The following is a 72,020-nucleotide window of genomic DNA, read 5'->3' on the forward strand; positions in this document are numbered from 1 at the left end:
TCGAGGTCGGCCTTGGTTTCGTTTCCCTTCTACTAGTTGGCTGTACAATAGCTGGCGTGGTAAACGAGATCTCTCCATACGATGGACATGACCAATCCATCTTAAATTCTTTTGAATCAGCATGTCAGCCATGTGTGGCAGGTCAGTCAGACGGAGAATCTTAGCATTTGCGATCTTGTCCCGCCATGATATCTTCAGAATGTCCCGCAGTTGTCTCATCATATACGCACTCAGTTTCTTCACTTGAAGCCTGTAGATTGTCCATGCCTCTGCTCCATAAAGGAGTGTTGTCAGCACCACCGCCTGATAGACCTTGGCTTTAACTCTGGTCGAGACATGCTTATTTTGCCATAGCCGATCGTTTAGTTGACTGAACGCTGCACTCGCCCTTCCCATTCTGTTCCTCAGCTCCTTTCAATCTTAGCATTGCTGGAGATTGTACTACCCAGGTAGTTGAAGTCTGTGGTCTGGACAAGAGGCTGTCCGTCAATGGTGATTGCACAGGGTTTTGGGGGAGGGAGTAGAAGCTTTACTGGCTGGTAGAGGCACTCAGTCTTTTTGATGTTTATCTTGAGGCTAAACATAGCGGCAGCTTGTGCAAATTTGTCCACCAATGCCTGCATCTCTGCTGCACTGTGAGCAACCAGAGCACAGTCGTCTGCAAAAAGCATATCTCTGACAAGCTGACGTGTTGTGCGTGTCTTAGCTTTGAAGTGTGAGGCGTTGAATAGGTTCCCATCATGTCTAGTCTGGATGTAGATACCTTCCCTTGTGTCCTCGAAGGCAACCTCCAGCATGGCAGCCAGGTAGAATGAGAACAGTGTCGGAGCCAGCACACACCCTTGCTTTACACCTGTTGAGACAGCGAATCCCTCAGAGCAGTCGCTCCCACGAGTGACTTTAGCTTGCATTCCTTCGTGAAACGCTTTCACGAGATTGATAATCTTATCAGTACAGCCAAACTTTTCAGTACTGCCCACAAGCCGCCTCTAGGGACAGTGTCAAAGGCCTTAGTAAAGTCTATGAAAACTGCATAGAGGGGCATGTTCTGTTCAGTGCATTTCTCCCTGAACCTGTCGTAGGCTGAATATCATATCCATGGTACTCCGCCCACTCCGAAATCCACTCTGGGTCTCAGGAATTACTCTGGGACTTATCATTTCGTTCAGACGATTGAGGAGTATTCGAGCCATCACCTTCCCAGCGATTGAGAGTAGAAAAATGCCGCGATAGTTGCCGCACTCTTTACGACTGCCTTTCTTGAATATAGGGACTATATTCGCGTCCTTCCAATCTTGTGGAATCTTCTCTCCTATCCAGATATCTCCGATCACATCTAGCAACTCTCTTTGAGTGTTGTACCACCATATTTCCATACTTCTGCAGGTATCCCACAACATCCAGGAGCTTTGCTTTCCTTAGTTGCTGCGATCGCCTTCAGAAGTTCATCCATCTTTGGGGGCTCATCCAGTACGTGGACTGTTGGACGTTGGGTGATGCTCGCAAGAGCAGCACTATCCACGTTTCCAGGCAGATTTAACAACTGGTCGAAGTGCTGAGCAAATCTTTCCAGCATCTTCTTGTTGTCTGTCAACACAGTCTCTCCATCAAGAGCGAGCAGTTGGGCAGTACTCTTTGTGGGCCATATACTTCTAAGACCTCCATAGAAGGACTTCATGTCGTTTTCTGCTGCGGCGTGCTGCAGTTCCTCTGCTTTAGTCTCCCACCACTGAGACTTCTTCTGTCGGGTGTACTTCTGTAGTTTGCTGCGTGCTTGCAAGGTTTGCCCTGGTAGACCTGGTGTTTACAGTCAGCTGTCTTGCTTTTGCCTGGTTCCTCTCCTCTAGTAGTCTGTTTAGCTCTCGTCTGTTTCGTCAAACCAGTCCTGGTGCTTGCGTTTCGGTTTGCCTAGGATTTCTTTGCTGTATTAAATACTGTATCCCTTAACGTCTCCCACTTCCCTACAACATCCGAGTCTCCTGTTGAGCTCTCCTGTAGTGATGTTGTCATACTTCTCTGAAAGTCTTTGCGCACACTGTCACATTTCAGTCTGGCCACGTTGAGATTGTACCTGTGCTGTCCTCCAGTTTTCTTGACTTGTTTCCTTAGTGAGAAGGCGATTTTGGACAGCACCATGTTATGATCTGTGTTGCAATCAGCCCCTCTAAATGCTCTGGTGTTGACTATGTCCCTCTGGTCTCTGCCTAGTGATCACGTAGTCGATGAGGTGCCAGTGCTTAGACCTTGGGTGCATCCATGTCGTCTTGTGGGTGTGCTTATGCTTGAAAACAGTGTTGGTTATCACCAGACCATATTCAGAGCACAAGGCTAGGAGGAGTTCTCCATTGGTGTTGCACTTGCCCACGCCATAATGTCCCAATACTCCAGGCCAGTTTTCCACTTCATCTCCAACTCTGGCATTTAAGTCTCCGGCTATAATGAGCTTATCGGTGCTGGGCACTTCTCTGATAGTTTCCCTCAACTTCTGATAGAAATCTTCCTTTATCTCATCAGGGTTAGTCATGGTCGGGGCGTAGACACTAACAATAGTAGCCCACACCGTCCCCTGCAGAGGAAGGCGTAGAGTGATTATTCTGTCGCTTACAGCTACCGGTTCTTGTTCCAACTTCTGGGCGATTTGGTTTCTTATAGCAAAACCAACTCCAGCCTCTCTTTCTCCCTCTCCTCTCTTCCACTCCAGAAAAAGGTGTATCCTTGGTCAACCAAGCTGCCACTTAGAGCCAGCCGGGTTTCACTCAGTGCTGCCACGTCGATGCTGTACCTTGACAACTCCCTTGCTGCTAGCGCTGTTTGCCTTTCCGGTCGTTTAGATCCAGGTCGATTCAAGCAGCGTCCTCACGTTCCATCCTGCGAGTCTCAGATGTTTCTTGATGTCCTCCTTGCGGTCCACCTTGCGTCCTAGCTTACTTCTCACTGGTCGCCGGGCGGGAGCGGACCAGCGCGAACCTTGGTAACCCGGGCGACGTTCGAGCCGGTATCATGTCTAGCTTCCTTATTCATTTCCATAGAACTGCATGCAAAATGTTAAGTGGCACTGGCTTTTGCATTACCAGGACACTCTCTCGGTGGGGCACTGCTGTTCTCCAGCGGGCAAGAACAAGTCAGGACGTGCTGGCAACAATACTCCACTGCAGGGACTGCCAATCCAGTTGTCGTTGACTGAACATGGTTGCCTTTACGGGGTCCCATCTCCGTAGTGAGTTGTTTGAGGTTCACCTTCCTTTAGCCTTTAGTCTTAGCAAAGACCTTTCCCACAAGGCAGTGGGGGTTTGCTGAAAGCAGGTGTCAGATGGTCACAAGACTCCATAGTGCCTGTGGCTTTTTAGACAGTTGTTGTTTTTGTATTGTCAGGGTGTCTGACCATCCTTCCATCGCCATAGGCAATGGTGAGTCAGATTTGTCGCCGACTTTTCGACCATGACACAGATGGTACTCGCTAACATGTTAGAGTCGTCAGCCTTCATTGCCGGAAGGTCTTCATGCACTTGGGTGAGATGACACCCGCCTACACCTGGAGAATCCAGAGTGCAGCTCGCTCACATAGTTTCGCCGTCCAGCCGAGGACGTTACCGGGGGATGGCCGTTGCCGTGCACAAGCAACTACTTGGAGCCATATGTGAGCTAGACAGGTGGTGAGGGCCAATGCTCTGAGCCATGCACAAATGCATGCGGCTGCCCAGGGTACAGAGGTACTACCCCTAACACCTGCCCAATCCCACAGTTCGTGTAGGTTATCGTATAATTTATCGTAGATGTTTACATGGGAGATGTACAAAAATTACTCAGAGCTGTCTGAAGTCGTACAGTCTGGTGAACCGATCTGACTGAGTTCAAAACAGTTTGAATTCAAACTGGCATCAATATAAACTTAAATTATCGTTCAGACCGCTCTGAAATTGCAAAAATGCATGCGCACAAAAGCAAAACTTGTGTTTTCTTTTGTCTTTGCTTATTCAAAGTAAAACGGAGCTATAGTAAATCCCCCTTCGTTTACTTGTAAAGGTTATTTTAAAATGCAAATTTCTATGCTTAAACAGGTGATTGCAAGTAGCGTAGACCTTTTACACGTTTCTATTACAAGCACAACCATTAAACTTATAGATTTAGCTGCATACAAAGTATGAATATCATGTCGATGCTGTTTTCATCCACAACCTGTTTCTTTAGCACAAGTTTAATTAATCATCGATCATCAAAGACAGACGATATGTCCATAAATGAGCAAAGAAGAGAAGCATTCAATTCATAAACTTTGTTTTTTAAGACGCAATATGATGCTAGCTTGTACAGCTGTTTCCTTTCTTTAGGTAAGATAATATAGATATCTGATGTCTCGTTTTATGAATATCCAGTTCACTCAAATCAAATTAATGGTTTTTCACTGAAAAAGAGCGAACATTGACTTTAATTTTATTTTCTAGATACGTACCTGAATAATAGACTATTTTCATGTTAATTCAACAGAATGAAATCACTAGAAAAGTCTTTCCACTTCACTACATGAGATTTTCTACCAATATGGTGACCGATGAACCACTTTATATCTGGTCATCATTAAAGATGTTTGTGACAATGCTATAAGGGAAAAGTATGATTGAAACTATTTCGAGGAATTTCGAAGTTTTTAATGGTTGATCACGGGTTTAAATAAGTTAGTGACAAGAAAGTTGCAGACGCAGGGGAAAGACGATTTCTGTTACCATACAACGACATAAATTATGAAGCAGAAATGAGCTAAGGACGAAAGATTTATTTCTCTCTCAAGTATTGTCGATGTAACACGAGAACAAGAAGACTTTTGACTTGGTAAATTTGCCCTCGAAGTATAGTGTGGTTTTAATCGACTTGCAGAAGATAAGTTCTAGTTGTTCATTATTTTGACATCCTCTGCTTTACAGATTCTACGTTTACTCCGTCAGGATCATTTCACTTTCCATGTTTTAACTTCTCCATCTGTTCACGGATATTCCATATTTTAGAAATTGCATTTTTGGTTTCATAATCCTGATGGCATATGATCACAGTTTGACAGAATTTTTGAAAAAATTTGCATGGAGGTTATTGCCGTCCATCAATGAAATGTTTTATTTTGTTCATTTCCTTGTAGAGTTCACTGGAGAATTTTGTGGCTTGATTGAATATTGAAAAAATTAATGCTAGAAAGAAGTGAAAAACAATATAGAAACCTTGATGATGGTGATGATGAAGCATATATTGAAAGACAAAAGCACCGGGTTAGAATGTATTTAAAGTTATCTTTATAGAAAAGATTCGCCTCAAAATTAACGTTTTTCTTACTCGACGTCATAATTATCCAATGCTTTATTTAATACCACTGACACAACTGACGTAAATTTACCTTCGTGAGAAACTACGTCACATTTCTCAGTTATTTTTTTCACTAGTCATTAGTCCTCTCACATGAATATTTTCATATGACATGTGTTTGGTTTAAAATAACGGTGGGCGATGTACCAGACCAATTTCCTGTCATTGCATTGAAGGAAATGATCGTCACATGACAGTCTGTTTATTGAGGTCATGCAACGTAAGCAACGACTACGAATGAACCATCAGAATGAACACAATTAGCATTGTCGCAAAATTTTACCAAAAATAATTAAAATTTTGGAAAAATAAGTGTTATCGTAAACGATTCCACTACACACAAACAACATCTCCAAAGCGGTTTCCTTGCACCAATATTCCTTTGAACTGCTAATACTGAAGTGTTTTATCATTTAAATTTTCTATGTTTCGGGCTTTCCGAGCGCACTTTTATTCATTATTAATGAAGGTAATTGTAAACACACAATCAGGCAATATTTTTTCTGGATAGAAATCAGTTCAGATTTTTTTCGCGAGGACAAAATAGAATCTTACGTATATTGAGTTCAAACAAAACATAGACTACTCATGACGACAAAAATAACATCACATGTTTGTAAATGTAGATCGTATATGTTGGTATAGTCCTGAGAAGGACTGTTTTTGTTGTTGTTGACTGACGTTTCGACAACCTTAGCGGAAGTCATCTTCATTTGACTTCCGCTAAGGTTGTCGAAACGTCAGTCAACACAATTAGCATTGTCGCAAAATTTTACCAAAAATAATTAAAATTTTGGAAAAATAAGTGTTATCGTAAACGATTCCAATACACACAAACAACATCTCCAAACCAGTTTCCTTGCACCAATATTCTTTTAAAATGCTAATATTGAAATGTTTTATTATTTAAATTTTCTTTGTTTTCTGCTTTCCGAGAGTAATTTTATTCATTATCAATGAAGATAACTGTAAACACACAATCAGGCAATATTTTTTCTGGATAGAAATCAGTTCCGACTTTTTCGCGAGGAAAAAATAGCATCTTACGTATATTGAGTTGAAACAAAACATAGGCTACTCATGATGACAAAACTTTGTTGTCAGTACTGTTTGTACTGTCATTGTTTTTACATCGCTGTGTAAATATGTCACAAATAACTTTTTGTCTTTGTGAAATTCTCTTCTTTTAAATGCTTTTATACAGCGTTAACGCTTGGTATCCTCTTAAAGAAAGCCCATCCAGTCGATGTGTTTTTATGATGTTCCTGTTTAAATTCATTATTAGATTAATATTCCCGCCTGGAAAATCCATCGTCACGGTAATAATTTATATTTCAACTAAATATTACTTTCCATATTTTAGTTGTTGTATTATCTATCCTGTGTTTTACATATTCCGCATTATACTCTTTAAGGATTGTTCGACTTTCAATTTTTAACCTTCCTCCCCCGATTGCTTACCCCTCACGGACTTTCCACGATCCATAAATAGCATTTTCCGTTTCATGACCACAGCACAGTTCCAGAAGGACTTTTGAAAACAGTTGGTGGTTATCGCTCTCCAGCAATGAAATGCTTCATTTTGGTTTAACACCTCAGAGAATTCGCTTGGAAGCTGATTGAATTTCATAATATTATCGATATAAAGAAGTGAGGACGAATAAAGGAACCTTGATGATGATGACGAGGATAAGCTATATATGGAAAGATACGACCACTAGGTTAGAATGTTTACTTAAATTTAACTTCATGGGAAAGAACACTTTATCTCAAAATTGACGTTTTTTTTACTCGACATCATGATTATTCAATACTTTATCTAATCCGATTTTTGTGCATTATATTTGCTATAATTAGATGATGTTTTGAAAATTTTAGATGGTTTACATAAAACCACGTTTTGCACCACACTCTTTATAAGTTCACAATATCACCGACAGTTCCATGGAAGTTAAATTTATTCCTTTTGGATTACCAAAAATAACCCTGTTCGAAATGTAATCTATTATTGTACAACTAGTGTGCAAAGATTTTGCAAGGTTCATTATTTCAACTTTCCTGTTTTATTTTATTTTACTGATGCCAGTAATAAATTTTATATATATTGTGCGTGCATAAAAAATTAACTTATTTCTTTGTAATTCAAACCACATGCGTTATATTGATGCCTTAAACATTGCTTGAGGAAGTTGATGATGAAGCCGAATCAAACTGTGTGCAGCAGCCATAAGAAATTGACTTCAACTGCAGCAATCAAACATTTTGACTTTGATTTTCTGGTGCATTTTCTCGCTATAGTGTTATTTACTGGATTTTAATCAAATCTGCAGGTGATTTTATTATTTCAATGTAAACAGTACATATTCGATGAGCCATTGATATTGGTAATTACAATACTATGTTTTCTCTGCTATCTTATAAAAATTTTGTGTCTAAAATTGAAGCACATTTGTACGTCACATGTGGTTGCATGAAGGTCAAAATTTTAATTGGGCAACTATGCACTCAATGAAGTGAAAATCAACCTCACAAATTAAAATTCAAGATTTGAAAATTTTCTTTAGCTATAGAACCCAGTGTAGCTGTTTAACCTTTCTGCATTTTTTAACACACTAGTTTATATTGCATGATACGTCATTGTGCTCACAAAGCGTGTATCAAGGAAAGTCATAATATTTAGATGTCTTGCGACATTTAAAGGGTTTTTTTTTCACGGAAAACCACTTTTGCTATAGTTGTGTTTCAAAACATTTTTACTACGTGTCTGTGTTGTTGTTCACGCAACCATTAAATCAACACGTTTATGACATCTATTAGACTACATACATAGACTGACAATTGTATTATTGTGCTTAACATAATTATTATAGACAGTTGTGTTTTTATCTAATGGACCGTCCTGTTTACTTTTACTTTTTTCAAATCACATGTTGAGAAGTCCATAAAAGTCAAACAATGTTCGAAAGAAAATGCTTTTATATTGCAAGCACTATAATTCAAGTGATTAAAGTCTTTTGCATTTTCTGTTCATAGTTTAAAGTGCCCTTCCACCAAAATTTTATAGCATTATGAAATCTTTCTATGATTTTAAGCCTCTCTGGGAAAAATTTCGAATTTGATCAAATCAAAAGGCTTTTATGGTGTCTTGAAGTTGTGCATTTTTGGCCCATCGCCGTCGTTTTCTGTAATACAAAAGAAACTGGCACTAGAAGGTATTTTGACGTCATCCAAGGTAGTCGGCATTTGGGCATATTTAGCTTATATCAAGCATACACGTTCTTTCACGATGTTTTATCATTATATTCGAGGGAATTATGTCTTGCTAAGAAAGCAATGAATCGGAATCAAAATTTAGTGTTCAGTTAGATAACTCTGACAAAAACTTTATACCGGGATACGTGATAGAAAACTCGGAAGGCAATAAAACTTCAGCGATAATGATTCGGATTTTGACTCCAAAGCATAGATGGTCGGAAAAACACAAATTCGAATCTCATCTTTTTTAAGCCTTGAAATATTAGCGTTCTTTTCGATTCGGCAATTAAACTACTAAATTGACGCTCCAAATCCTCTGGTCTTAAGTGAGCCAAACAAAATAATGAAGCACTGGAAGGTTCAAATACGCTCTTTTTTCTTCAAAACCCAAATATTCCGTCTTCGCTTAGACTCTGTCGTTTTATAATTATAAGGCGTAGTGTGAAGACTCATACAAGAGCTAAGGCTTGATTTATTCGTACAATTGGCTGCAACGCAACTATTTACCATTTTTCTGCTCTTACTAGTGCAAAGGCAATGCTTTTAGAATCTTATAGTCTTTAGCTGTGCTTTAGCAATAGTAATTTGATAGCTATTGAATACACGACTCGTGTAACACGATTACCTTGTATTACGTTAGAAAATTAGCTGGTTTCAGCCTCCTCATTATCCCGGACATGGTTCACAAGAGTATACGATTTTAGAGAATTTAACGGCTTACAAAAATCAAACGATTTGACCAAATTAAAATTTTTTTCTCAAAGAGGCTTAAAAACATATGATTTGATATTGCTAAAAAAAATTTTTGGTGGAAGGGCACTTTAACACGTCTCATATTTTACTTCATGTAAAATTGTTAATCGACACAAATAATATTTGTACTTCGTACAATATTCGACGGCAAAACAAGTTTATTTGGTTTCTGTGGTTGATTAAAATCACCAGCAGAGTATTGTAAGTCTGTATAAGTCAACAGAGTAATGTATAAATAATTCATATAATACTTAATTCGACCATATACAAGACAGTACAACATAGTAAGTACTAAGTACAAGTTGCTAGAACACTTATGAAGGTTTGTAATGTTTTGATTGTTTGTACAATAGATAAATCGAGCTTATGTTTAGTTCCGCTTGAATAGATGACAACAGGCAATACCGTACAATTATACAAGTCAATTTTTCGGCCGTAATGTTTTTAGTTAATATTTATCAAAATAACAACATTTTCTTAGGATTAAGCCACCACCTCTTTGTGATTGCAAAAGCTTTGCTTTATCTTTGTACGCGGATAGAAACTTCGCAGTGCTAACATTGACATATAGCCAATATATTACATTCATACTATGATATGTATGTGCGCTTGGATTCATATTCATTCTTTGATTAACCTTACACACAGTACAATTATACCATAAATCTTCCATTAGAAAGTGCAATTGAGCAAGCATAATTACTAAATGATAAAATACTTACTTTAGTTAACTTTAACACACAAAATTTAGTTTTTCCTTACTCTCATTCTGAGAGTGAGTCAATCGACAGAATGTAATAAAAAATTGTTAGCAAAACAAGCTGCGATATTTTTCCGACAAAAAGACAAACGCACAAAACGATATTCCTCATCATCGCTCGTATTTACGACTATCCCCGAGGATAATTATCTCGGGTATGGTGTATGGTTTCATATGGATACTTTTTCGATGTAAGCTGCGTACGAACAAAAACCTTCAGGCGGAAGTTGACTTTTTTCGTGGCCATATTAATGTATGCCAACTTTAGTAATGGATAGTTGAGCTGTTTGATAATTTTTCTTCATGAATATTCGAATTTTTTCAAAATTCATTAAAATTGTAAATTTCGTTTTCGGATTAAAAAATGCATACATTGTATTAATGCAGAGTTGGTAACGCACGGATATGTTGAAGCGAGTGTTGTGGCTGGTGCAAGAAGAAACTGAACGATCTCTAAACTTTAAATCGCATATATAAAGTAATCGAAGCCTTGACTACTATAGGCATAAAAGGTGTTCAAAAAATGACAACAAAATGAAACATACTTTTCACATTTTCCATTTCAGCAGCCCACTTAAAATGATAGACTTGACATTTTTCCTGTTGGTCAGTACTACGTTTTCACAAGGTATTAAATCTTAAATAAATCTTTACCTTTTCACATTGAAAGTTTTTTTTGATAATATCAGCAAAAATTGTATGTATTTTATAATACATAAAAAAGACGATGTATTTATTTGATCGAAGGTAAGAATGGCTTTTGCAAACAAAGCTTTTATTTTTTGTACTTTTAAGTAAAGTTTCTATTCTCTTTCTAAACCAGCTCCTTTGTCCAATAAATTTCATTCGACGTATGTATGCAAGAAAATTAAAAAATTTCTTTAGACTAATTTCTTTACACTAATTTTGGCTTACATAGCCAGTGAAAAGCAATCTTACGAATTAGAATGAAACAAAAACTCTTTTTTCAATGTTGTATTTAAATATAACTTGCCTTGCTTGATTCCTCTCCCTTTTACCTACAGCGAGTGTTGACTCTAAAGTCTGTGACTTTGAACATGGCCTGAGTACGAATTTATGTCCATGGTACAATGTTGAGGGAGTTGATGATTACAACTGGATTGTCCGCAATTCCTTGACGTTTGGTAACATCTGAAACAGGTGAGCTTTTTTAATTGTGTGCAAGTAGAAAAAATATCGAGTTCAAGATAAAAAAACTGATTTGATCTCTTGCAACACTGAGTGAGTTTTTGTAAATGGAGAACTGGATAGCTTGGTAAAGCGAGTAAGATAATAAATATTGGTTGTTACTTAATGTAATTACGCTTGTGAATTGTGAGGTGCAGACGGTGCTAAGCCCAATTCGTATGTGGATGACTTGGAGTTTAGGTTTGTAAAGCAACGTGGAGGGCAATGACGACTTTGACTGAAGACTTAGTTCACTATATGGAAGATTACGTTATAATGAGGAAGGCTTCAGCTTTGGTATGATGTCATTTTTATATAGTAGAGAGGCTTTATTGATGAATTAGATGGAGATCGTTTAGTGAGATTTTGTTTTCAAAAATGACTACTCTGATTTTGAATTGAGCTGAAATTCCATTTGAATTTAGTTGATGACACGTCACACGAGCAAACTGCAGGCAGTCAACGCTCAGATAAGGCTTCTTCTAATTTCTTTAAGAATATTCTTATTTGTTTTGTTTTTCCTTATTGTTTTTAACTTCTTTATAGCAAGTGTTAATATGCATGGCAACGTTTAGAGAGGAGGAGATTGGTACTTGTGCCATTAAATGAGTCAGCGAAAACTGAAAGTTTTTTTCATGCATAAATGTTGTAAAATCGGTGGACAAAGCAGTAATTGCGATTTCCTCTCATCACGACAATGTTCTTGTCATCAAATCTTTTCTTCAACTTAGCATTAATGTTTTTCTTGATCTCGTACAGGATCGAAATTTATGGCAATAAATATCGATCCAGTAGCACAGTAGCCTCTTTAATACTAACCAGTTGTACATTCTCGAGAATATCAACATAATTGGCCATTCTTTTAGTCTCACTTGAGAACACTTAGAACTTCTCTCTTACGTTACAGGCTTTCAACTTCTTATAACAAAGCTATAGGACTTTGGTCATACTAATCGTAAACATATCCGAAGAAAGTTTAGGTGTCGTAGGGTATATACTTAATTATCATGTATCAAAAACGACGATTGATACAACATCTTTAGCCAGAGCACTAAAAGTAGCTATCGGCATAGCAAAGCAAACGTTGAAGTTTGCTTCAACGTAATAAAATTATCTACTGCCTTTTGCAAAATCCAAAAGCTAGAATCTTTGAGAAAACAAATTTTTCTTAATTTTTTTATATTCAAAAGCTCTGACTGGTTAAAGCTACAAACAAACAACAACTATCGAAATTGGAAACTCTTAATTTTCTGTCTACCCTTGACAATCTGTCACATTTTCCACGACATGAGAGTTATAGGGTTCCCGGATGGGTGTGATATAACCGCCCCTGCTCGCCCACTTCCGCCCCTCCTGAACCACGATAATTTTTCATTCATAAATTTATAAATAAAAAATTGGTGAAATAAATTTTACAATTACACAAAAATCTTAATTATCTTACTGTACAAGGCGTTTAGAACAACATAAATCGATCTCTTTACGAGCATTACTATAATGGTTGATCAAAAATTTTAATTGTCGTTCAACGTTTTATTATTGATGATCTTCTTTATAGATTGTTCCATTGGTTCATTCTTTTCCTTTGAAAGTAAGAAATGTGAAAAATTTCCCATCTATACATATCAACCATACCCAAAACAAACTCGTTGTCTCCCCTGTAATGATGGTAAAAGTATCATCAATGTTGGTGCAGTGAATGAACGAGAATGTATAAAAGGTAATTTTAACATCCTTAGCAACATTAATAAAAACTTGTACATACCTATTTTGCAAGACTAGACTTGATAATATACTGATATGTCATATATTAATTAGTTAAAATTTTTTGTACGTTTTTCTACGCTCCATTCTGTTGCATCATAAATTGTTGTTTTGCCTTTATGTTTGGTGAAGTATGATTTGAGTTTTTTTGTTGGTTTGTGGGTTAGGACGTTTGTATTGAATGGTCGAAGAAGTCATGCAGTCATTTTTGATGTTCCTTTGATGTATGCCTGGTAATGTGATCGTTTTTTTATTTCATCAAGTTTTTCGTTACTTTTGTCGGTTTGTGTTTTGTTTTGTATTTTGTTTATAGTTTTGTTTATAAACTTTCTAGGGTGATTGTTTTTATAAATGTGGAGTATGAGTGGTTGCGTTCTGCTTTCTTGGCTTCTTCGGTGTTACAATGAGGGTTGATTCTGTTGAAAAGGTGCTGGTATACAGCTTATTTTGTGTTGTGTTGGGTGAGTGCAGTTGAAATCGAGTATTTGGTCTGTGTGGGTCGTATTGCAGTACAACATGTGTGCTTAGTGTGCTGCTCTAGTCAATAGGATACGGAGAAAAGTTAGTTGTTTTTCATATCTTCATCTTTAGGCAAGGTTATGCTCTTTGTAGTATTGTTTAAGGTGTGTTGGATTTGTTCAGTTTTGTCTTTCTTGACTATTGCAAAGATGTCGTCGACACATCTTTTCCTCAGTCTAATGTCTGTGTTGTTGGTGACTGATTGTGATTTGAGTTGTTGCATTACAATTTCTGCGATGAAGGTGGATAGTGATGACACAATTTATGTGCCTGAAATTGGTCTATGGTATGAGTTCTGTAAGGAGAATTCAGTGAAGAGGCAAAGATTGAGTAAGTCTAAGATGTCATTTTTGTCATGTTGTGTCGTGGCCGTCAAAGATTTGTCGTTTGTGAATAGTTCGTTTGTAATTCATGGCTGTGTCTAGTGGTATGGTTGTGAAGAATAATATCACGTCGTAAGATATCATAATTGTGTCTGGTCGTTGTTTAACGATGTCAATGTTGCGAGGAAGGTGGTGGCGTTTTTGATGGTGTGAGGTGAACTTTTGACTAGAGGATAAAGAATGTCAAAAGATATTTTATAGTTCATATGTATGTGATCCTGGAAGAGGAAAGATTTGTTATATATAATTTAGCTATTTCTTTGTTTCTCTATTAATAATATATGAATAATCCATAAAAAGTTGTACATATACCTTGTTTGCACAGCTAGATTTAATAATGCACTGATTTCATATGCCTATAAAGTAACAATCCATATTTCTAGCACGTCTTTCAACGCTGCGTTCTGGTACGATATAAATAAAGACATTGCATGTTGTCGATTTTCTTTATCAATTTTATGGAGCAGTATTTTGAAACTATTTGCATATGATTTTTCAATAATTGAATAACACAAAAATTATCGTTGATTTCAACCATGGTTATTTATACATGACACGCGCTTACGAAATATTTTAACAAATTGCTAGTCTAGCATATACCCCCAAATATACCACATTTAAATTGCGTATCGTAAAAATTGTTTTGCTTACGTTTCTTTCAAAAAAAACCCTGAAGTGAACAATGCTTGAATGTTTTGCAAAATATTTAGGCTCATTATCATGCCAAATATATGCCTCAATAGCATGTCTAGGAACATAAAATTTATTTTACAATAATGCTATTCCAAAAAAGATATTGTGTTTAAAAATTTCTACCAAGTTGTCAGGCATAAGCCCCCCCTAGATACCTCCATTCAAACATCTATGTAATGAGTTAAGTTAGAAATTTGGTGCTACAAGGGACAGTTCATAGATGTAGAAAACCTCAGACTTCAAACCATGCAAGTTTATTGTAACCCTTTACCCATCTACACATACAGTGCCAGCAAATTCACCTTTTGAGAAAAAACTCAAAATTTTTTTCTGCCAAAGATTAAGCTACACTGTCAAATAACCATTCACCTACACTGTCAAATAACTATTTTGCCTTCATGCAGCAATAGAGACAGTGTTTTTGTCAGAGAAACCAATGCACTTTAGTTTCCAAGTTTGTAATTTCAATGGGAATTTAATGTAGTTCTGTTCAGTAATAGATCCAAGATTCTGCAAAGCTGTTTACAAAATACAAATTACCAAGCAACAGTGTCATGGTGTTTTGAATTTTTTTTTTTGTAGCTCTTCTAGTTCAACATACTTTCTTTATGAGTTTTCAGTAGATTTATCAGGTAATGACAATACACTTATGATACTTATCCATGGTAAATTTTCAGTTGACTTATGTCGTAGGACTGAAGCAAACATTTTATCGCTTCCTTAGGAGCATTTTTACACAGATTTATCCATTTGAGCAAGAAAAATAGTTGCACCAAACTGTTTACAAACAGTCAAACACACAGAAGCATGAAATAATGTATAAGTTTGACGAGATTGACAGGTCTACTAATGCCGTTTGATTTTCACTTTAAAAGGTTAAAATGTCATAAAATAACTTAAATGTTACAGCCAAAATATGCGTTTCTCTACCGTCGATTTTCTTTATTTTCATGTGTGTGTACTGTGTTTTCACGCAATGCTAAAGCACTATTTTCACATGATGCTGTCGGTATCGTAATTTCACTTGTTATCGTTCATATAAACAGTATTGGAAATCAGGAGGGGAGTGAATATTAAAAATAATTTTTAAAGTGGAAGTTTTGACCACCAAAATCCGCCATTACCGCCATGTTTTTGACCACGGGTCCAGCCAGAGCCCTCTATTAGTAAGAGTTGGGACAAACGGTCTGGGGCGAGCACGGAGCCGCCATTTTGGTTCCTACTTGCAAAGTGAAACTATAATAATACTATTGGAAATTGGGTTTATAGGCAAAAGAAGAAGGCAATTTAAGCTTATTCCATGGTAGTATCAAATATATTAGGAATAATAGCAAGCTCTTTGCGTTTTTTTTTTAACGATTTACGGCAGACCTGATTTAATTTCATTGGTATGAGCTTCGTTTGCGGTTTACTAGTTCGTTCTTCAAATTGATCATGACCCATTGTAAGAAGTATTTTTCGTACGTGAACGTGTTTTCTCGGCTTATGTTCGGACTCTGTAGCAAGTTTTCAAGATCTTTAAGCTTGGTGGCAAGCGGAAATGTTATCCTGGCATCAGTGTTATCAAATAGTTGGACAAGACTTCGTTCGAAACTTCGAATCATAGTAATCATGCAGTTTTGGTCCTGAGAGATTTGTGTTCAAGATTTGTAACAATTTAATGGTAGTGAGTGGTTTATGCCCCCCAATTTAATCCAAGCATGGCATTTTTTATTCTGAAAGATCACAAAATTTTCTTGCTCAGCAGAAAATGACAGACTTTTTTACTTTTTAGTTATTGAAATATGCAATGATTTGACCAAGATGCATTTGACCTTAAACGTTTTATTCCTTTATATGAAGTTATTTCTCCCTTAACACTTTATAAAGTATTAAAGTTTATTTCTAGTAAAGTTTGTTAAGGATTCTGCTGAAAATTTTGGTGAAGCATTTCTTTAAAATGAATATATTATTTCTATAACATGAAACATTTCTGTTGTTGAAGAACAGTCTGTTTGCTATAAATGCTACTGTTTGTAGTCTTTTATACAGCATATGAGTCTGATCCAATCTTTAATTTAGCAATGAGTTAAATTTATTGGTTGAGGAATGACAAAACTTCTGTATGTGTTTAATGATCAAACAGGGTGTGTTGGAGGAGGCTCTGCCCCATTTGTTCAAATTCTATGCCTTGTATTGCCAGTGAAATATATATATCAAAAAGCTAGCAGCACCTAAATATATATTAGAAAGCCAGCAATATTTTAATATATATGAGAAAGGCAGCAACAGTTGTAATATACATTAAAAAGCCCAAATAGCTGAAATTATGGAGATATGCCTCTGTGACCTTATAAAAAAAACCTACAATTAAAATATCATTGAAAAGTCTAGAAGAGAAGTAATGTTTTACTTTCAGCTACAGAAGTAGGGTACATTTGTACAATTCATTACCAAAAATATATTGTACTCAGCTGTTTCAGTGAATATCCTAATTATAATTACTTCATTTTTAAATGATGAACAAAATACAACATGGAAAATACAAAATACAACATGGAAAATCATAAGAGTTTCTGTGATTTGGTGTAGTTGTTTGTTTTAGTGTGGAAGTGGCTGAGAATTGAGAGGTTTGTAGATTGACCAATTTCAGAACATAATGAGAAATCATCTTCGATTAAAAAACAAGCTTTGGAGTAAGAAAACTATTGAAACTGCATCAGCACGAACTTTGCAATGTTATTTGGCCCAAAAATGTTTCTCTACTTGAGTCAGTTAATTGAGCCTTATATCAAAAGCAGTTCAGCACAACAATCACCATACGCAATCAAATTTCGTAAGTTCGACATAAAGGCATTTCTTTCATTTTTTTCGTAATCCTCGATTCTGGCGATATGTAATGACATTTAGTAGCCGTCAACAATCAGTTATTACAAACTTATCAATAGAAAACGCAATATTATCTCAAAATACTGTATTACTAGCAGCAATTGCTGTATAAACACTGGCTCAAATTTCAAAACTAGGAACCAAAATGGCGGAAATTGATCAGGTGATCAATATTACCCAATCAACGTAAGCTAAACGGATAACAATAGATGTCCCAATTCTTACTAATACAGGGCTCTAGGTCAGGCCCTTTTCCTCCAGGTCTTATAGAACTCAATGGTCAAGCCACCCCGCTTATAAGTCGGTTATTCCCATTGAGTTCTATAAAACCTGGAGGGGAAAAGGGGCCTGGACCCGTGGTCAAAAACATGGCGGTAATGGCGGATTTTGGTGGTCAAAACCATTGAGTTCTATAATAACTGGAGCGGCTATCTCAAGCGCGGCCTTAGATATCTGATGATGCCAAAAAATGGCGGATTTCGTCCTTTGCCGCTGAGATTTACCGAAATTGACCGCTTTTCCGAAAATTCTATAATTTCCCACTCCCTCCTGAGGAAAGAGTGAGGAAAATGTATGTGTGTATTTGGGATTCGGCAAGCAATTTTTTGATGAAAATAAAGGTAAAAACTTAAATTCATAACAGTGAGTCAACTGTGGCTGTCAGTTATCTGCTCCTACGAGGATGCATTTATAACTATCGACGAAAGAGTTATATATCGGCTACACATGTATGACGTTTTCTTACCAGCGTCAAACTTGTTTGATCGATTAAACTCTTTAGTCTATACAAAAAAGTATATCATTGTTCATCTCCACGGTTCACGAGAGAGAAGTTAGCTTATTTTTTATCATTGCTATTTTGCTTCTTTTCATGCAATGGGCAATATTTTCACAGTGAAAATAATGCTTCAGCATTGCGTGAAAACACAGTACCCACACATGAAAATAAAGAAAATCGACGGTAGAGAAACGCATATTTTGGCTGTAACATTTAAGTTATTTTATGACATTTTAACCTTTTAAAAGTGAAAATCAAACGGCATTAGTAGACCTGTCAATCTCGTCAAACTTATACATTATTTCATGCTTCTGTGTGTTTGACTGTTTGTAAACAGTTTGGTGCAACTATTTTTCTTGCTCAAATGGATAAATCTGTGTAAAAATGCTCCTAAGGAAGCGATAAAATGTTTGCTTCAGTCCTACGACATAAGTCAACTGAAAATTTACCATGGATAAGTATCATAAGTGTATTGTCATTACCTGATAAATCTACTGAAAACTCATAAAGAAAGTATGTTAAAATAGAAGAGCTACAAAAAAGAAAAAAATTCAAAACACCATGACACTGTTGCTTGGTAATTTGTATTTTGTAAACAGCTTGGCAGAATCTTGGATCTATTACTGAACAGAACTACATTAAATTTCCATTGAAATTACAAACTTGGAAACTAAAGTGCATTGGTTTCTCTGACAAAAACACTGTCTATTGCTGCATGAAGGCAAAATAGTTATTTGACAGTGTAGTTGAAGAAATTTATCAAGTTCTATAGATATTATTGTGCATTACTGACAGTTTTTTGGAATTGTGTAATATATGTCATGAACAAGATATAATTTTTCAAAAATGCTAACCCCTTCGAGCACTACTACTCTTCTGTTTTGCTTAAACGACTTACAGCTAACAATACTAATTATTTATATGTACAAACTAACATTTGGGAATTAAATGATAAACAACTTGTTAAATCTTTGTATTTTACATCAAGCCTTTGAATTAGTTCCTTTTATCTCTTGGTAAATAAATATTAATGAAAGACTTACAAATCAAGTTTCTCGAAAATAGTATTTGTACAAAGGAACTAAATAATTGGAAAGGTCACATGTTGAAGACAGACTTTGCTTCTTTGACTAGGTTGCTTAACCATGAGCAAATTTAAATTTGTTTACAATGTGTTTAAAGAATTCTTTTTATTGATTTCTACTAATTCTTCATAAGACACAAAGAATTTCTTTGCCATCTATTTTGCTTCTTCTACATTCAACTTCATTGTAACCAATGCATCCGATGTGAATTTGTGGATCACCTGAAATCGTACCAAGTATGGATTTGGTGAGATGAGACAACAATATGTTTAATTTTTCATGCATATTAATGATATAATGATAAGCTACTGTAGAACAAAAATTTCAAGGTAGAAACAAATCTTAGCACATTGTTCAACACACTACTTTTATCTTGGTTTTTAAGTAGTAAACTGTTTACTATAACAATAAATACTTCATTTACAGAAACGCTAAGTAGTACTTTAAAATTGTTTGCATAAATCCAACTTTCCAATCCCATTATAATTGTCTACACTATACAGTCAGCCAAATTGAGCAGGCAACCAGTTTAATAGTTATTTTTATTATACAACATGTACCATAGTTCTCATTAATTTTGCATGGCACTGCATTCAATTTCAACACAACTCTGTTGTAAACTTTCCCTTTATCTTTTCAAAAAAAAACATGAACAAATTATGCCCCATTTTTGGGAGGTAAACTCAATTCAAATCAGGAGAGTTAAGCTTGATGCCTTGATCATGATACAAGATGGATGCAAAATTCGATAAAAATTGACAGCTTCGTCACGTCTGGCGAGCGATTAAGTGTAGAACAAACAAGACTGGACCAAAACAACTTTAAATTAAAACTTAGAACACTCTTCAAGTAACGTGTTAAAAACAAAATAGTAAAACTAATACTGTGCTTCTTACCGGAGTCAAGAAATGTTCACTTTTCTGTCGCTATTTCAGCATCCGCAAACCACAGAAGTTTGCAGTTTAATAAATAAAGTTTTAAAAAAGTATTTATGTTAGGAAAATAAATAGTTTTGATATTTTCTATACTCGCAATCAAGATGGTCAAATCAGGGTGGGCGACAAAAATTTTATTTCATGAGCCCGCGTCTCTCCGCTGACTTTGACCACCCAAATCCGCCATGTTTTTGACCACGCGGCCGCGCGCTAATAATTTATAGTAATTTTGTTGACGTTTCCCCTCCAGGTCTTACAGAACTCAATGATTATTCCAGGTCAATTAAAATTCAACTGATCTGGTTACCAACGAGATATTCATTGGATTAGCATTAGTTTTCAAAAATAGATAATGCTGGATTTTTATCACGAAGTAAATGCGATAATAAAGTAAGAATAATTAATGATTTTTAATTAATATGAATAGGTAATTTTTGAATTTCAAACATCAGTCGCGCGACGGATTTGACATACTCTAGATCCGCCCCTGGCACGCCGTGGAATAAACAGGGGGAGTTTTATTGCTGGACGAAGTGTTCACAATCAATGTACCGAAAGATTATGGGCAGGGGTAAACAGGGTGCTATCAGCTCTTTATATAGGGATTTTTACTTTTCTGGAAAAGATGCTCCTTCTTGATGCATTGAATGAGGAAAATTTATTTGCATTGCACTTTGTTTATCTCTCAAGAATAAATGAAGCATTGTTAGAGTTTAAGCAACAATGGAACCATCACGGCATGAGGACAACTGGCCATCAAACACCTCTGGCATAATGGCAAACAAATATAATTCACACTACTGATTCGCTTCTTAATTTTGAAGAATATGGAGTGGACAATGAAGGACCAACACCTCAAGTACGCAGTGATAATGAAGTTGTTATACCAGACACTTTAATAAATTTGTCAGAAGAACAGAAACAGTTGCTTTCCAATAGTATTAATCCCCTTGCTAATGATGGCAATTATGGCATCAATCACTATTTGGAAGCAGTTGAAATACTTACAAACTTTACACAGGGCTAACTCAACATGTTTGCAAATCGTGTTAAATTGAAAGATATAATTAGTTTCTCAGAAGTTCATACTAGACATTTGTTCATCAGGGGCCATGTAAAATCGATAGTTGGGAGGAGGTGCATATTTATTCATTTGTATGTTTTGATCTATTTTAATCAATAACTGTTAGGTTTTGTGATGTAGCCATGTATTGACTTACACCAACAAATGTTACAGATAACTATACGATCACATCTAATGTTCAACGTCTTCTTATTTACAATGATTTAACTACTTCTATTTATACAAAATTTACGTAAGATTATTTTGGGTTCTGATAACAAATATGGTTTATTGACGTCAACGGAAAACTACTAGGAATTTTGAAAAATATTGTCTTAATAACATTATAAGTATCTCTTAACATTAGTCATCTAATTACTTACACTTGAATTAATGTTTACTAAATATGGGAAGAATATAAGAGCATATCTTAACACCCCCACTTGCTCTTATGTTCTGAGTATAAAATATTTGCATTCCTAAACTGATACTTACCGTTTGGTCTTACTTATGCGTACTTTATAATTCCTATCATATCTTTCCTAAAATTGTCTGCTTAAATTTCTCCAATTTGTTTTTGCTTGCTGGTTTTGTAAAATATCTGCTATGTTTTCTTCACTGGTTACATATTCTAAGTTAATTCTACCTTTCTGTATTTCTGATCTGATGAAGTGGTATTTTATGTCAATATGTTTGGATCTCTGGTGATGGACTGGATTCTTGGCTAAGTTCATTGCTCCTTGATTAATGACTTACCTTCGTTTATACCTACCTTCATATCTTGACAGAGTTGCATTAAGAACTTTGCTTCCTGCACTGCATTAGCGAGTGCAACATACTCTGCTTCGCACGTTGACAATGCAACTGTTGGTTGTTTTCGGCTTTTCCATGATATTAGTGGTCCTTGTTGTGAAAGCTGGAAGTTATAACCTGTAATACTTCGTCTATCTTCTATAGACGCTCCCCAATCTGAATCACTAAAACCTTTAAGTGTTAGTGGCTGACTCGATTTTTGAAATATCAACCCTAACTCTTGTGTGCCTTTTAAGTATCTCAACACGTGCTTTGCTATACCCAAGTCTGCTTGTGTGGGTTTTGACATTTTCTGAGACAGTTTTGTTACAACATAACACAAATCTGGTCGTGTACCGGTCATCATATAAATTAAGCTTCCTATCATTGCCCTATACAATTTAGGATCATTCAATTCAGGGGACTCCTTACTCAAAACGTTTTCAATTCCTAAAACACATGGAGTTGGCTTTGGTTTGCAATCAGACATTTTGAACTTCGAAAGAACTTTCTGAAGGTAACGGCTTTGGTTCATCTTCATGCAGTTTTCACTTCTTTGAAATTCAATACCTAAGAACCATTTCAGTTCTCCTAAGTCAGTCATCTTAAATCTGCTACTTAAAGATTCTTTGATTGCTTTGAGTAGATCTGCGTCGCTTGCTGCTAAAATGATATCATCTACCCATATAATAACAATAATGCATCGCTTATCATCAATCGTATGAACATATAGGCATGGATCTGCGAGTGACTGAACAAATTTTTCCTGGGTTAGGAATTCATGCAATAAATTGTTCCAATTTCTACCGCTCTGTTTGAGTCCATATAGTGACTTCTTTAATTTACAAACTAGTTTTTCACCATTGTTACCTATTTTCTCGAAACCTTCGGGCTGTTCTATATAGATTTCCCGATCAATAGGCGCATTTAAGTAGGCAGTCTTCACATCCATTTGGTGAATAAGCATATTTTTCTGAACCGTGCTTTGTAATAGCGTGCGAACTGAACTCATTCGTGCTGTGGGTGCGAACGTTTCTTGATAGTCAATATCCTGCACTTGAGAGTAACCCTTAGCCACAAATCTTGCTTTGTATGTTTCCTCTCCTTTCTGGTTTGTCTTAATTGTATATACCCATTTTGCCCCCACTATTTGCCTATCCTTAGGTTGTGGTACAATTTCAAATGTCTCATTGTCTAGTAATGCTTTCATTTCTACACCCATGGCTTCCTGCCATTTAGCTGCATCTGGTGCTTTTGATGCTTGTTCATAATTCACTGGAATGTCTGCTAGTCTATAGCAGTAATCTACTGTTATATTAATATTATCCTCTGTTTTGGTTTGTCCAAAATAATTTGGTTTGCTACGTGCTCTTGTCGGATATCGTATTTGCGTATCTTGTTCATGACTTTCCTGTATTTGTGAGTCATCACTTGCTTGTACAATTTCATTGTTAGAACTATCTTGTTTTGCCTCTACTGTACTAGGTAATTCAGGTTTATTATTTACGCTCTTAGCATTCTTTTGTCCGCTTAAGACAAAATCATCTGAATCTATTTGCTGAACCTTAAAATTGTCATGGAATTTTACGCATCGTGCTTTTTCAACTTTATTAGTACCTGCATAAAACACTAGATACGCTGGGCTTCCTTTGTCGTACCCAACAAAGGTCCCTTTTCTACTACGGTCATCAAGCTTTTTTGCATTTTGTACATATGCAAAACATGTTGAGCCGAAAACATGCATCCTACTCAAATTTGGCTTCTTCCCAATAAGTGCTTCATAGGGTTTCTTCCCTAATCGTGTATTAAAACATCTGTTTCGGATGTAAGCAGAAGCCATCACGGCATACGTCCACAAGTATTTTGGTAATGCAGCATCTATTAATAGACACCTTGCCATGCTAAATAAACTACGCCATGCTCTTTCTACAGTGCCGTTTTGATGGGGTGAGTACGGCGCACTAGTCTCATGTTTAATGGACTTCTTTCTCATTAGGCACTTGAATTCGTTATTAAGAAACTCACCTCCGTTGTCACTTCGTAACCTCTTGACTTTTCCGTAAGGCGCCACGTCAGCTAAGAACTTTTCTGTAGCTTCTAATGTGTCACTTTTTTGCTTCAGAAAATAGACCATATTTATACCTGAAAAATCATCTACAAATGATAGAGCATATTTAAATCCATCTTTGGCAGTGGGCTCTATTGGCCCTGCTAGGTCACAATGAACAAATTCTAAATGAGCTTTAGCCTTTTGATCCGGTTCTCTACTTCTACTCTGGCACATTTTCCCCTGTGTACACACTTCACATTCTACCTCCGTGTAGTCTGTAATTTTCATTCCGTCAACTACCTTCTCGAGTTTTCTGATATCCGTATAGTTACAGTGGCCTAATAGTTTGTGCCAGTCCTTTAGCGAAGTAGCACTGTTACTTGATGATGAAATACTGTTCAAGTAATACAACCGTCCTTTCTGTTTAATTTCAAATACGCTACCTTCCTCAGTAATATAATTACTTGCCTGTTTATCTAAGTTTACTGTTCCTCCTTTATCTATTTCTGCTGAAACCGAGAATATGTTTTGATCATAAGATGGAATATAGAGCGCGTTATTTAGTATTATGTCATGTAGATTACCCTTTATTCGAATAATTTAACTTTAGCGTTTCCCTTTCCCAATAACACATTTGCTTTGCTACCATCTGCTAACTCTATAAAGTGGGAATTACAATCGAAATTTTTATCAAAGCTTACAAATTTGGAGCTGTCATTTAGGATATAACTTGTCGCTCCAGTGTCCACAAGTAAGTTTGTGCTTTCCTTTCTTCTTCTTCTATCTTGAGAATCATTCAGCGTAAACGCATACGAGTTTTCGCCGTTTTCTTCATCTTCTTTCTTCTTTTCTGTTGCTTTCTTTGCGTAATCCTTCTTCGTTGATCGACAATCCTTTGTGTTGTGCGTCTTGTTCTTACACTTACTGCACCATTTATCTTTCTTCATCCAACACTCTGAGCTTTTGTGTCCTATCTTGCCGCACTTGATACATTTTCCTTCAAATCGTTCTTTTTGCTTTGTGAACATAACGTTGTCCTTTTCGTTCTGATCACAGCACTTTTCGTTCTCCTCGTAATTCCGTAAAGCTGTTTTGAATTCCATGAATGTCATTTGTTTTTCTCGCTGAATAACCACAGTCGAGAATGTTTTGTACGTCCTCGGTAGACCCTTTAACACCATTGCAATTAGTAAGCCGTCGCTTATTATCTCCTCGGCGGATTTTAATGCGGTTGCAGCAGTTTCTGCTCGAATCATGTAATCTGTAGTGGTCTCGTTTTCACCTTTTTTCAGGGGAGGTTAACTCTGTATATAGGGCGATGATTCTGGGTTTGCCCTTTCCTTGGTAATGCTCACGTAGAACATTTAGGGCTCTTCGGCCATCATCTCTTGCCTCTCTTATAATAAGAGACAAACTCCGATCGTCTAGGCATTGCACCAACTCGGCAAAGGCATTCGCATTCCTTGCCTCATCCAGCTCGTCTTCACCACGGCTAGGAACAAACACATCGTGCAGTTTCTGCATTCTCATGAATGAGAGAAACTTCACTTCCCAGAGCTCGTATCTGCCTTCATCTCCATCGAAGACAAGTCCTCTCCTGGGCCCATAACCTGTTAGGTTTTGTGGTGTAGCCATGTATTGACTTACACCAACAAATGTTACAGATAACTATACGATCACATCTAATGTTCAACGTCTTCTATTTTACAATGATTTAACTACTTCTATTTATACAAAATTTACGTAAGATTATTTTGGGTTCTGATAACAAATATGGTTTATTGACGTCAACGGAAAACTACTAGGAATTTTAAAAAATATTGTCTTGATAACATTATAAGTATCTCTTAACATTAGTCATCTAATTACTTACACTTGAATTAATGTTTACTAAATATGGGAAGAATATGAGAGCATATCTTAACAATAGCAACCAGTTTTTTCAATGTAAACTATAGCAGAACGTTTTGGAAAAGATGCTCCTACTGTACAAAAATCCCTATGTATATAAACATTGCCCTGCCCCCACAATCATCAATCTTGCACGGCCATGTTCATAGTTTTTAAAAAAGCTTTAAAAAAAATTTTTTAAGAATGTAAATTTGAAAATGTTGTTCTCAATCTAAACAATATTAAATGCCCAAGATTTTTCATCCTTTAAGATGTTTGTGAACTCTTCCACAAGTGCTGGATAAGATTCATATGTGGTTGGCAGTTCAATCCTTGGGACGCATGTACGAGCAACAGGTCTTCGTTGAAATCCATCTAGGCTTGTAAAGGTGATAGATATAAATGTGCATGATATTACATTACTTCCAGTGCAGAACTGCAAAAACCGTGATAGCTGTTCTCCTTCTAAGGACTTCACAAATCTCTTCAGGTGTTAAAGGCACTGTCGTTCAGCCTCAGTGTTTGCCTCAACTTTCAATAATTTAATAACTTTTTTGGATGATGGCTCTTTCATCTTGTAAAATTCACTGACAGTTTCAATACTTTGGCAACACTGATCATATTTTAATTGGCTGAGGATGGGAGTCCAGCAATTAAGTACATAATTGGGCTTTTGAATGAGCTCCTGGTGTGCCAATTCATTAATAATGGCTTTGATGTTTTCCACACTTGGTACTTTGAAGCATTTGAAGGTGGAAAGAAACTCTAAGATGTCTTCATCATCCACGCTAAATTCACCACCAAGACAGGAATCCATCACCTAAGAAACAATCAAATCTGCACATTACGTATTACCATGTTGCATTGCCATTTCAAAAAAAGTGACAATAACTTTTTATATGTAACCCTATAAAAAACCTGAAGAGCCTGAAAGTTAAAAAATATAAGAAAAACTTTCTATGCATACTTCTCTATCATCGGATGCAATATATTTCCGGAAAGACTCGAGCAGAAATTCTATAGTAATGTCTTCTTCTCCAAACAAGCACGTAACCACAAATAACTGAGACAACTTCAGTGGAAAGTAACTACAATTCTTGTAGACAAAAAACAAGACTCTTGCTACTGCTTCCCATTCTTTTTTCTGAAGATCGTGTCTTATGAATGGAATTTTTTCGCTAGAGCCAACCATTAACAAGATAAAACAATCTTTCCAAAAGTTTGTTAGCATATCCAACATCACTCCTTTACCTTCTCCTTTTTCAGGTCTCCCTTGCTCATCCAGTACCTGAACTTCAAGTAAACAATCCACTATAGCTGGGTCGCTGAAAATTGAGATGATATCCTTGCGAATGCTACTTCTGAGTATAACCACATGTTTTGCAGGATTTTCTAAACCATATGAAAGGTGGCAATCATCACCTAAAAAAGTTAGATTTAACTATATTGTATGATTTGGCAAAGCAATCTTGGTAAACTTATGAAGCTCATTTCACACTTACGTATTTGTGGGATTTAAACATCCTCATTAGTCAATGCATGTATACAATACTTAAGCAATGATTAAGATAAAGACAGTTGAATAACATTTAAATACAATTTTGTATCAAAGTTGAATTACTGATAAAAGTAAAAGTATCAATAAAATTTTCCATTGAGTGGAATTCTTAATGTCTGTCATGTGTGATAGTTGAAAAAGCATGGACAAAAAAAGCCCAACGGGCACAATCTTAACCTTTACAAAAATAAACTATAGCTTTTAATAGAAAACTATGGTTTTATGGTAAAAACTAAAGTTTTTAAAAGAAAACTATAGTGTTTGCCAGAAAACCATAGTTTTTATACGAAAGAAATTATTGTGTTTAGGAGAAAAGTATAATTTTTATGAGTAAGAAAACTATTGTGCTTAAGAGAAAACTATATTTTTTGAAAACTGACCCTCTCACCATGTGTATTAAAATCAAGAAGTCAAATGCATTAAAAAAGGTTCTTACAATCATCAGACAACAGAGGATTTCTTCACTTGGTCTCTGTACAGCTGTGAGCATGTTGTTTCCTAAATCAAAACTTGTAGCATTTTTGAGGTCAACAGAGGGACTTGTACTAACTGTATTTGTTGTACAAGTGGAAGGAAATTGTGGTAAATCATCAGCAGAATTAACAGGAAGTATTGCTTGCTGTTCTGGGGCAGTAATATTATCTCTTGATGGCAACACATTTGAGGAATCACATGGAGGCATTTGTCCATGGTATACAGTGGCATTGGCAAGATCATTTTGTACTAGACTACCAGCATTGGAACCAGACTGATCCTCAACATCATCAATATTAAATGCATTATCAGGGATATTTGCATCATCCTTTAAAAAAATAAAAAGGTGCATTTCTTTTTTTACCAATTGCAAATATTATTTGATTGACAATATGGACGCATGTTTTGTCCATAACATGTACCTAGGTTACGATGGGATGAGGTGATTGATTTGGCTCAGCAAATACAATTAAATATTTAAAATCATTCAGCGAACAGAACCTTAAACATAAAATATAACTTCCTTTCATTCCCTCCTAGAGCCCTTGAAAATACCTGTCTGGATTGCTTTGAGGATTTTGTATTCAGCAACATGCAGCTTGGACGTACATAGACAGGTTTCTGTTTGAAAATTCTGTGAAGCATCATCCCATCAAGAAGTTGCCCAGGTGCTAACGATGGGGCCACTAAACTGTTGTGGATTGAGGTCAAAATCTCAATCTCCACATTTGAGGGTATTTTTCCATCAAATGCTTCAATTATTCTGATCTCAACTGCTGCAGCTGATAGGCCTTTAGTGAAACTACAACCAGTTAAGATGTGGCCATTTTCCATTAATAAAAGCCGTGAGCATTGCCGTGGTACCACATCTTCATTTGGCCCACTAAATAATATCAAGTCCCGTAAGTAAGGTCGGTTGTCTCTACCTTGAATCTTGCTTCTGTTTACAGTTCTGCTCCTTCGTGGTGGCGGTCTCGCTTCAGGAATAAAACGTCTTGCACCAAACGCTGTAGTGGTAACGCCACCATTATTTCTACGGATTGGAAGAGTATTTTGCCTCGACGGTGAATGTGAGACTTCCATTCCTAGGAAAAATAAATGATATGTTTTTTCAGCATTTTGTTTGTCTTCAAGTAAAACATTCTTATTATGCTAAGCTATGCAGATGTGTTAGATAATAAAATGTATATAAAAGAGATAGCAAAATAATTGGCGAGTCCTTGAACGGTTTTTTCCTAATGAGTTTTTTGCTAATATAGATAGAAATGGCTGTTAGATTCGATTCTTCTAACTCCATAATGGAATGTCTTTGCGACTATAAAATGTTAATTGGTCATGCAATATTAAAGAAGGGGAATGTAGCAGGCTTGGCTGCCCAATTCATGCGTCGGTTGAAAATTTTTTGGTGTTTTCTCGCTTTAGTTTGGGGTAAGATGCGTGATGCGGTTGAGTTGATTACCTGTAACTGAAAAACGTTTATTGCCCCTTGTTTTTGAGTGGTTGTCAGCTTTCACAAACGAGATAGAATCAATTACCTAAATTCAAAAACCTCTTTCACTTTTCAAGTATATTAACGCGTGAAATCAATTTATCAAGGTTTACGTATTACGGCCTTTGAAAGTTAACTGTTCAACATTTACAAAAACCTTTTCAAGCCGACAATTTGAAGAAATAAATTATAAAACATACTTCAAAAAACATGATCTTGTAAACTTAGCTATATTAGCTTTATAATGAGTTTGAAATAATGTCAAAATATTGCTTTTAGATTTTGTTTCTTGCTATTATAACTGAAATTTTGAGTTTACATGATGATGGTTTTCGGAATATGTTACAAATTGTTTGCAGTATGGGGCAACAATTGAAAACAAACTACGAGACCTGAAACTGTTCAAGAAGTTCTTCCATTTGCTCCACCGTTCCATCAATGTACCTGTGCAGTAATTTTCCAGAATTTGCACACTTGCGAGTTTTTCTCTAAGGAAGTTTACTTGTTTGTTTGAGCATTCTGCAGATTCACGCTGAAGAATTGTCTGCGCCATATACTGAGTATGAAACACGAAATTTGTTCCTTAATATATTTTAGTCTTTTGAAATGTTTAATAATGAGCCAGAGCAAACACTCGAACGCTTATACGTCTATATGAATTTCAATCCACGAGCCAGTAATGTGCCCACTATTTTTTTCACTTTTGATGCGAGGTTTTTATATTTTTTCTTAACTAGGTGGAGTTAAGGCGAGACCTATAAAGCACTTGAAAAACGCAAGCACCTATAAGTAAGAATGAAAAGTGCGCGAATATTGAACATATGAATTAAGGATAGGCTATCTAGGTGCAGTTAAGGCGAGACCGATAAAGCACTTGAAAAACGCAAGTACATATACGTAAGAATGAAAAGTGCGCGAATATTCAGCATAATGAGTATAGGCATTGAGGATAGGCCATTTCCTATGATCTAAGTAGTAGCTTCTAGATTTAATATCATACGTAAATTTAACGTCACAATGCGCGTTTGAAGCAACATTTGTTATAAAAATGACGACAGGTTTTGTGTCAGAGATGCCAATTGTGTGCTTGATTACTATACCATAAGTAAAATGTGTAAAATTTATTTTATTAGGAGAAATAGTTTGGTATGCAAGATTTGCAAGATAGATGATGGTGAAGACTGGTTGGGATTCATGTGGGCAGTACTTTCATGCAAGTTGTCTGAATGTTGACTTTGGACAAACTCTGACAGAGTACTTTGCTTGCCCATAATCAGACATGACAATCGTATAATAATACAAAACATAAATTGTAAGATTTAAAAGTGCCGAATGAAAAAGACTTACCGATTAGAATACTTTTGAGCATCATCAATATCTTTTAGAACATATTACAAGCAAGCTCAATAACAAAGAATAATATACTTCACAATGCGCGTTTGCAGTAACATTCGTTATAAAAAAGACCGCATATTTTGTAAAAGCCAAATGAACATATAATACAATGTGGGCGCTGTGCTGTATACTTTGTGTTGATTTGTGTAATGAAATTTTATACAAGAAACATATTGTACTTATAGCGATTATTATGTCAAGGCTTTTGCCACTGAGCAGGAAGTTAACAGGCGCGTCCCCGATCATCGCCCAGGTTGTAGCAACCCCATTGAGCTCTATAAGACCTGGAGGGGCAAAGGGGCCTGGACCCAGTGGTCAAAAACATGGCGGTAATGGCGGATTTTGGTGGTCAAAACTTCCACTTTAAACATTTTTTTCAATATTCACTCCCTCCTGATTTCTAATACTGTTTGTATGAACGAAAACAAGTGAGAAAAAAAAACAATTACGATACCAACAGCATATCATGTGAAAATAATGCTTCAGCATTGCGTGAAAAACACAGGACAGACACACATCAAAATAAAGAAAATCGACGGTAGAGAAACGCATATTTTGGATGTAACATTTAAGTTATTTTATGACATTTTAGCCTTTTAAAAGTGAAAATCAAACGGCATTCTTTACTAGACCTGTCAATCTCGTCAAACTTATACATTATTTCATGCTTTTGTGTGTTTGACTGTGTAAAAATGCTCCTAAGGAAGCGAGAAAATGTTTGCTTCAGTCCTACGACATAAGTCAACTGAAAATTTACCATGGATAAGTATAAGTGTATTGTCATTACCTGATAAATCTACTGAAAACTCATAAAGAAAGTATGTTAAAATAGAAGAGCTACAAAAAAGAAAAAAATTCAAAACACCATGACACTGTTGCTTGGTAATTTGTATTTTGTAAACAGCTTGGCAGAATCTTGGATCTATTACTGAACAGAACTACATTAATTTTCCATTGAAATTACAAACTTGGAAACTAAAGTGCATTGGTTTCTCTGACAAAAACACTGTCTATTGCTGCATGAAGGCAAAATAGTTATTTGACAGTGTAGCTGAAGAAATTTATCAAGTTCTATAGATATTATTGTGCATTACTGACAGTTTTTCGGAATTGTGTAATATATGTCATGAACAAGATATAATTTTTCAAAAATGCTAACCCCTTCTAGCACTACTACTCTTCTGTTTTGCTTAAACAACTTACAGCTACCAATACTAATTATTTATATGTACAAACTAACATTTGGGAATTAAATGATAAACAACTTGTTAAATCTTTGTATTTTACATCAAGCCTTTGAATTAGTTCCTTTTATCTCTTGGTAAAAAAATATCAATGAAAGACTTACAAATCAAGTTTCTCGAAAATAGTATTTTGTACAAAGAACCTAAATAATTGGAAAGGTCACATGTTGAAGACAGACTTTGCTTCTTTCACTAGGTTGCTTGACCGTGAGCAAATTTAAATTTGTTTACAATTTGTTCAAAGAATTCTTTTTATTGATTTCTACTAATTCTTCATAAGACACAAAGAATTTCTTTGCCATCTATTTTTGCTTCTTCTACATTCAACTTCATTGTAACCAATGCATCCGATGTGAATTTGTGGATCACCTGGAATCATACCAAGTATGGATTTAATGAGATGAGACAATAATATGTTTAATTTTTCATGCATATTAATGATATAATCATAAGTTACTGTTGAACAAAAATTTCAAGGTAGAAGCAAATCTTAGCACATTGTTCAACACACTACTTTTATCTTGGTTTTTAAGTAGTAACCTGTTTACTATAACAATAAATATTTCATTTACAGAAACGCTAAGTCGTACTTTAAAATTGTTTGCATAAATCCAACTTTCCAATCCCATTATAATTGTCTACACAATACAGTCAGTCAAATTGAGCAGGCAAACAGTTTAATAGTTATTTTTAATATACAACATATACCATAGTTCTCATTAATTTTGAATGGCACTGCATTCAATTTCAACACAACTCTGTTGTAAACTTTCCCTTCATCTTTTCAAAAAAAAACATGAACAAATTATGCCCCATTTTTGGGAGGTAAACTCAATTCAAATCAGGAGAGTTAAGCTTGATGCCTTGATCATGATACAAGATGGATGCAAAACTTGATAAAAATTGACAGCTTCGCCACGTCTGGCGAGCGATTAAGTGAAGAACAAACAAAACTGGACCAAAATAACTTTAAATTAAAACTTAGTAGTAGAAACACTCTTCAAGTATCGTGTTAAAAACAAAATAGTAAAACTAATACTGTGCTTCTTACCGGAGTCAAGAAATGTTCCCTTTTCGGTCGCTATTTCAGCATTCCAAACAACAAAATTTGGCAGTTTAATAAATAAAGTTTTAAAAAAGTGTTTATGTTAGGAAAATAAATAGTTTTGATATTTTCTATACTCGCAATCGTGGTGGTCAAATCAGGGTGGGCGACAAAAATTTTATTTCATGAGCCCGCGTCTCTCCGCTGACTTTGACCACCAAAATCCGCCATGTTTTTGACCACGCGGCCGCGCGCTGATAATTTATAGTAATTTTGTTGACGTTTCCCCTCCAGGTCTTATAGAACTCAATGAGCAACCCCCGGAATTCCTATAAGTCTATATATGACATACGACCATACATAACATCGAACACGTTTGAAAGCCAAATTCGCAACTTTGTTCGTTTTTAGTCCCTACCAACAAACAAACGCAATCTGGTGAGCGTTTTTGGGCATTGTAAGTAAATAGAAGAATTATTTACATTTGTATCGATTCATTGACACTGAAAGTTGCTTGTAGTTTGTGATACGAATTTTGTACAAAACTAGCATTCGTCAACAGGCAAGGAGGTCTTACAGAGTTTCTCGCAGTCAAATCACAAAAAAACCTTATAAGTATATGAAAAGTCTTAATTATGATGCAATCGGGTCAGATGTAAAGCAATTTACGTTAATTCGTGATTTAAAAATAGCATTTTTCTTACTCCTGACTCATGAGTGTTAGCAAAGTGTCACGACAAAGATGGTGGAGTTTTTTTTATTAAGTAAGTGGTACTTTAACTGCTTTTTTAGATCCTACGAGTTGATGGTTTTGCATTTGTGAGCTCTTTCGAAAATTTAAGACTATTTTAAAAGGTACCAGTTAAAAAACTTGCTGGAGAATGTCAAAATTGAAACAACTTGGTCTGCTGATATGGAAGAATTTCAAGCTTCAAAGAAAACGTCCGATTGAAACCATTTTTCAATTAGGGTTGCCATTCTCTGCGTCATGCATATTCCTGGCCTTGCAAGTGTTCCTTGTCACTGCCAAAGATTGCCCAGCCTTGGTTTGGAATGAATTCAATGTAACCTCTCCACCACCTGTACTAAGAAGATCATTCTCTATAGGCTTGGCTGCAAATAATGCTTCTCAACTGTCACATGAGCTTTTCAACAACCTTACATTTTATCTTAATGAACATGCTTATCTGGATCAAAACATCACTTTGCAAATATTTCCAAATGAGGATGACATGGTTAATGAAATAATGTTCATCTGAAGGCAACTGATGTTCCTCTGAAGGCAACTCTACCAAATGTATTGGAGGTATATACTTTACTCGTCTCCCATCAAAGCAGGCCAATTTCATCAACTACAAGCTGCGATTCATTAACACAATAGAAGACAACTCTTGCCTTGGCAAGAATGGCCATGGCTGGTTGACAAAGTATGTTTTCCTGTGGTTTCAAAATCCTGGACCAAGAATTAAAGATGATTCCCATGAAGGCAGTCCAGACTATTATAGTACCGCTTTCTTGTTTACCCAACATGCAGTAGATTGAGCTATTATTGGACAGTTTGCTAATCAAGACCAAATATCGGTTCGCATGGAAAAATTTCCATTCCCAAACTATTTTAAGGCTCCCCTCAGTTCATATATTCAATTTATAATCCCAGTCGTCATAGAAATTGCTTTTTTTTATACTGCACTTGTGACTGTGCATAATATTGTATATGAGAAGGAACAACAGCTAAAGGTAAGTTGTAACTTGTCTCATTTGCTGAGATCTTTTTATTTCAAAGCCTGAATCAGAGTCAGAGAAATAACTTCTTTGGATAATTAAATTCATATTAAGATCATTTTGCAATATATTTGATAGGTGGAAAATTTTATCTTCCTGGAAGAGACAGTGCTACCTTTTAAATGTTTTTATTGATTGTTCACTCCAAACATGTTGTCAAACTGAGCACCCTTTCAGTATATTAAATTAGTTTGTAGTTCAGTTTTTGAGAAGATTTGCTACTACAGCTTTATTCAATTCAATAAAAGCTATATCTTTAATTCATGTGTTCTAATAAACTAATTAAGTTAGGTATTTCATGTTTTTTAGGAAACTTTAAAAATCATCGGCGTCAATAATTGGCTTCATTGGGTGGCGTGGTTTATTCAAAGTTTTCTTATTTGTCTCGTTGCAGTTGTCATAATGACGCTTCTTTTCACGATAAAATTTAACAGTGATGGGAGTGTTATCGACAAAACAGCACCCACAATATTTTTCATCTATCTTTTGCTTTATATTACCTCTGGTATTATGTTTTGTTTCTTCGTAAGCGTTTTTTTCTCCAAAGCGAGCTCCGCTGCCAAAGTTGTTGGTGTAATTTTGAGTATTTCCTTCTTATTATTCTTCTTCATAATGCAATACTACGACAAAATGACGTTCACTCTCAAAGCATTTGCATGCCTCATACCAAATCTTGGCATGACTCTTGGAGCGATTGTCATCGGCAAGTTTGAAGGTAAGTTGAAACGTTGATGGAATGTATGTGTTGAACCGCTTTCGTTTTAAATTACTTTCATCTGAAAAGGTATGTTCTTCATGCTCATATAAGTTCATTAAGCCCGAGGTTTATTCAATAAGGATTCTGAAATGATGCTTCTGTAAATAAAGCGTTTTTCAACTTTTCTCATTAAGTCATAAAGAATTTAAAAAGATCCTTTGTGTGTAACCACAGCGTTAACAACAGTTAACGAACAATTAGATGATTTTTGAATACAGGGTGTACAAAGAATGCCTATAGAAATTGACGACTTATTGTGATTATTTCATGACTATGTTACTGATGCAAAAAGATTCTAACTTGTCTGCTTCATGCATGTTTTACATATCTTTGGTACTATCGCGAAAGCTTTTCTTCTCCTGGGAACTTTAAGCCTGGTTCACACGAGTGAAATAAGAATAAGCACAAGCGTAGACAAAAGATAAAATAAAGATAAGTAACGAAGCATGTGACATAAGCATGAACATTAGCGCAAGCATACGGAAAATATTCAAACATAAGCTAAGAAGAACAAAAGAAGAACAAAAGAAGATTTAAAGAAAATCCCATGATGTCTTTGTCTTTATAAACTCCTAGAGCAATAGAAACAAAAGCCTCGAAGCTCGTGCTTATTTTACTCGTGTTAACCAGGCTTAACATTTAACGAAATTTCAAAACTTAAAACTTCAAAACTTAAAAAAAAAGAATTGATTTCAAAGGAACATAATTGACAAAAAATGCCTATATGGATATTACCCCTCCCCCTCCCCCTCCCCATAATTATTGAGTTTGACACCACTGTGCAGCGCTCGTGTAGTTTTTAGGCCGACATTGAAAACTTCCAATTTTGTTTCTAATTTAACGTTTTCCTTTTTTCTAAATAACGAAAATACTAATCCCGCCCATGAAGGTCAATCCTGGGATAATTGAGGTGACCATATTCATATATTCTTTTATGCCCGTCTGATTTCTTTTCAAAGTGAAATTGTTTTAAAAAGAACTTAGCCTGACATAGCAGAATATATGAATATCGCCTCCCCCCCAATTAACACAGGATTGACACCAATGATCCCGCCAAAACGTTTTTTACATTCTAGGATCCGGTAGCGGCGTTCAATGGGATAACCTTTTTCATGGTGTTGATGTGGACGACACGTTCTCCCTCGGGACTGTGTTCATCATGATGATTATTAGTTGTGCCATATATGGTATGCTTACATGGTATATTGAAAATGTGTTCCCAGGACAGTATGGTACTTCAAAACCTTTTCACTTCCCATTCACCAAAAGCTACTGGTGTGGAAGCTTTGAAAAGGTAGCTTGAAATTTTGCTTAGCAACAGTCGTAAATACAGATATTGATTGTGTATAGTGTTGTCCTGAGAAGGGCTGTTGGTGTTAATGTCGTGGCATCGCTTTAACAATCTTCCCGGGCTTAAACTGTTCGCCTTAACCGTTCGTTGCATGAATTTTTTCTCCGCCGGCCAGCAAAGGGTTAATTGTAATAAATTGTTATTGACCTCATCGTGAAGATTGTCATAATATTAGAAATCGTATGTGTTGTTTTGCTTGCGTTGTCAGAACGTTCATGTTAGGCTGCTGAAGTGAGATATCTTCCACGACTAGCAAAGCATCTGAGCATGCGCAGTTTAATAATTTTAAGAAGGTTCTGATGATTAATTTATCAATAGACGAAGTTCAAGTCAAGTCAAATTTTTTTCGATGCGTAAGTTTAGTGACTGCTTGCTGAATGCAGCTTAAAAAGTATTATAGGTTTTGGTACATTATATTTGGAGTGATATGTTTAAAATATCTTTCTGCCGCAGGTATCAAACGATGATGAAACCTTGCCATTATTAAGAAATGCGGAAAATTTCGAAACATCGAAGAAGTTCGAAAGGGCTCCTCAAGGTCTGGATGTGGGATTGACATCAAAATTTAGTGAAGATCTATGACGGAGTAACAGGTAGATGACCTGGACGGATTTACTGGGGGGAGGTAGGGAGTGCAAGCCCTCCAGGCATCAGATTTCACCCCTTGAATAAATTTTCACCCCTCCAAGAAACGTTTTAACCCCAATTTTTAGCAAAACAAATCCTAGTACAGTTGAACTGAGTTTTCTGGGCAATGTTTCAACTTTCTACACTACCTTCGGTTGTTGCACTACCAGTCTGCCCTAAATTTGAAACGCTAACATTGTCTTACATCACTTCCTTTACCAGCTCGTCTCCCTAAAGTTTTCAGCACCCCCCCTGTTTGAAGTTTGAAAATCTGTCTATGAGATGACCTCAAAATCTTATCAGACTTTACTTATGACGTCAAGATCTATGACAGAGAAACAAATAGATAACCTCACGAATCTTACCATACAGTATAGAAGCAACTGATGACGTCAACATGAATGACTGGGGCTCACTGAGCAACAGTTAGATGACGTCACAAATCTTACTACACAGTACAGAAGCCAATTATGACGATAAGATTTGCTACAGTGAAACAAGTACAAACCTCACGACCTCACAAATCTTACAAGATCAAACGGGAGCCATTTATGACGTCATGATTTATGACGGAGCAACCGGAAGATGACGTCACAAATCTTACCAGACATTACCGAGTTTAACTACGGCTTCAAGTTACGATATTAAACTTTCGTGTGTTATGCAAGTAAAAAAGTCGCTGTAGACGATGTTACACTAAAGATATTCGAGGGACAAATTACAGTTGTTTTTGGTCATAACGGAGCTGGTAAAAGTAGTTTGATGTCTGTCCTTACCGGTTTTTATTCTCCGAGTCAGGGAACTGCCGTTGTCAATGGTTACGACATTAGAACAAGCATGGATGGCGTACGGTCAAGTTTAGGTCAGTGTAGAAAGTAACGAAATGTTTTGAAACATTTAGAAAGAGTTATGACTGTTAGGTGCAATGGTTTAGCCAGCCTCCAAGCTCAAATATTACATAATACAACCAAACTTAGGAGCTGGCTACGCCGCCGGTTGTGAAATTCATACAATTTACCATGTGAAATGACTGAGAAAAGAACTACATTTAACTTCTATAAATAAAAGTATAGTTCAACTAGCTACTTACAGTTCGACTAGTATGTAAAACTTAAAACTACACTTAAGAATGTATTTTAAGAACATCGTGTTAATATCATATTTAAAAGAATCGATATTAATTAGCATTTGATTAAACTGTTCAATCCCATTTGATTTTTACTATTTTCAAAAAAGGTTTATGTCCACAACATGACGTTTTGTTCGATCGACTGACTGTTAAGGAGCATTTGTGGTTCTTCGGAAAACTAAAGGGTCTGTCTAGTGATGAAATCGATAGCGAAGTGGTAAAAATGATGGAGTCCATCAAACTCGCGGATAAAGCTAACGCTCAAACTAGATATTTGTCTGGCGGGATGAAACGCAAGCTATCTTTAGGAGTAGCGTTGATTGGAAAAACAAAGGTAGATATTATCACGTGCACATCACGTGCAGTTGTTTTATTACTAGAATGAACATCTGAAGATCACTCGTGATATAGACTGAGGTATTTTGGACTAAAGTTTCAACATCAAATCACTTCAATTGAAGACATTAGACTGGAGTATATAAGAACTTAAGTTTCAACATTAGATCACTCCTGATGAAGACACTAGACTGGAGTACATAAGGACTAAAGTTTTTACACATCAAATATTTCCTGATGAGAACTCTAGACATAAGTTTGTAAAAACTCAAGATCTGTTCTGCTTAGGCATAAATCTGTTTTAAAGTCTTCTTAGAAGATATGCTTTTAATTACCAAGTTAAATTTTTCACCAACTCACTCCCTCAAGGTGTTAATGCTTGACGAACCTACTTCCGGTATGGATCCATCTGCCCGCAGGTTTACTTTGGAACTGCTTGAGAAGTATCGTGACGGACGAACGATCTTGCTGACGACACATTCCATGGACGAGGCCGACTTTTTAGGAGACCGCATTGCGATAATGGCCGAGGGCAAAATCCGTTGTTGTGGTAGTTCATTGTTTTTGAAAAACCATTATAGCATGGGCTATCATATAGTGATGGTCAAAGAACCAGAATGTAAAGAACACAAAATTGATGAACTTGTTAAAGAGTATGTCCCGAATGGCCAATTGGAAAGTCGTGCTGGTAAGTTTTGATGTACTTCTCTAAGAGACTTTATAGGTTGAGCCTGCAGATATGAGCCAGCAGCTAGCTGCCGGATACGATGGAGTGACGAGCGTTGAATGATTTTAGCAAGTGGAAACAACGCAAAATTTATTATTTGACAAATTCATATGAACGTATTCGTATTAAAAAAACAATTGCCCAACATAAAATTCGAATTAAAGTCATTTTTTGAAAAGAAATAATATTTTATTGTTAGTTACGTTTTTGTCTATACAAAAGACATCATCAGACTAGTAATTAAGTTTAACAATTGATTTCAAAGACTCTCGAGCTATACAATACATGTATACATAAATTTTCTTTCAGAAGAATAAAACCCGTCAGCTCGAACTAGGCTGTCATTTGTTGAGAAGGCTTTGGATTTTTACCAACTTTATCATATTTTATCAGTATGAAGTTTCAATAGTATACATTTCTTTTGTTGTAAATGTTTTTTGATGTAGTGTTTAGCCAGTAGTCCTTTGCAATACTTTTTTTTTACCTACGTTAGGCGCTGAACTGTCCTACATCTTGCCTCGGGAATCTTCGCGAAATTTTTCCACGTTGTTCTCAGAACTGGAGACTCGGCGAATGGAGCTGGGAATTGCTAGTTATGGCGCTTCAATGACAACCATGGAACAAGTTTTTATGAAAGTGGCAACGGAATGTGACGACACGTTAAATGATAGACTCCAAGGTAAGCTGTGGTAAAAGTGGTAAGTGTTGATTTCCTGGTATAAATAAAAGTAAGGGATTGTGCCGGGACATTAGATGATAGACTCGAGAGTAATATGTCGTAAAAGTGGTAATTGTTGATTGATCGGGATATCAATGAAAGTATAGGATTACGACTTGGTTTTAAATGATAGACTCGTGAGTAAGCTGTGGTAAAAGTGGTAATTGTTGATTGATTGGGATATCAATGAAAGTAAAGGATAGCGACGAGAATTTAGATGATAGACTCGAGAGTAAGCTGTCGTAAAAGTGGTAATTAATAATTGATCGGGATATCAATGAAAGTAAAGGATTGCGATGAGAATTTAGATGATAGACTCGAGAGTAAGCTGTGGTAAAAGTGCTAATTGATGATTGATCGGGATATCAATGAAACTAAAAGATTGCGACGAGAATTTAGATGATAGACTCGAGAGTAAGCTGTGGTAAAAGTGGTAATTGATGATTGATCGGGATATCAATGAAAGTAAAGGATTGCGACGAGGTTTTAGATGATAGACTAGGGTGTAAGCTGTGGTAAAAGTGGTAATTGTTTATTGTTTAGTATTGACTCATTTCTAGAAAATGCTGATTTGTGGTTTTCATTTGACCAACACTGAATAGTTGTTTTTTTGTTCATGGTGTTTCAAGTCAAACTTTTTCTTTTGTACGTCATCTGGTGGATGCAATAAACGCTTCAGTAAGTACAGTGAATGATGAAGACACATTATATGGACGCAACAACAGCATGATGCCATTAACAAACCACAGTTAAACTGGAATAACCTTGTTTCTGCAGAGGTGGTGTGCTATGTTCAAGAAACGCTTTCGTCATTCGCGTCGACGTAAGATGGCCATAATTCGTCAGCTTGTCGTGCCTCTTATTTACACAGTGCTTGCTCTGATTGTCATTGACACGATTCTTAAGCCCGAGGACTCTCCTCCCAGAATTTTGACGACAGCTTTGTTTTATGATAACATTGCACTTTACGCAATTGTTGGAAACCCGAACAGGTAGATTATTGAACTTAAATATAACTGGACGGCTACTTATAAAATTTGAAGCCAGCAATTAAACTAGTCCCCATCTTTCCACGCACGGCCAGAAACAGGCATGTTAATGTTTAAAAAGTATCCTTCCAGTTGTATATTTAATCAAATGGGTGGATAATAGAAATTTTTCGTTGACAAATACTATGAAATGATTTCGAGAAACCAATTTCCAAAACTCTTCTTATAAAACAGCAAACCTCAACTAAAATCTCAAAAATTACAACTCATTTTGCTTTGAAAACTGCTAAAATTTTACATATTATTTCCTACTAAGTTCTGGTAAAGTGTGTTTGTGACTTGTTCGATTTAAATTCTTGGAACTGTTCGAATTTTTAAACCAGAGCTGTTCAATTTTATTTGGTTAAATTGTTTAGATTTTAAGAAATGTTTGAATTTTCTCATGGTAAACTACTTAACATGGTTAATCACAGGGTTTTAAAAGGAGACTTAGGAATTAATCTATTATTTTAATTTCAGTGCCCCATCACTGTGCTAAACCCTCTTTAGGATGAGTAAATATAATCAGCGACGTGCTTTTGTTTCATGTTTTTGTTGCAAGAGCAAAACCGTTTTCGATTTCTGGGCATTAAACTAAACTTCTTGCAGCAGAACATGCTGAAAAATGCGCGCACGAATTTAAAATCCCGATCAGACATTAAAATTTGATGTAAGCGTAAATAAATCTTTTTCAGGGAGATAAATGATCTGGTTAAAATGTACACACACTCGGCAAGCTCGTACACTAAGTTCGTTGATATCGACAAAGATAGTGCTTTACGTGATGGGAACATGACCAAATATTTGCTAGAAAAAGCCAAAAGAAGGAACATTGAATATTTAAACAGACATTATCTGGTTGCAGCAACATTTACTGAAGCAAATAAAAAAGGTATTGCTTGCTCGTGTAGCTACATTATTTTCACCCTCCCTGAAGGTGTGTAACTATGATGGTGGAATAGTTCTTATCAATATCTGTCAATTTATGCTTTTTTAATGAGTTCAAAATGTTGTAATGGGATTAGTGTGACTTGTCAGTTGATAGCAGGTAATAAGACTTGTCGATCGAGGAAAGGTCTGTAGATAAAGAAAGTATCAAGGAAGTTTATGTAGATCGAGGAAGAATCAGATCAAAAAAGGATCTGTAGATCAAGGAAAAGATTATCTGTAGATCGACGAACAATCTGTAGATCAAGAAAGATTTTTTAATCAAAGAAGGATCTGTAGATGAAGGAAGGATCTGTAGATGAAGGATTGATCAGTAGATCAAGGAAGGAGCTGTAGATCAAAGAAGGATCAATGGATCAAGGAAGGATCTGTAGATGAAGGAAAGGATCTGTGATCAAGGAAGGATCTGTAGATCAAAAGAAGGATCTGTAGATAAAGGAAAAGATCTGTAGATGAAGGAAGGATTGTAGATCAAGGAAGGATCTATCTGTAAATCGACGAAGAATTTGATTAAGAAGGATTTTTAATCAAGGAAGGATTTGTCGATGAAGGCTTTATCTGTGATCAAGGAAAGGATCTGTAGATCAAGGAGGATCTGTAGATAAGGGAAGGATCTATCTGTAAATCGACGAAGAATCTTTTGATTAGAAGGATTTTTTAATCAAGGAAGTTGTGGAAGCATCTGTGATCAAGGAAGGATCTGTAGATGAAGGATATGTAGATCAAAAGAAGGATATGTAGATCAAGAGGATCTGTAGATGAAGGAAGGATCTGTGGAATAAAGGATCTGTAGATGAAGGAAGGATCTGTAGATGAAGGAAGGATCTGTATATCAAAGAAGGATCTGTAGATGAGAAGAAAAGGATTTGTAGATGAAGGAAGGATCTGTAGATAAAGGAAGGATCTGTAGATGAAGGATCTGTAGATGAAAGAAGGATCTGTTAATCAAAGAAGGATCTGTAGATAAAGGAAGGATCTGTAGATGAAGGAAGGATCTGTAAATGAAGGAAGGATCTGTAGATGAAGAAACGAGCTATAGATCAATAGAAAACATAAATATGAGGTAGATCAGCAAAGAATCTTCGCTAATTTAAGGTAATTTATGTGTGTTCTTATTTAGCAATAGCCAAGGCTTGGTTCAACGATCAAGCTTATCATGCGATAGCGGTGGCACTGAGTGCAGTGGACAACGCCATTTTGAAAAACACTTCCGGGAATAAAAACAAATTAATCACAGTGACAAATCATCCTTTGCCGAGAACTACGAAACAAAAATCAAATGATTTAGATGAGTATGTTATTTTTTGCTTTCGAGCTTTTCCCAAACTTTCACAACAAGCGTTCCTATAACTATATAGGGACAAGTAAATATGTTTTGTATATTCTTAATGAATAGCGTTTTACTAATTATTCACATTATTCACTGTTAAATTTCCTTCGAAACCACGCAATCAGTGACAGTGTTTTATGTTTATCAAATTATTATTTTTAGTCTCATCAAATTTCTATAAATTTACGTATGTATTATGAATTGATTTATATTAACCGTACATCCTGTGTCCCAAGTGCAGGAGTCACCATTTTGTTTATAATATACAGCTTGTATAACAATGTGCCCACTCCGGCTATCACCATGGTGTGGAACTCCTTAACTTGGGACACAGGATGTACAGTCAATATATTCTATATACAAAGTGTATAACAATGTGCCCTCCGGCTATCACCATAGTGCAATGGTGACTCCTTAACTTGGGACACAGGATGTACGGTGTATATTTATATATACAAAGTGTATAACAATGTGCCCTCCCGGCTATCACCACAGTGCAATGGAGACTCCTTGCAGGACACAGGACGTACAGTGTATATTTATATACAAAAGTGTATATACAATGTGCCCTCCCGGCTATCACCATAGTGCAATGGTGACTCCTTAACAGGACACAGGATGTACGGTGTATGTTTATATATACAAAGTGTATTACAATGTGCCCTCCCGGCTATCACCATAGTGCAATGGTGACTCCTTAACTTGGGACACAGGATGTGCGGTGTATATTTATATATACAAAGTGTATAACAATGTGCCCTCCCATTATCCTCATAGTAAATGGTATCTCCTGCATTTGGGACACAGGACGTACGTTATACCATTGTATGGTTGTATTGTAGAAGTCACCAGGCTCAAACCTATAAAGGTGATTTTCCTTAAAAGTGAAAGCGGTGAACGTCTCTTTATGAGACTCTCTACACAATCCGACAGCGCTCAAACTATATATATATATATATATATACAAAGTGTATATACAATGTGCCCTCCCGGCTATCACCATATTAAAATGGTGACTCCTGCACTGGGACGCAGGACGTACAGTTCATTATATATATATATATATATATATGTATAAAGAAGTTTATATTTGATGATTCTCCGTATAAAACAGTGCTCGATGCCCGAGAACAAGCGTAAGTTTGTGTAGTTATGTTGAGAAAAAATCACAAAACTACAGATTCATCCCGACAAGCCTGTTTCGTGATTGCTCACTCTTCAGGGGATTTGATGAATAAAAGTACTTAAATGCTTAAAATATATATATGTGTAGTGGTGAAAAAAATCGCAAAACTACTGGATTCATCCCGACAAGCCTGTTTCGTGATTGCTCACTCTTCAGAGTTTAATGAATAAATACTTAAATGCTTAAAATATCAAATCATCCTCAATAAACGCAACGAACTTGTTTCCTCTTGTCGCCATAGATCAAAAACACTCCTATGTAATTTGTAACCATACCGTAATTAAAACTCTAACTTCCGTCATCTAGCAGAGCTATACACCTTGATTAATACACTAACTTCGTCATCATCTTGTATATATATTTTAAGCATTTAAGTATTTATTCATTAAATCCCTGAAGAGTGAGCAATCACGAAACAGGCTTGTCAGGATGAATCTGTGGTTTTGTGATTTTTTTTTTCAACACCACTACACATATTTACGCTCTGCTCTTGGGCATCAGAGCACTGTTTTATACGGAAAATCATAAATTGCTGCTCCTATATATATATGTATAAGAGACTGATTTATTCCTGACATACGACTTTGTTCACTTCAAAGGCAGGGTTTGCTGAGCATATTTTTATTAGGGGGCGGGGTTATCTGACCAAGCCAAGTTAAATTGAAACTTCAAGCTGAACCAGAAAGAGGATTCAAGGGAGAAACAAGCCCCAGTCTCCCTAACTCCGCTTTTCTTTAAAGTAGTCTGAAACAGTCAATAGTTGCTTCAAGGTAACAGGTCCTAATTCATTAACTTTCATTTCTTTCCAAGCAACAATGTTGGTCTTAATTATATAGCTGCCTTTCCTGCTTTTTTTAGCATACCGTTTCTTGCTTCATATTTTGCAATGTTTTGTCGTCCAGGAGCCGACAGACAGGGGTGCAAAGAAACATATGCAGGATTCGTTAGCGGTGTTGATCCCATTAGCTACTGGACTGCTTCGTGGTTGTGGGACATGGTAAATTTCACACCTCTCTGTATCGGCATTGTTATTTTGTTTGCATGTTTTAACGTGCCTGCGTACACAGGTAGGTCGAATTTCCCAAGCTATGACGTAGCTAGCATTTTAGTCATGTTAATGTGGTGCAATGTACTCTTTGGCAAAAACAGTAAATGATGTTCTGAAGATTTACATAGCACAACTGAAAATTGCAGGTTAGTTTCATTGTCGTCATGATCATAAAACGTTTTTCTTGCCTTTGGCGACAAATCCCGAAAAATTGGAATTATTTGAAACGCCAATTTGATTCCGCGTTGTCAATTATCTTGCAATAAAACGTCATTTGCTGATTTTTCAGCCAATCCAAACGCCGTGATCCAATAAAGAGTTATTTTACAAGTGCTCGAAGATTCCTCGTAGTTGTCGAATACTTGTTTCTAAAGAATGAACTCGACCCAAACCCCTAATCTCTCGGCCTACCAACCAGCAAACAATTCAATGGTTTTGATGACAAAATTACGTCAAGTTTACGACGTTGAATCTGGTTTGCGGCTGTGAGCCTGTGATGCTGCTGCTCTATATACATAGAATCGATCTTTACAAATTATGTTTGGCAGTGGAGTTAAGCTCCACAGCATTTATATTTGTCTTTAAACATTTTCCGCCGAAGTTGGTGGAAGCAAGTTGCATGTCAAACGTCTTTGTCGCTCTCAGTCAACCATAAAATTTCAACAATTCGGTTAAGTGAACGTTCGGATCGGTGAATTTTCATCAATGCTTAGTCTTGCAGAAGGCTATCGTCTTGGATGTTTTCCTCGTTTTGATGCTTTATGGTTCAGCCATCATCCCGTTTATGTATCTCTTCTCGTTTCTCTTCAAAACGGCGTCAGCTTTCAACATTGACGTTGTTGAATTTTTGTAACTGGTCCTGTCATGCTGCTTGTTGTATTTCATTCAGGTCTTGACTACCATTACACTGTTGATGTCCTTAACTGGACTTTTGGTACTCCCCAACTTTTGCCTCGGACAGATCGTTCTCAATATTTTTGAAATTATAACCGTATCAGACTTTACAATATGTGCATGGAAAAACATGCGCCGGTGATGTGCATGCCTCAGAAAGCGAGGATTCAGACGAATTATTTGGCTTTTGAAAATCCTGGAATTGGTCGATTTCTCTTGGTGAGTAGATAAGATGCAGCTTTGTCACACTTTTGTCACGGAGCTCTTACCCGTGCCAGTTAGTTTCCAGTCCCCTGAAGTTGATCGGTGCGCGCGCATGTCAACCGGAAATAGGGTTTAATAAACATGGCATGGCATTGGATGGCGTGAAAATCGGAAATACGACAAAGCTGGAAGTTGCATGCTATTGACAAAGTAACATTAGATCCGCCTTATGTTTTATTGGTTAATAAACCGGATCTATGTCATTGTGTATTCATTCTTCAAACTATATAGTCGAACTATCGTCTTAAAAAATGTTATTTGCGTTGTTTATTGTTGCATTGCTTTTGGACGTTTTGAAAAAACAAAAATATGGCACACATGTTTAATCAGATATATGCAGACACTGTTGAGTTTGAAGAAGTTAGTCACAGCGATCTTATCAATTTGATTTTCGTCGATTTTATAAGTAAAAGATTCAAGAGCTACGAAGAGCTGAAAGGATGAAAGTAAAGCAGACCCTTGGACGGAGTATCAAAACGTTTTAGAAATGATGGCTGAGGAAGATCGGTGGTTCAATTTGCAGCTCGTGCAGTCGAAACAATCAATCGCGAACATGTCTGGAATGGAATATGTGAAGCCTTTAAGTTTCTAAAGTACAGTGGACCTTCGAACTCTCACAAGACATATTTTGACAAACTGTTTAGTGTTACTTGGGTAGAACTAATGTTAATGTACACGGAGACAAAACGTCCTCCTTTTTATCAACATCTCTTTGACTATGCTGATTGTAGTTGTAAACTGAAATACAGATCAACTGTGTAATTGCTTTGACAAAAAAATAAAATATAAATTTCAATGTTATTGCATTTTGTCTTCAGTTGTTTCATGACCATGTCATTGTGAAAATGGGGATCGGTAGCAGCAAACGTGAAAATAGAAATGCAAAAAGGGATAAAAATCATAATCGTCAGAAAATGTTTCGCTTGGGTATAAGTTTCGGACGCAACGATCTCAATCTTGAGGGTCATTTGCAAGCAGGATACACAAGTAAAACTGTTAAAAATTATGGACCCGCCGCAATTAAACTTCCAACAGATAATGCGATAGAAGAAACACTGCCTGTAACTGAAAACATTGAACCCATCGATAATGAGTAGTTAAAAGAAATTGACATCTAATTGCAAAATTATTATCACGAGAACATTGTCATGAGTAACGTTGACCGGTACTTAGCCGGTGTATACTTCAATCCAAAACGCCCAGGAAGCTACGGAGGTGTTGAACGTTTGTACCGCGATGTAAAGGCAGAAGGAATATATGACATTAGTCGTGAAAGAATTAAAGAATGGCTCATGCAACAAGACGCATACTCTTTGCATAAACCTATTCGAAGAAAGTTTGAAAGAAATCGTGTCGTAGTGAGTGGTATTGACGACCAGTGGCAATTGGATCTTGCAGACATGCAAATCTTTGCAAAAGTATAATGATGGTTATCGCTATCTTCTTATCTGTATTGATGTTTTCCAAATATGCATGGGCTGTTCCATTAAAAAGAAAACAGGATCGTCGCTGGTAGAAGCTTTTAAAAGATTTTGTCATCAGGACGTAAACCAACACACATTCAAACGGATCAAGGCTCGGTTTTTAATCGAGACTTTAAGAAACTGACAGAAGAAAACGTTACCTTGTTTAATACATTTAACGAGACGAAGGCATCCATCGTTGAACGTTTGATACGTACACTGAAAACTAAAATGTGGCGCTACTTCACAGCAAACAAAACAATGAGATACATTGACATGCTTCCTGATCTACTGTATTCTTATAATCATAGCATGCATCGCAGCATTAAGGAAAAACCGATCAACGTTACAAGTGAAAATGAAGATAGAATTCGGGAAAATTTATATGGTGATAGCAAATTAAATAAACCTACGCATGTAAAATATAAGTTTGATATAGGTGACCAAGTACGAATAAGTAAAATAAAACGAAGGTTTGAGAAGGGGTATTTACCGAATTTTTCAAAAGAAATTTTCACTGTAAGTCAAAAATACCGCGCAATCCTCCTGTATACAGACTGAAAGATCATGAAGGGACGAACTGAAGGAACATTTTATGAAAAAGAACTTCAAAAGTCATCAAGAAAGACGATGTTTATGAGATTGAAAAAATACTTAAGAAACGTGGTAGGGGGCAATGTACAATATTTTGTAAAGTGGTCTGGCTACCTAACAAATTTAATTCATGGGTACCAGCATCGGAAATACATATATAAAACGTAACCGTTTTCATGATTTTTTCATTTCACATTATACCTTAAAGATGAGCAGGATACACTTCTATCTGACATTACCTAGTAATGCATCTCTCTCTGTATTTCCTGAGAATAAGATTTCAGGTTATCGCGTAAAACTACCTCACGTTGTGAATTTAAATGGTAATTGGGAAGTAGGATTGTATTCAATTACATATCCTCATACATGGTACACGTTGAAAAAAGGTTTGGATACACATATATATGTAACTCACAAAACAGGTCTACCTACTCCGGTATTTGTCGACTATGGCCTGTATGAAAAAGCCTTCGACCTAGTAAAATCAGTTAATGAGACTCTTGACAAAGAAGTAAAAGACAATATCAAATTGAGCTTTGACCCCCGAACAGAAAAAATTAAAGTGCATGTAAGACAGGGTTACAAAATATCATTTAATCAACGAATGTCGAGTTGTTTGTAACTTTTCCAATTTTCCATAATGAATTCCTTGCTGTCTGTATGTTTTTTCCTTATGGCTTGCTCATAAGACGAATAAAGGTTCAAACTATTGTATATAAATTATACCAAGTTGCTATCATAAAGCAGGGGGGGAGGGAGTTTAAATGAGCAATACCCATAAATGAATACATGATAACAACTTGTGCAATTCTATACAATACTATTCCTCTTATGAACAGATGGTAATGCTCATTGATGCTCATAATTACTTATGAGCACTTGCTCAAATGCTCATAACTGCTTCAGCACTTGCTCATTTGCCCACAAATGCACATTGCTACATAAATGTCTCATTTCTAAAAAGCAGTGCCGGCGAAATGAGCTGCGAATGTTAATGAAGAAGTATTTAATCGAGCTTTTCAACTTACACAGACACGAAAAAGATACTGTCCACTAAGGGATGAGGAAAAAATGTCTCAATCAGATTCAGACAGTCCAGGGAATGCATTTCGAAGATAATGTTTCTACAAGTTCAACAGATGAATCTGAAAGTTCAATCAATAGAAAATGAGGCTGAAACTGGAAAAAACTGATCCTTGGATATCTTTGAAATTAGAAGAAATAAAGGGAAAAAGAAGTAAAGTAATGAAATTCAGTAGAGGATGAAGGAAGGCCAACTTGTATGAACAGTGGTCTGGATGAGCAGATGGCTGAAAATCAAAGCATATTCTAACAGTCTGCAAAAACTTCAAAAGAATTGGGAAAGTATTTATATGCAACGTCTTGTAAACTGGATAAATAATAGCTGAAAAAAAGATCCATCACAGAAAATAATGCATAAAGGTTTATAAAGAATGACGGGCTTTGATCCACAGGAAGCCTATGGGAAGCAAGCTATTGATAAGAGAGAAAGTTTCATATCAACAGACTTTTTAAAAGAAATTACAGCTTTGGGTAGAGATTGCCAATGATAGAAGAAGGTGCTTTGTTAGATGAATTCGTTTCATAAATAACTTGTATCTTAATTTTGGAAATGTGTTGTTTCAAATAAATCTTTAAATTTCAGTTTAGTGTGAAAAGTACTTTTAATATTGCATAGCTGCAAAAATCTCTGCTATTGTTTCTATCTCTATCTGTTTAATGGAAACATGCCGAGAAAGCCTCTTAGAGCTATACATACTGCGCGAAGCTCGATGTTTTGAAATATTTGCGCCTTCATAAGATGAAAAGGAAATTCCCTAAAGTGATGATGCATGAAATAGCTCGAATAATATTACGCTTACGGCACACTTCTACCTATATACGCGACTTTCGGCATAAACCGGTTATTTTAAGCCTGAACAACTAAAATTGTTGTGCCACATCGCATCTTGAATGCATAAGTTAATAAATTTAAACCACTATAGGCAGATAGGCTTGTGGTATCAATTACTGCAATATCAATATCAAACGCGCGTTGCACTTTTATCAGTTGATTGCCCTAACTTCTTGGTTTAAATTCTCCTAATACGATCTCTAGCAACCAGTAAAACAAACGCATAAAAGTAATAATAAAAATAATGTTTGTAAATCTAAGAAGGACAAAGAGGATACGGGCAAGTGGGTTATGGTCTTGGTGGCTTATTTCGCAGTTTAGCTAGAGCTGTAATACCTCTGGCAAAAAGCGGTGCAAAAGCTCTGGGTAAAATTGCTCTTAACACAGGAGCAAACGTTTTAGGCGATGTTATCTCCGGGAAAAGTGTGAAAGAGTCTGCAAAATCGAGAGTAAATCAGGCTGCTAAAGATGCGGGGAAAATGGCTGTAAACAGAATGCAGCAGTTTGCTCAAACAGGAAGAGGAAAGTCTTCAAAGAAACGGTCAAGAAAACCAGCTAAAAAGAGAAAGGCGACGACTTCCATTGCCATTCACAGTTCAGCCAAGAGACGTAAAGCAGCTAAAGAAGCAGAGGACATTTTCGGCTAAATATGGATTTCGTTCATCCAAAATCTGCAGAATGTACAAAAACCGAACTTGATTTATTTTCTGTCCCACCAACACAAGTCAGTTTAGAAAAGGGGCATTGGATTGATCATCAACCTGTGTCCAGCGTATCTGAAAATGGACCAATTACATTTTTAGCGCCCGGCACTGAAGATTATGTTGACATGTCTAAGACAATATTGGTAGCTAGAGCGAAAGTAACAAAAGCCGATGGTGGGGATATCGATGATGACACTAAAGTTGGACCTGTAAACAATTTCTTGCACAGTTTGTTCAAGCAAGTTGACGTGTTTCTAAAAGGAAAGTTAGTTACACAAGCAACAGGAACATATCCATATCGTGCATATCTCGGCACACTTTTAAATTATGGTCCGTCAGCCAAACAATCGCAGCTCACCGCTGCGTTATTTTACAAAGATACTGCAGGTCAGATGGATAATGCAGATCCTGCACACGCAAGTCCAAACAGGGTTTGAAGACAAGAAATAAGTTTATCATGGGAAGTAAAATTGTTGATATGGCAGGTCCTATCTTTTGCGATGTTTTCTTTGGTGAACGTTACTTACTTAGCTATGTTGATTTGAAAGTGGTCATGAACCGTACCAGTGACGAATTTGTCTTAATGTCATCGGTGGACGGTGCAGCCTTTAGAGTGAAATTGATAGATGCATACCTTAAAGTTCGTAAAGTCAAAGTGAATCCTAGTATATCTCTGGCTCACGAAGTTGCCCTGAAAAAGGTCCAGCCATTTACCCTGTAAGCGTGTGGACTGTAAAAGTTTTATTATTCCTTCTGGAAACCCTTCGCTGCAAAAGATAACCTTTTCAATGGTTTAGTGCCTAAATCGTTTGTTTTGGTCTTGTTGAAAGTGCGTCATTCAACGGAGCTTATAAAAGAACCCATTCAATTTCCAACATTTCAACATTTCATCGTTAGGCATTTCAATAAATGGTGAATCTGTACCATTTAAACCAATCAATTTGTCCTTTGGCGCGAATCCAAGATTTATAGAAGCATTTCTATCACAGTTTTCAGGCACTGGGAAAATGTATTACGACACAGGCAATGGCATTACGCGTGAAGATTTCCCAAACGGTTTTGCCCTGTTCGGCGCGGACTTTACCCCCGATATGTGCAGCGCGTCCGAACATTTTAACACGGTGCAAAAAGGAAACCTGGCCATTGACTTACAATTCTCGACACCGCCAACTCATGCAGTTAGCTTTGTGTGCTATGGAGAGTTTGAGAATATAATACAAATCGATGGAGAGAGAAATGTCGTTTATGACTACATTGGATAAATGAACACCTCACAAATATGGACCGCTTTGAAATCCGATCCGGTAACAGGAAAAAAAATTCTCGGCGTTTTTCCAGCCGACCGTTTGCCTAAAGAAATCGAAAGCTACCCAAAAGGATTTATCGCAAACACGGATGTAAGCGGAAAACCGGGGACCCATTGGGTTGCCTTTTACTTTCCTTCAGAAGAAAAAGCCGAATTCTTCGATAGCTATGGACAACCACCAGGGCGATATCATAAGTTCTTTAGAGATTATTTGAAACATTATGATTGGGGGTTTAATAAACGTCAATTGCAAAGTATCTGGACGGATGTATGTGGACAATATTGTATATTTTACCTCAGCCATAGAGTGCGAGGATATAGCATGAATAAGATTGTAAACATGTTTGATGGTAATACTGTTGAGAACGATAACAAGGTATCAAGTTTCGTTAGCAGACATTTTCATATAGAAACTAGTGTAACCCTAAACGATAGCATTCAGTCAAGTATAAAATTTGTTGTAAAAGCTTGAGCCGTTTATTATCAATAAAATTTTCTTTGTGTAAGCTAATTGCCTGTGTTTTCTATTTGCATATTCTAATGATAACAGTCAGGAAATTGATATCAACTGCTCTATTTATTTAAACAAAACAAATCTTTACATGTCAAATTTTAATAGTCTATCCAACGTAAGCGAGTTTTCTTTAGTGTAGGGGTGGCTTTAGGTGTTGTCATTTTTGTTCTTGAGCCTCTGTGGTAGGCTATTCCGTCTTCTTCATCAGGCGAAGTTTCCATTTGAGCTTCTTCCCATCTTACATCGTTCCGAACCAAATCGCGAGGAATGTTTATTTTTGATAAAACGCGAAAGAATTCTCTAGAACCTGTAGGATTGAAATTCTTTCTCCCTCTTACGGCGTCGCTAATGAGGTCTGATATATTTGATTGAGGGATAATAACACCGTCAAGTTTGACTTGTCCTGAATCATCCCAAGTTATTATATCTGGTTTTGTTTTGAGACGCTGCAGTATTGCTGTTGCGCGTTCACGCATCGTCTTCGGCACACTTTGTACAATGACGGAGTCAGCTAATGTACGCACTTCGTTGTTTATTACCGTGTTTCTTTCTTCCCCGTCGGTTGTATCCATCACGCGTACTGTGGGTATCTGAATATCTTTTTGTTTCTTCAAATTAAGGAATTGCTCAAAGTTTGTGTTAAAAGTTTTGCCTTTGATCGTCACTTAAACCGTCTTGGTGAAGGATGTGTGAGAGTTGAGTATCTTTTTGCATCATGTTCATCGTAATTGGCGAAACTTCAAATTTTTGCTTTTGTTCATATTTATTATAAACGTCTTCAGGTACTAAAATCATTCGCTTGGCATGCTTCATTATTTCAGCAAACTCCTAGTACGTTCAAAACCGGCGGTAGGAAGGCGCTCAGTAGATTGCCTCCTTTTGATTTAAAAGTTTTTCTTTTAGCTCTTGAAATTCTCTTGTTCGCTAAGGCTCTGAGATGTTTCTTATACCTCAACAAGCGTCGTTTTGACTCGCAGATATCGGTACAGTTCCTTTTAACACATTAACTGCGCATTCACAAATGCACAACATGACATCAGATGGTCCATGTTCGATGATAACCTTTCGAATTTTCGGCTTAGATTTTGCAAGTACTTGCAGGTACGGAAGATTGCTCCTAATTCGTTTAGACATGATGTTTAAATGATTGTTGATGTCGATGCTTATCACTTATGTACATAGACAATCTGCTTTTCACCGGGCAAGATATTTGTTCTGACACGCATATTGTCAGAAGTGAGTTGATGCAAATCGAGCAAAAGATAGCCGTAAGGGCGGCATGTGGCGTCTTGAAATGACTGCAGAAGGTAATTCGTTTTCTTAGGGTACATCTGCCGTGCCAATGTTGCGATACCTAGCGAATCTCTCGGGTTTTTAAAAATGATCATGTAGTGGGAATTTAAGCTGATTGTTCGGGATTGTTTACCAGGCGGAAATAAATTTTGTGTTCGATACATGACAGAGACGCCACGGTGATGCGACCCGCGGGTAAATAAATCGGACATTCGTTGATCGCTAGAACATTCTGACATCAAATCGTCAACGACCACTAAAGAGTTTTGACAACCTTCCAGAATATCAAATAAGTTGTCCGGGAATCCTTCGACGAAGCAAATGTTTGGAATTTTTGATTCCATTTCACCAAATTCACTTTGCCGTTCACCGTAACAGTAAATAATTTTATTTGGAACAGGATAAAAAAGTTCATTTAAATTATAAAGCATCGACCTAACCAAATAGCTTTTGCCCGACTGACTTTGACCACACACATAAAAGTTGGCAGGTGTTCTAAAACGTACGTCCATTGTCTCGCAAATAAAAGCAAACATGCTCTGCTTTCACTTTTATAACCACTGCGCTAGTAAGCATTTTGACATATTCAAAGAAAGACGGTATGATTCGACTAGCTTGAATGGGAGGTATTTGTAAAATAGTGAACAAAGTGCACACAATAAGAATACATTGGACAATGAACAATTTTTATTAAATATTTTTCTAATTATCTACATGAATCAAACAACAAAAATCTCTTTTGATTACATATGAACACATCATACTTTAGCAGATATTTATGACAAAAATTTTAAAAGCACTTGAGGGTTTACTTTAAAATCCTCACAAGCATAGGCATGTCTTTTAATCGTTCATTCATTTTGTAACTACATTCATAGTTCGCAACATTCATAGTTCACAAGAGTTGTTTGTAACTTTTCCAATTTTCCATAATGAATTCCTTGCTGTCTGTATGTTTTTTCCTTATGGCTTGCTCATAAGACGAATAAAGGTTTAAACTATTGTATATAAATTATACCAAGTTGCTATCATAAAGCAGGGGGGGAGGGAGTTTAAATGAGCAATACCCATAAATGAATACATGATAACAACTTGGTATAATTTATATACAATAGTTTAAACCTTTATTCCTCTTATGAGCAGATGAGCAATGCTCATTGATGCTCATAATTACTTATGAGCACTTGCTCAAATGCTCATAACTGCTTCAACACACTTGCTCATTTGCCCACAAATGCACATTGCTACATAAAATGTCTCATTTCTAAAAAAGCAGTGCCGGCGAAATGAGCTGCAGATATTGTGGAAAAGTATTTAATCGAGCTTTCAACTTACGCAGACACGAAAAGAATACTGTCCACTAAGGGATGAGGAAAAATGTCTCAATCAGATTCAGACAGTCAGGGAATGCATTTCGAAGATAATGTTTCTACAAGTTCAACAGATGAATCTGAAAGTTCAATGTCAATAGAAAATGAGGCTGAAACTGGAGAAAACTGATCCTTGGATACCTTTGATAGAAGAAGCAAGGGAAAGAAGTAATGTAGATTTCGATGAGATGAAGGAAAGCCTTGTGAACAGTGGTCTGGATGAGCAGACAGCTGAAAATCAAGCATATTCTAACATTCTACCAAAACTTCAAAAGAATTGAAAGTATTTATATGCAACGTCTTATGTGGATAAACCAACTGAAAAAGATCCCATCCACAGAAAAATAATGCATACAAAGAAAGGGTTTATAGAAAATGACGACTTTGATCCACAGGAAGCTATGGAAGCAGCTATTGATAAGAGAAAGTTTCTCATCAACAGACTTTTAAAAGAGTACAGCTTTGGTGAGATTGCCAATGATGAAGAAGATTAACTTTGTTAGATGAATTCGTTTCATAATAACTTGTATCTTATTTTGAAGTGACGTTGTTCAATAAAATCTTTTCATTTTCAGTTTAGTGTGAAAATTACTTTAATATTGCATAGCTGCAAAATCCTCTGCTATTGTTTCTATCTCTATCTGTTTAATGGAAACATGCCGAGTGTCGCAGAATTCACTGAGTTCGTCAGAAAATTGATCTGCACTCTGATTCGGTTTGTTTTATGGAGTTTATTAGCAATGAACAATCTACACATCTGACTATTACAAATTTGAGTCTATTTATATGTTTACATTTCGTGACTTACGTGCACTACTACAACATGAATTAAGAAAATACTTAGGAAGCTAATAATATAAACTCTGCATGGGAACTTATAAAATCTGGCATGCAATAAAAATATAAATGAAATATCCTAAATTATGCAACACCGAGCCTCTTAGAGCTATACATACTGCGCGAAGCTCGATGTTTTGAAATATTTTGCGCCTTCATAAGATGAAAAGGAAATTCCCTAAAGTGATGATGCATGAAATAGCTCGAATAATATTACGCTTACGGCACACTTCTACCTATATACGCGACTTTCGGCAGTAAACCGGTTATTGTAAGCCTGAAACAACTAAAATTGTTGTGCCACATCGCATCTTGAATGCATAAGTTAATAAATTTAAACCACTATAGGCAGATAGGCTTGTGGTATCAATTACTGCAATATCAATATCAAACGCGCGTTGCACTTTTATCAGTTGATTGCTTCTTCTTGGTTTAAATTCTCCTAATACGATCTCTAGCAACCAGTAAAACAAACGCATACTAAAATAAAATAATGTTTGTAAATCTAAGAAGGACAGAGTTAAAAGCTAGGATACTGCACAGATCTTACCCACGCCACATTATTCAAGGTCATACTATTCAATGGTAATTTATAATTTACATTTGCGAGATGGCAACGAAGGTCACATCTCAAGCGCATGTGTAGTGTATCTCAACCACTTACGAAACAGAGAGCCTTTGTGAAGATGCAATATCCAAACATGCAATCGAAGAAGGATGGCCTCGCCATAAGCGTCGTTTTATACCTTCAGTAAGTACCGTTTGTCTTTTTTTCTGTTCCTTAGAGTGTTTGTATTAACTTTAACAGAGGCGTCGATTTTATTTTTTAGAAAAATGTGATCACTGTGATGATTATCTTGTAAAACCCTCGTGTGGGCATGTATCGTCTCATAAAAGACCTTATCGAGTAAGTTTTAATTCGTTTGTAGTTGTCGTAAAATGTTTTTTTTCTATGTAATATTACATCGCTTACGTATATGTATACAGAAGTGCTAACATGTAAGCAGTAAATTCATACATGTTTCTTATATTTCATTTAGAACAATGTGTAATGGTTTGACCTTACGAATCGAACAGGAATAAATAAAAATATATATTTACAAAGCTTAACGACTCGTGTTTCAAGTTTGTTGTTTGACCTTACGAATCGAACAGGAATAAATAATATATATTTACAAAAGCTTAACGACTCGCGTTTCAAGTTTGTTCTTTTTATCCGAAACAAATATTTTATGCCAGTCGTTACAAGTGTATTTTAGTATCTCAAGTCCATTAACGGGTGGCTTGACATCTTCAATGCTTTTCATAAAATCTTTGATCACAATCTCTTCGGACACATTTTCCAAGGCATCATCAAAATGCAACAACATACGCTCGTCATGCTCCATCATGAGACAGTCATGCTCGAGTTGAGAGGAGTGATCAATCATGCATCCATTGCAGTTCTTATTTACTTCAGCGTTTATCATTGCAGCAATTTCTTCAGCATAGCAGTCTAAAAGTTTATTTTCTAACAAAGTTTGACGTACAGTTATTTCATCCTTTTCTGACTCCAAAGTCAATTTGTTCATTCTTAATGCCAGATCAATGTCTACATTCAATTCCATTTGTTTCAAGAGATAAAATGTAAACCTTTCGATAAATTATAAACTATAAAATGCAATTACCTCGTTTTCTACCGTTTTTACCTTCGATTGAGAAAAGGAAACGGATCTAATGTTACTTTGTCAATAGCATGCAACTTCCAGCTTTGTCGTATTTCCGATTTTCACGCCATCCAATGCCATGCCATGTTTATTAAACCCTATTTCCGGTTGACATGCGCGCGCACCGATCAACTTCAGGGGACTGGAAACTAACTGGCACGGGTAAGAGCTCTGTGACAAAAGTGTGACAAAGCTGCATCTTATCTACTTTGGTGTTACCACTTGAAGGAATCTTCTTCATGCTTATTATTCTGTTCATCGACTTCAACGCTATTCGGTCGTTGCGAAGTTCCATTAGATCAGTGTACGTCGATCCGTTTGACAGCAGTCATCCAAACGGCGATACGGAAGATTCCGACGTGATGGCGGAAAAACGACCAGTACTCAACGACGAAGTGAACGAAGACGTGGTTGTAGTGAAGGATCTTACGAAAATATTTAAAGTTCCAGGTAGAGAATTTCTCCTTGCTGTGTTTGTAGATGTGTTGAAAAATATCCTTCTTTTATCAGCCGAAACCATGTCAAAAAAAATTTCGTTTTTTAACACAATATTTTGGAAAGTTACAAAAGATGGCCGCGATGAGTTCATTGTGCTTGATTGAAAAGATAACTTAATAATTTTTTACCACTAGAAAAGTCTTCACACCACGAAACGGGCTTTTTAAAGGGTGTCTATGAAACAAAATTTTGCTTTTTGAATAATGGTTTTGTTGAAATAAACTTTTAAAATGTCACTTTAGACTTTTTTAGACAGTTTTATGTTATATCTATGACATCTTTTCACTCAAGATACGAGGAACCTGTAATGGCCAATTTTACAACCAGTGTTGTCGCGTTGCATAATGAGAACAAATTATAGTAATATGTTGCACCAGAATTGCATCAGGAATGGAATAGAGCTCTCTTTGCCAGTGATAATATTTGTCATATTTTACCAAAAACTCTCTCCAACAGGTTGTACTTTCATAATCTGGAGAAATGAAAGAAGATTGTCTTGAAAATATACAATACTCATATTATCCTGGAGAATGAAACGAGATTTTCCTGAAGACTTTTTAGAAAGTTCACATCGTTTTGAAACTTCTATTCAATGAAAATATAAGCAAAAGAACAAAGCTCCTTCTTTATTAACCTTATTTTTTCCAAAAGGTCGTCGAAAAGATTGCTGCAGTGGATCACATGCAGCTTAGGGAATACTTTTAGGTGAATGCTTCGAGTCTCCTGGGAGTCAATGGCGCTGGAAAAACTACAAATGTTTAAAATGTTAACAGGCGATGTGTTCCAACTTCAGTACCGCCGTCCTTGACTCTTGGGATATTCAGACTAATTTAAGTCGGGTATGTTTTTATTGTTGTATATGATCAGTAGTAGCCAGCCTGCAGATTTACTTCCGCTGTGTAAATTTTTTAAAGATTACCATTATTCATGTCTTTAGAAATCTATTTTCCTCACTGTCAGTAAAATACAAAAATATTAGGAAAGCGGAAGTAAAAGTCGAGGTTGGCTACGCTACTGTATATGATCTGTTGACCTTTCCTTTGCTTAAATTGAAGAATCATGTAAAGACCATTGAACCAAATTTACAATTGGATGGGTACTTGACGTTCCGTTGTATATTTATTTCAATTATCTGTCCGCGAACTGTAAACATGCTAACCTCGTACCAAGGCGCTTTGATTCCCTGAATCATTTGTGCGAAAAAGTGCAGCGCGGGACGACATATGCGAATAACAAATAAGGAAAATCGCGGCTGGTAACGCTTTGCTGCAGCCACGCTAACGCGCGACGCCCACACGCCACGTGACATTCAATTTATTAATCATCAAATAATTCAAAGCGCCTGGCTACGAGGCTGATCCGACATCAAGATTTTAAAGCAGTAATTCATCCTTAAGGAGCATAAACGCATTTAAAGGAATTTCATGCTTGGAATTTAGGATGTAAATTAAATGAATTCGTAGTTAGTTTTATTAGTTTAGCCATCGTACTAGTCTCAAAACTATCATTACCCATCACTTTGGAAAGAAAAAGGTTGAGCAGGCAATGGTATGCATGTAGGCATTGAAAAAGGCTGTTATGCAAATTACAGGTTTGCAGATTTTCAACACCAAATAAAATACCATTGAAATGGATGCTTTTGGAAAACATACTGTGGTATGTCACTACTCTCTGTGAGTAAAACAACAACACAATTTTTGCCATTTTTTTCATGACATCTACATTGTAAATAAAGAAAATCTTCGTTGAAATCACCCTTGGCGCGGTCATGACGTTAATGCATGCCAGGAACAGGCAAATATTTTTGACCGCGCCGATTTATTTTCTAGTGGTAAATTTCTCTTGCAATATTTAGTGTTGACGTTGCAATGCCTGTATTTCTGTTGCAATGTTTAGTGTTGCTCATTTACAGTGGAGCTCCATGTAATGTTCAATGATATTACGACGCAAAACAAGTTGTAACCAGCCATAAATAAAAAACCAAGCGAATTACATTTTGACGTTCAAAGATCGAGCAACTAACCCTTACTTACACATAACAAATAATTTCTTACTTGTTTATAAATGAACTCCTTTTCAGTTGTTGCTTGTTGTCGGTACGCGTAATTGGTCAAATATATTTCAGTTCCTCTGCAGAAACAACCTTGTAAATATAAACGTTTCAATGCTCCGTTGTATTGTCCGCCATTTTGGTTCTTCTTCACAATGCACACCGTCCAACGAAACCACATTATGTAGCGAAATACAGCCTCAGCACAGTATAGGAATATATCAAGATAACTTTATTGACATTTTTTGTGCCACCCGTATTATTACCACAGTGTAGTGGCTCAACAGGATGTTTTGAAAAAACTACTCGTCTTTGAAATCAGCCGACGTTCAGACTTTGCACGATTCAGCAGTAATTGATCATTTAAAGACCTGTAAACGCAATTGAAGACAATAATACATACGAATCGCGGCTACAGTTCGTTTACAAATTTCAACATAAAAAATTTATTTCCTGAAATTGCCGTTCGCATATGAATTTACTTGGATCCATTTTACTCCTGAAACAGGCAAAGTAGAAACGTCAGCTAGTTTTAACTGCGTAAAGAAAAACCTTCTTTATGTTCGTTAATTCCATGTATCTAAGTAAGCAGAAAACAAAACATTAATACCAAATTTGGTTTAGGGTAACCGGTGCTGTATATTTAGTACCGACTGTGGTCAACCATCGATAGTTGGGGGAAAGTATTGATATAATAGCATAATATGATTATGGCCCTCCCCAGAAACCTTCCTACGTTTGCATCATTATTGTCAACAACAAATACTTCAATCGGTGAAAATTGCCTTTGTACGTTATTTTTCATGACTTAGTATGTTCCATTTTAAAATTTCCGTATTGGGGTAGCTTGATGCAAACACGGTATCGACAATCAGAGCACGCGTTATACATGTTATTTTGTAAATGAAATTATAATTTTAAATATAAATTATGTTGTTTACCAAGGTTCGTCAACTTAACGGGCTGGCCAATCCACAATTTGATGCTTTGATCGATTTTTGACGGGACGGGAGATGTTGCAAATGTATGCTGCACTTCGTGGAGTTCCCAATCATGTGATCAATCCATTGATCGAAGATTTAATGAGATCAGTGTTGCTAACGGAACACGCTGATATGTTAACAAAACATACAGGTATAATGAAACGTCGTCTACTTTAAATAGAATGGTGTACTATAAATGCTCACCGAGGTTTTGCCATTATATAATTCATTTTAGGTTTATTTGACTTTAAACCTAGTGTATATACTCCTGTGTAGTTCATGAGTGATCTGTTGTGCAACTTTACTCATATATACTCTAGTTCAGTGTCTTTATCAGGAGTAATCTGATGTTCAAAGCTTTAGTTCTTGTATACTCCAGTCAGTGTCTTCATCCAGGAGTGATCTGATGTTGAAACTTTAGTTCTTATATAGTCCAGTCTAGTGTGCTTTATCAGGGTGATCTGATGTTGAAACTTTGCGTTCTGCTACTCCCAGTCTAGTGTCTTTATCCAGGGATGATCTTTTATTTGAAATTTAGTTCTTATATACTCCACTCCTAGTATCTTCATCAGGAGTGATTTTATGTGGAAATTATGCATGTGACGTCGAAAATCTGCCATCTTTTTATAGCAATCCCAGGCTGCTTAGATCACGATACAAAAGATTACCTTTTCTTTTACAGTGCTGGAAACAAACGCAAACTAAGTACAGCGATAGCTTTAGTTGGCGATCACTCATAGTTTTCTCGACGAACCAACAACTGGAATGGATCCTGTTGCAAGACGACTGTTGTGGAACACTTTATGTAGAGTCAGAGCCGAAGGTATGAAACTGGTGATGAAGCGGGTTTCCTTCCAGGGGGGAGATGTGTTGAAGAATGCAATTACATGCAGTTCACACCCGTCTAATATGAGCGCCATTTTGGTTATTATTAAAAAATGTTAGAGTTAGGGTTTTTAATTATAATTTATTTTGCTTCATCCTTTAAACATTGTTGGCAAATTTCATTTTCTGAACAACGACAGTATCAACGTAACACGAATGGCTTTTCTGATAGGTTGAATCAAACAATAGCGATGAACACTAACTATATCGATGATATTGATAATTTCTAATTAGCATACCTATAATTTCTTCAATCAATTCGTATAACTACAAATTAGCCAAATACCTCAGCTCTTTACTCCAACCCCTAATACCTAATGACCATTCTGCTAAGATTCTTTAGTTTTGTCGATGATTTTTTATCTTTAACACTAACGCTCCACATGAATAAATTCTTTATTTCTTTTGACGTTGAAAGCCTTTTTACCAACATACCACCAGGCCAGGAAACCATAGACATTGCTGTGAGTTTAATTTTTACCAACAAGCCTAAATTCAAAATGGAACAGAACAGAGACTAAAACTATTGTTTAACATCACTCCGGCCGAGACTCATTTTTTTTAACGGTAAGTACTACGACCAAATTGAGCCAGGAATGAAGTGGAATCACCGCCAGCGCCCATTCAGCCAACATTTTCATGGGTTCTCGAACAGAAACTGAAGTTTAAATAACTTCGCAAGCAAACAAACCTTTATTTTACCGCAGATGCGATTTGGCGACATTTTTGTATTTTTTCATAACAAAAGACAAACATTACTCTTTTACGAATACATCAACAAACAACATCAAAGCATCAAACTTCCATACAAAACCGAACAAGACAATCAGTTGCCTCTTGACATCTACCATAAAATCACACCAAGAAAACTATATGACCTCTACGTACCACAAGAACCATATATAGGACTACTGGCTTCTTTTAGTTTTCACCATTAAATTACAAAGTGGACTAATCACAGAACACTGATTAAACAAGAGAGCACAGAAACTTTTCAACCACAGACAGTCGGCACCAACGTAGTTTAAAACTAAATATTCCTCTCAACATAATCTTTTTCCTTTTTCGTTTCATCAACAAGCACTATACAACACTGTTTGGACCAACAAAGCGCGACTCATCTAACTCCACAACTAACACTAACGATATACAACAACCTGACAATGAACGTTATTTCAAACTACCTTACATGGGTGATTACTCACGACACACACAACGCAAGCTCACTGCATCAAACCTTTACTGCACTGACATTGACGTTAAACTTATTTTCACACCTTTTAAAATAAAATCTTTATTTTCGTTTAAAGACCCACTTCCCGAACTTTCAAATCTATGGTAGTTTATCAATTTTCATGTGCGGGATGTAATTCCCTTTAACGAAACTTCTCGCCAATTATCTACCAGGATAAGGAACATGCTCACACAGACAAAAACTCCACTATCTACAAACATCTTCAAGCCTCTCCTTCATGTAAAACAAATTCTCACCTCCTGTTTTTAAAATCATCGACACTGATCAATCCACTTTCTCCTCAAAATCAGGAAGCTCTACACATTAATAAAATAATCCCGATTTAAATATCCAAGTTCACCACTACAACACTATATTTACTTTATAATAATATTTTTGTTATAAAGTTCTTAATACTTATTTTCTTTTCTTTTTTGTAAATATTTTATAATTTTGTAACTAAATCATAATCCTATTCATTGTAATTAATTTATTCATATCATATTCGTATCATATTACAACACTAACCATTCTGCACTGAAGATGGCATTCTGATAATGTCGAAACATGTTTGCTTTCAAAAATCGTCGTTTTTCTCAAGTGTTTTTAAAATTGCTGTAATTAAAATTATGGTTAGCAAATTTCATTTTTCTGAACAACGGCAGTATCAACGTAACATGAATGGCTTTTCAGATAGGTTGAATCAAACAATAGCGATGAACGCTAACTATATCGATGATATTGATAGATACTTTTGGAGCTTATTGCACTAAACAGGGCTCCACTTCTCCTTTAACTCTTTCAAAAGCTCTTGAATCTTAATGTCTCTTTAGTGTATTTGAAAAGCCCTTGAAGAAAGACAAAATGCCAAAACTCCTTGAAAACTACTTGAATTTTGACTTTGTAATTGTTTTTTTGATCTTTTCAAGTAAAAATGGTAATAATTTGGGCAATTACTAAGCGTATTCTTTGCCTTAATTTGCGAGTTTATAACGATAGTAATGAAGTCACAATTAAGTGTCTAACCTTTGCGCATTTTGTCTGTGTCTTATCTATGCGTATATGTCAGTTAAATTTATTACCTGAAAATGCATATTACGCATGCTGAGTACGACAGAAATGCCATCAAATAAATTTGAATTTGGTCTTTGAAAATCGATCTTTTTTCTCCTTGAAAGCCTTTTAAAAATATATGTGACGACCCATGAAAACGCTCTATGTATAGAAACTTTTACCTATGTTATGACGTCATAAACTATAATATGACGTCATCACAATAATGGAACTCAAATAAATTTACATTAATACGTTTTCTCACGTGACTATGATTAAGAAAGGTTTGCCTTGTGCTCAATTTCTCATAAAGTGCAATTAAGTGCCAGTTACAAAACTTCATTATTAGTAATCAGTTTGTCCCTCCTCTCTCCATATGTCGATGCCTTATGATTGGTAATCATTTTGTTCCCTCCTCTCTTCCCTTAGGTCGATGCCTGATGATTACGTCACATAGTATGGAAGAATGCGAGGCGTTGTGTACTCGGTTAGCAATCATGGCAAATGGCAAATTGCGCTTTCTTGGTAGCCCGCAACACCTGAAGAACAAATTCGTTCAAGGATTCACTTTGTTGGTAAACCCTCAAGTGACACGCCCAGTAATGACACGACCTTGGTAAAAGAATTCGTGGCAGAGACGTTTCCCAGGTAGTGTACTTCAGAAACGAGCACAATGGCTGGTTGAATTACCACATAGGCGACTCAAAAGCTCTTGGTCTTCCCTGTTTGCGATCTTAGAAGATGCGCACAGCCGTTCTGTTATCGGTAATTATTCTATAAAGCAAACCACACTGGATGAGATATTTTAAATTTTGCTCTCTCACAGGAGGCTACGACGATTAGATGGTCGATTAATATTGTCATACATGGGGCACTGTGACCATTTATTTTGAATTATAACGAAATCTTTTTATCGTGTTAATGATTGTTTGTTGATTTTAATTTTTCAATCGCGCCTTGTATACGCCAATAAATGTTGCATACACCAAAAGTGCAGAAAGAAGTAAGCACGATGCAGACCTAGAACCCAGTCTACTAGATACCTGACTCCGCCAAAATTTGTAATTACGAGTTTGGCAAGCCGCCATCTTGAAAGGTGGCAAAATTGACGATATTACGAGTAAAATATGCATTTTTGCATTTAAAACGCAGTTGCAGAATTGATAGTATAGGTTTGGTTTTTAAAAATTTTTTTTAAATTTTCAGCTTATTTTTGATTGAGAGTGTTGGTTTTTGCCACCATTCAAGATGGCGTCCTTGTCTCAGGATGTCGTTCACATCTTGGGGATTGGGTTCTAAATCATTGGAGTATGACGTTATCAAATAATGTCAAGAAACATGCCAGGCTCTCTCACGTGACATATTCCAGAGCGAACTCGGGGGGCATTCAAAAAACACACTGCGATTCTTCAATTGTAAAACTGTTATATATTTCATAAAATATTTTATAAAACATTAACATGCCTTGTTACATGAGCGAAAATGTTTACAAATCAACAATTGTATGGTTTATCAATGAAAGTGAATAAATTTCTGCGGTTATAAATATAAAAATTTGTGTGTGGTATTTATCATAAACACGGCTCTTTTCCTATACGACAGTACAATAATTTACATGCATTTTGCAAGCATGAACTATTGTCGCTACTGTATATTTGGCGACTTGGTTTATTGATATAAGTCTGAAGGCATTTGACTTTTAGGTGCATCATGTACAAAAATATAGATTTATATATATATAAAGATTAATTTAAAGATTAATATAATTTATATATTTATGAAATTTTTGACTTATTCTGGATAACGAACTTTGTTGAGATTTTTTTCTTTCAAATCTTCGCTCAATAATTGCTGGAAAGAGATTATTAAAACACGGTTATGCGATTGTCAGTTGGCAAACCTCAAGCAATAACTGCCTCGATATATATTTAGTCAGTTATCATGAAATAAGTGTGAATATAATGAGAACAACGCGTGAACTTATCGTGAAACACGCGGGAGTTTAACCTTAACACATGAAATTATCTCCTTACTACAGCCGCTATAATTTATTAAACGCCGAGGCGTTTTGGACCATTCACGGTATGCAAATAAATATGCCACACGGACTGACAATGTCTTTGTTATTTTTAATGACGTAATAGGGTCAGGAAAATCAATATGCAGTTTTTCCATGTCAAGAATTTGATGCTGAATTTACATTAACTCAGTAGGTTTTTAACAAATTACAATCTGAGTAAGCATGTCGGAAATTCACAAAGAAAATATTCTTACAAACCTTTTCTATCTTCTTCCGTTAATGACGTTGATACTATTTTCTTCAAGTCTTTAACCCACTCTTCGCGTTCGTCCTCCGTGCCAGCACTAAATTCGTAAACTCGATCTGGTGGCAGATCAAAGCCGTAGCCGAGCGGGGCCTCGTATTCGTTAAAACCCGAGTGACGTCATAACCTTTCGTGCCTAATACAAATAAAGGGATGAGATAGGAAGAAAGATGAGCATAGAGGGATGAGATAGGAAGAAAGATGAGCATAGAGGGATGAGATAGGGAAGAAAGATAAGCAAAAAGGGGGAGGTGAAACAGAGAAGATGTTAGTGTAAGTAGTAAAGAAAGAAGACAATATTATTTTACATTCTTTTATATGTGAGGTTGTACATCTTAACGATTTAAAAGTCGTATGAATTTGTGTTGGACAATAAAATGTGAGCACTTGAGGAGTATTTGGGTTCGTAGTCAAATTACCAATGCGAATAAAAATAGCTTTAGGTAATATATAAAAATACTATTTTACATCGCCTAAAGCGACAATGACGATCATTCTCCATACCCTTGGTCCTCGTTTTGAAACACTTCCTTCACGAACAAAATCTTTTGTCGTTATCTTTACCAACTAAAATGTATATATAAGTATGAGACGTCAAAACTCAGAAAAATTACCATAAAATTAACCTCTTTTTTATCGACATCGACATTGCCAGCTTTCAACATTTTCAATTTAGCATAGCGTATTGTCATGTACCATTTGACTATTTCTTATTATAGCGAAAATGTAAAAGAATGTTAAATTATATAATTTATTGTAGACAGCTTTTAAAATATCAGAACATTCCTTTAAACAATTTTTAAGCCTATCTTTTGTTATTCAACAGATGTTGAAGTTTTTGTTATTTCCAACCAGTATGACCATATATGCAATTTTTTCACTAGATTTGTCGTGATGAGCTTAGACTCTCCCACCTGCTTTAAATAGTGGCAAAGGAGGAGTGTTACGCTCAATTGATCAGATACGGTTAGAAAATTTGCATATGTGGTCAAACTTTGTCAATCTTACATATAAGACGTCACACAAAATTTGAATTTTATCAAACATGAACTATTTTGCAACCGAATAGGTTAAATTGCAAAAATCAGACAGATAAACTTTAACTACCTAATTTTTATACTTAAAATCAACAAAAACAATTAAAACTAATATCTAGTAACAATTACTTCATGTAATGCTTTGTGGTAAAAGGAATTTTAAAAAAATTCAGTCACACCAACAAAAATGTTGGTAAGATCCACAGCTTCGTACGACGATAAGTCTTTTTGCAAAAGTTCATGGTGTTTAGGATTATATTATTGTTCGTACATTTTTTCAAATGTAATTTTTAGTAATTTATTTCATTATAAGAATTTGAACGAATAGGTATATTTGCTGATGTAAGACACTTATGGTGGCTGACTTCCCACTGTTGTTGTAGGTATAAATTCCGCCCAAACATTTCTCATAAATCTAGCCATATGCCGAAAAAATTGAAAATTTTTAGCCACTCATCATGCGTGGTATAAAACGCCATTGATAATGTAAATCTGAAATTCAATCTCAACATCTGATCTGAAAATAAAATAAAAGCAAAATCTTAACATTTGTGAGTTAGCCGTTAAAATTGACATTTTAAAACGTTAGTTCGATAAATAAGTACATAATCTAAGCATAAACACATTCGTTTCATTTTGTTTACAATAAAAATACCATAATGAATTGCAAGGTCTTATGACACTAACCAAATTGAATTATGCACGAATGCCGAGTAGCAAAAAAATTAAAGTATGCGCTAGGGAAGTCACATCTGTTGAAATAAGTCTAAAAACTTTCATAAGTAAGGTAAAGTGTACTAAATTACTTTATACCTTATATCCTAACGATAACTAACTCTAAGCCTAACACATACTCAACCATACCTGGCCTATATTTACAGCTATTAATACACCTATATACACAATCCTAATCAAGTCCAAAGCCTAGCGTTAACCATACCTGGCCTGTATCAGCAGCTATGAATATATTCCTCTATATACCACTACCCTTATCAAATCCTAAGCCTAAGCGCTAACAATACGTTACCTTGCCTGTATCCGCCGTAATGAACAAACTTTAAGCTGTGGTAAAATGGTAAATGTTATTGATTACGATATTAATGAAGTAAAAGGATTGCGACAAGGTTTTAGATGATAGACTTGAGAGTAAGCTGTGGTAAGTGGTAATTGTTTATGTTTAGTATTGACTAATTTTTAGAAAATGCTGATTTGTGGTTTTCATTTACCAACACTGAATAGTTGTTTTTGTTCATGAATTGTTTCAAGTCAAACTTTTTTTCTTTTTGTACGTCATCTAGCGGATGCAATAAACGCTTCAAGTAAGTACAGTGAATGATGAAGACACATTATATGGACGCAACAACATGATGCCAATAACAAACACAACAAACCACAGTTAAACTACGGAATAACCTTGTTTCACCAAGAGGTGGTGTGCTATGTTCAAGAAACGCTTTCTTCATTCGTTTCGACATAAGATGGCCATAATTTCTCAGCTTCTCCTGCCTCTTATTTACACAATGTTTGCTCTGATTGTCGTTGACGATTCTTAAGCCCGGGACTCTCCTCCCAAATTTTTATGACAGCTTTGTTTTATGATAAAATGCACCTTGCAATGTTGGAAACCCGAACAGGTAGATTATTGAACTTAAATATAACTGGACGGCTACTTCACCTGAAAATTTGAAGCCAGCAATTAAACAGTCCCCATCTTTCCACTTTTATAGAAACTTCAGGCATGTTAATGTATAAAAGTAGCCTTCAGTTGTATATTTAATCAAATGGGTGGATAATAGAAATTTTTCGTTGACAAATACTATGAAATGGTTTCGAGAAACAAATTTCAAAACTCTTCTTATAAAACAGCAAACATCAACTAAAATCTCAAAAATTACAACTCATTTTGCTTTGAAAACTGCTAAAATTTTACATATTATTTCTTACTAAGTTCTGGTAAAGTGTGTTTGTGACATTTGATTTAAATACTTGGAACTGTTCGTGTTTTTAAACCAGAGCTGTTCAATTTTATTTGGTTATGTTTAGATTTTAAGGAAGAAATGTTTGAATTTTCTTATAGTAAACTTCATTAACATGGTTAATCACTTGGTTTTAAAAATGGAGACTTAGAAATTAATCTAATTATTTCGCTTAATACTTACATCCACTCTGCTAAAAGCCTCTTCAGGGATAAGTAAATATAATCAGCGACGTGCTTTTTGTTTCATGTTTTGTTACAAGAACAAAACTGTTCGTTTTCTGGGCATTAAACTAAACTTCTCGCAGCAAAACAAGCTGAATAATGCGCGCCCAGATTTAAAATCGATCAGACATTAAAATTTGATGTAAGCATCGTCTTTGGGAGATAAATGATCTGGTTAAAATGTACACACACTCGGCAAGCTCGTACACTAAGTTCGTTGATATCGACAAAGATAGTGCTTTCCGTGATGGAACATGACCAAATATTTAGAAAAAGCCAAAGGAAGAAACATTGGATACTTCAACAGACGTTATCTGGTTGCAGCGACATTTACTGAAGCAAATAAAAGGTATGCTTGCTCACGTGTAGCTACATTGTTTTCACCCTCTCTGAAGGTGTGTAACTATGATGGGAATAGTTCTAATCAATATCTGTCAATTTATGCTTTTTAATGAGTTCAAATTGTTGTAATGAGATTAGTGTGACTTGTCAGTCGATAACAGGGAATAAAGACTTGTCAATCGAGGAAGGTCTGTAGATAAAGAAAGTATCAAGGACGTTTATGTAGATCGAGAGTAATTTCTACATCAAAAAAGATG

General features: G+C 36.0%; 5 protein-coding genes and 1 long non-coding RNA gene across 6 annotated transcripts; 5 read left to right on the forward strand and 1 right to left on the reverse strand.

Moving 5' to 3' along the window:
- The first annotated feature begins 34,736 nt into the window (after nucleotides 1–34,736).
- On the forward strand, nucleotides 34,737–37,802 carry LOC124449355 (phospholipid-transporting ATPase ABCA3-like). Its single transcript, XM_047000284.1, has 4 exons — nucleotides 34,737–35,067; nucleotides 35,422–35,827; nucleotides 36,946–37,163; nucleotides 37,674–37,802. Exons 1-4 carry the CDS (start codon nucleotides 34,918–34,920, stop codon nucleotides 37,800–37,802), a joined length of 903 nt encoding a protein of 300 aa, XP_046856240.1. The 5' UTR covers nucleotides 34,737–34,917.
- A 714-nt stretch (nucleotides 37,803–38,516) lies between these two features.
- Nucleotides 38,517–39,764, forward strand: LOC124449356 (phospholipid-transporting ATPase ABCA3-like). The gene is made up of 4 exons (XM_047000285.1): nucleotides 38,517–38,709; nucleotides 39,084–39,310; nucleotides 39,682–39,709; nucleotides 39,757–39,764. Exons 1-4 carry the CDS (start codon nucleotides 38,610–38,612, stop codon nucleotides 39,762–39,764), a joined length of 363 nt encoding a protein of 120 aa, XP_046856241.1. The 5' UTR covers nucleotides 38,517–38,609.
- On the forward strand, nucleotides 39,733–40,757 carry LOC124448337 (phospholipid-transporting ATPase ABCA3-like). The gene is made up of 2 exons (XM_046999345.1): nucleotides 39,733–40,000; nucleotides 40,533–40,757. Exons 1-2 carry the CDS (start codon nucleotides 39,796–39,798, stop codon nucleotides 40,730–40,732), a joined length of 405 nt encoding a protein of 134 aa, XP_046855301.1. The 5' UTR covers nucleotides 39,733–39,795; the 3' UTR covers nucleotides 40,733–40,757.
- A 764-nt stretch (nucleotides 40,758–41,521) lies between these two features.
- On the forward strand, nucleotides 41,522–44,164 carry LOC124448336 (ATP-binding cassette sub-family A member 17-like). The gene is made up of 3 exons (XM_046999344.1): nucleotides 41,522–41,749; nucleotides 42,481–42,677; nucleotides 43,854–44,164. The coding sequence occupies exons 1-3, from the start codon at nucleotides 41,547–41,549 to the stop codon at nucleotides 44,081–44,083; spliced, it is 630 nt and encodes a 209-aa protein (XP_046855300.1). The 5' UTR covers nucleotides 41,522–41,546; the 3' UTR covers nucleotides 44,084–44,164.
- Nucleotides 44,165–47,305: 3,141 nt separating this feature from the next.
- Nucleotides 47,306–59,759, forward strand: LOC124449357. Its single transcript, XM_047000286.1, has 2 exons — nucleotides 47,306–47,410; nucleotides 59,370–59,759. Exons 1-2 carry the CDS (start codon nucleotides 47,306–47,308, stop codon nucleotides 59,757–59,759), a joined length of 495 nt encoding a protein of 164 aa, XP_046856242.1.
- An 8,540-nt stretch (nucleotides 59,760–68,299) lies between these two features.
- On the reverse strand, nucleotides 68,300–70,263 carry LOC124448928. Its single transcript, XR_006949329.1, has 3 exons — nucleotides 70,249–70,263; nucleotides 68,689–68,751; nucleotides 68,300–68,320 (listed from the first exon to the last, which is right to left on the reverse strand). It is a non-coding gene; the product is annotated as an uncharacterized LOC124448928 (long non-coding RNA).
- Between the last annotated feature and the right edge of the window lie 1,757 nt (nucleotides 70,264–72,020).

This window comes from Xenia sp. Carnegie-2017, unplaced genomic scaffold (genome assembly GCF_021976095.1).
Source record: "Xenia sp. Carnegie-2017 unplaced genomic scaffold, XeniaSp_v1 HiC_scaffold_23, whole genome shotgun sequence".
In the NCBI taxonomy this organism is placed as follows: Eukaryota; Metazoa; Cnidaria; class Anthozoa; order Malacalcyonacea; family Xeniidae; genus Xenia; species Xenia sp. Carnegie-2017.

Excerpts from the sequence above, each read along its gene's own strand:
- LOC124449355 (XM_047000284.1), top strand. The coding sequence starts at position 34,918 with ATGGAAAAATTTCCATTCCCAAACTATTTTAAGGCTCCCCTCAGTTCA. Across the intron at positions 35,068-35,421 it reads AGAAGGAACAACAGCTAAAG|GAAACTTTAAAAATCATCGG; the intron begins GTAAGTTGTAAC and ends CATGTTTTTTAG. Across the intron at positions 37,164-37,673 it reads GGTGTGGAAGCTTTGAAAAG|GTATCAAACGATGATGAAAC; the intron begins GTAGCTTGAAAT and ends TTTCTGCCGCAG.
- LOC124449356 (XM_047000285.1), top strand. The coding sequence starts at position 38,610 with ATGTCTGTCCTTACCGGTTTTTATTCTCCGAGTCAGGGAACTGCCGTT. Across the intron at positions 38,710-39,083 it reads TGGCGTACGGTCAAGTTTAG|GTTTATGTCCACAACATGAC; the intron begins GTCAGTGTAGAA and ends TTTTCAAAAAAG. Across the intron at positions 39,311-39,681 it reads CGTTGATTGGAAAAACAAAG|GTGTTAATGCTTGACGAACC; the intron begins GTAGATATTATC and ends CACTCCCTCAAG.
- LOC124448337 (XM_046999345.1), top strand. The coding sequence starts at position 39,796 with ATGGACGAGGCCGACTTTTTAGGAGACCGCATTGCGATAATGGCCGAG. Across the intron at positions 40,001-40,532 it reads CCAATTGGAAAGTCGTGCTG|GCGCTGAACTGTCCTACATC; the intron begins GTAAGTTTTGAT and ends TACCTACGTTAG.
- LOC124448336 (XM_046999344.1), top strand. The coding sequence starts at position 41,547 with ATGTTCAAGAAACGCTTTCGTCATTCGCGTCGACGTAAGATGGCCATA. Across the intron at positions 41,750-42,480 it reads ATTGTTGGAAACCCGAACAG|GGAGATAAATGATCTGGTTA; the intron begins GTAGATTATTGA and ends AATCTTTTTCAG. Across the intron at positions 42,678-43,853 it reads TACTGAAGCAAATAAAAAAG|CAATAGCCAAGGCTTGGTTC; the intron begins GTATTGCTTGCT and ends GTTCTTATTTAG.
- LOC124449357 (XM_047000286.1), top strand. The coding sequence starts at position 47,306 with ATGTGCATGGAAAAACATGCGCCGGTGATGTGCATGCCTCAGAAAGCG. Across the intron at positions 47,411-59,369 it reads GAATTGGTCGATTTCTCTTG|GTGTTACCACTTGAAGGAAT; the intron begins GTGAGTAGATAA and ends TTATCTACTTTG.